Below are 70,185 nucleotides of genomic sequence, written 5' to 3'. Positions count from 1 at the left end.
GAGGTCTCCCAGATCTCACACACAGAGCAAAACACTGTCTCTGGAGCCATTCTCTCTGCGCTACTGTATCCTAACAGACGAGGAATGAACAATGAAGAAGAAAAAGAGAAACTTAACAGTCGCTTACCTCACCCAAGCCAAACCTTGCACAAGCCCAATGAGCCAAAGCCACTCTGAACACTGACCCACTCACAACAATGGCCACTCCGCTTGTGCTTGAATTATTTTCATTCACCCTCTGTTATGAATCCCGCTCAGTGATGAGTTACAGTCCAACTCTGAGACACTGCCATGAAGTTCTGCCTTGTTGATCTTGAGAGAGGACCTGATTGAAAAGGTAGCTCTCTTCTAGTGCTCCCTCTCAGTGCTCTCTTAGAAGTTTGTGAAGTTTCGGCCTGTCATATCAAACTTTGACACACTTCCATTGATTTGTGATGGAGAGTATATTGACTGGTTGAGTTACGGCTTGCTAGGGGAACACCAAAGCCTTTGAATGGTAAGGTCCACAAAAAGCCGTAGACATGGCCAAACCCATTACGGGTACATTGTGTGTGTCCCACACCACGAACATTCAGCTAACAGCAGCATCGAAAGGAAACTGCAGACACTGGAAATCTGAGGTAAAATTGGAGATGGATGGGTGAGGAGTGGGGAGAGGGAGGTGTGTGGGTGGGGAGTGGGGAGAGAGAGGAGAGTGGGTGTGGAGCGGAGAGAGAGGAGAGTGAGTGGGGAGTGGGGAGAGAGAGGAGAGTGGGTGGGGAGTGGAGAGAGAGAGGAGAGTGGGTGGGGAGTGGGGAGAGGGAAGGGAGTGGGTGGGGAGAGAGAGGAGAGTGGGTGGGGAGTGGGGAGAGAGGAGAGTGGGTGGGGAGTGGGCAGAGAGAGGAGAGTGAGTATGGAGTGGGTAGAGAGAGGAGAGGGAGCTGGGAGAGAGAGGCGAGTGAGTGGGGAGAGAGAGGAGAGTGGGTGTTGAGTGGGGAGAGAGAGGTGAGGAGTGAGGAGTGGGGAGAGTGGAGAGCGGGTAGGGAGTGGGGAGAGAGGAGAGTGGGTGTGGAGTACGGAGAGAGAGGAGAGTGGGGAGAGAGAGGAAAGTGGGTGGGGAGAGAGCGGAAAGTGGGTGGGGAGTGCGGAGAGAGAGGAGAGTGGGTGGGGAGTGGGGAGAGAGGAGAGTGAGTGGGGAGAGGGGGAGAGAGAGGAGAGTGGGTGGGGAGAGAGGAGAGTGGGTGGGGAGTGGGGGAGAGAGAGGGGAGTGGGTGGTGAGTGGGGAGAGAGGAGAGTGGGTGTGGAGTGGAGAGAGAGGAGAGTGGGTGGCGAGTGGGGAGAGAGAAGAGTGGGTGTGGAGAGGGGAGAGAGAGGAGAGAGAGTGGGGAGTGGCGAGAGAGGAGAGTGGGTGTGGAGTGGGGAGAGAGAGCAGAGTGGGTGTGGAGTGGGGAGAGAGGAGAGTGGGTGGGGAGTGGGGAGAGAGGAGGAGAGTGGGTGGGGAGTGGGGAGAGAGGAGAGTGGGTGTGGAGTGGGGAGAGAGAGGAGAGTGGGTGGGGAGTGGGGAGAGAGAGGAGAGTGGGTGGGGAGTGGGGAGAGAGGAGAGTGGGTGGGGAGTGGGGAGAGAGAGGAGAGTGGGTGGGGAGTGGTGAGAGAGGAGAGTGGGTGTGGAGTGGGGAGAGAGAGGAGAGTGGGTGGGGAGTGGGGAGAGAGAGGAGAGTGGGTGGGGAGTGGGGAGAGAGAGGAGAGTGGGTGTGGAGTGGGGAGAGAGAGGAAAGTGGATGGGGAGTGTGGAGAGAGAGGAGAGTGGGTGGGGAGTTGGGAAAGGGGAGAGTGAGTGGGGAGTGGGGGAGAGAGGAGAGTGAGTGGGGAGTGGGGAGAGAGAAGGGAGTGGGTGGGGAGAGAGAGGAAAGTGGGTGGGGAGTGGGGAGAGAGGGAGAGTGGGTGGGGAGTGGGCAGAGAGAGGAGAGTGGGTGTGGAGCGGGTAGAGAGAGGAGAGGGAGCTGGGAGAGAGAGGCGAGTGAGTGGGGAGAGAGAGGAGAGTGGGTGTTGAGTGTGGAGAGAGAGGAGAGTGGGTGGGGAGTTGGGAGAGGGGAGAGTGAGTGGGGAGTGGGGGGAGAGAGGAGAGTAGATGGGGAGTGGGGAGAGAGAGGAGAGTTGGTGAGGAGTGAGGAGTGGGGAGAGTAGAGAGTGGGTGGGGAGTGGGGAGAGAGGAGAGTGGGTGTGGAGTGGGGAGAGAGAGGAGAGTGGGCGGGGAGTGGGGAGAGAGAGGAAAGTGGGTGTGGAGTGGGGAGATAGGAGAGTGGGTGTGGAGTGGGGAGAGAGAGGAGAGTGGGTGGGGAGTGGGGAGTGGGGAGAGAGAGGAGAGTGAGTGGGGAGTGGGGGGAGAGAGGAGAGTGAGTGGGGAGAGGGGGAAAGAGAGGAGAGTGGGTGGGGAGAGAGGAGAGTTGGTGAGGAGTGAGGAGAGAGAGGAAAGTGGGTGGGGAGAGAGAGGAAAGTGGGTGGGGAGTGGGGAGAGAGAGGAGAGTGGGTGTGCAGTGAGGAGAGAGAGGTGAGTGGGTGGGGGGTGGGGAGTGGGGAGAGAGAGGAGAGTGAGTGGGGAGAGGGGGAGAGAGAGGAGAGTGGGTGGGGAGTGGGGAGAGGGAAGGGAGTGGGTAGGGAGAGAGAGGAGAGTGGGTGGGGAGTGGGGAGAGAGGAGAGTGGGTGGGGAGTGGGCAGAGAGAGGAGAGTGGGTGTGGAGCGGGTAGAGAGAGGAGAGGGAACTGGGAGAGAGAGGCGAGTGAGTGGGGAGAGAGAGGAGAGTGGGTGTTGAGTGTGGAGAGAGAGGAGAGTGGGTGGGGAGTTGGGAGAGGGGAGAGTGAGTGGGGAGTGGGGGGAGAGAGGAGAGTAGGTGGGGAGTGGGGAGAGAGAGGAGAGTTGGTGAGGAGTGAGAAGTGGGGAGAGTGGAGAGTGGGTGGGGAGTGGGGAGAGAGGAGAGTGGGTGTGGAGTGGGGAGAGAGAGGAGAGTGGGCGGGGAGTGGGGAGAGAGAGGAAAGTGGGTGTGGAGTGGGGAGATAGGAGAGTGGGTGTGGAGTGGGGAGAGAGAGGAGAGTGGGTGGGGAGTGGGGAGTGGGGAGAGAGAGGAGAGTGAGTGGGGAGTGGGGGGAGAGAGGAGAGTGAGTGGGGAGAGGGGGAAAGAGAGGAGAGTGGGTGGGGAGAGAGGAGAGTTAGTGAGGAGTGAGGAGAGAGAGGAAAGTGGGTGGGGAGAGAGAGGAAAGTGGGTGGGCAGAGAGAGGAGAGTGGGTGGGGAGTGGGGAGAGAGGAGAGTGGGTGGGTGGGGAGAGAGAGGTGAGTGGGTGGGGGGTGGGGAGTGGGGAGAGAGAGGAGAGTGAGTGGGGAGAGGGGGAGAGAGAGGAGAGTGGGTGGGGAGTGGTGAGAGGGAAGGGAGTGGGTGGGGAGAGAGAGGAGAGTGGGTGGGGATTGGGGAGAGAGGAGAGTGGGTGGGGAGTGGGCAGAGAGAGGAGAGTGAGTGTGGAGTGGGTAGAGAGAGGAGAGGGAGCTGGGAGAGGCGAGTGAGTGGGGAGAGAGAGGAGAGTGGGTGTTGAGTGGGGAGAGAGAGGTGAGGAGTGAGGAGTGGGGAGAGTGGAGAGCGGGTAGGCGAGTGGGGAGAGAGGAGAGTGGGTGTGGAGTGCGGAGAGAGAGGAGAGTGGGTGGGGAGAGAGAGGAAAGTGGGTGGGGAGTGGGGAGAGAGGAGAGTGGGTGGGGAGTGGGGGGTAGAGAGAGGGGAGTGGGTGGTGAGTGGGGAGAGAGGAGAGTGGGTGGTGAGTGGGGAGAGAGGAGAGTGGGTGGGGAGTGGGGGAGAGAGAGGGGAGTGGGTGGTGAGTGGAGAGAGAGGAGAGGTGGGAGAGGCGAGTGAGTGGGGAGAGAGAGGAGAGTGGGTGTGGAATGGGGAGAGAGGAGAGTGGGTGGGGAGTGGGGAGAGAGGAGGAGAGTGGGTGGGGAGTGGGGAGAGAGGAGAGTGGGTGTGGAGTGGGGAGAGAGTGGAAAGTTGGTGGGGAGTGGGGAGAGAGAGGAGAGTGGGTGTGGAGTGGCGAGAGAGGAGAGTGGGTGTGGAGTGGGGAGAGAGAGGAGAGTGGGTGGGGAGTCGGAAGAGAGAGTAGAGTTGGTGGGAAGTGGGGAGAGAGAGGAGAGTGGGTGGGGAGTGGCGAGAGAGAGGAAAGTGGGTGGGGAGTGATGAGAGAGGAGAGTGGGTGTGGAGTGGGGAGAGAGAGGAGAGTGGGTGGGGAGTGGCGAGAGAGGAGAGTGGGTGTGGAGTGGGCAGAGAGAGGAAAGTGGATGGGGAGTGTGGAGAGAGAGGAGAGTGGGTGGGGAGTTGGGAGAGGGGAGAGTGAGTGGGGAGCGGGGGGAGAGAGGAGAGTGGGTGGGGAGTGGGGAGAGAGAGGGGAATGGGAGGGAGTGGGGAGAGAGGAGAGTGGGTGGGGAGTGGGGAGAGAGAAGGGAGTGGGTGGGGAGAGAGAGGAAAGTGGGTGGGGAGTGGGGAGAGAGGAGAGTGGGTGGGGAGTGGGGAGAGAGAGGAGAGTGGGTGGGGAGTGGGGAGAGAGGAGAGTGGGTGGGGAGTGGGGAGAGAGGAGAGTGGGTGGGGAGTGGGGAGAGAGAGGAGAGTGGCTGGGGAGTGGGGAGAGAGAGGAGAGTGCGTGGGGAGTGGGGAGAGAGAGGAGAGTGGGTGGGGAGTGGGGAGAGAGGAGAGTGGGTGGGGAGTGGGGAGAGAGAGGAGAGTGGGTGGGGAGTGGGGAGAGAGGAGAGTGGGTGGGGAGTGGGCAGAGAGAGGAGAGTGGGTGGGGAGTGGGGAGAGAGAAGAGAGTGGGTGGGGAGTGGGGAGAGAGGAGAGTGGGTGGGGAGTGGGGAGAGAGAGGAGAGTGGCTGGGGAGTGGGGAGAGAGAGGAGAGTGGGTGGGGAGTGGGGAGAGAGGAGAGTGGGTGGGGAGTGGGGAGAGAGAGGAGAGTGGGTGGGGAGTGGGGAGAGAGAGGAGAGTGGGTGGGGAGTGGGGAGAGAGGAAAGTGGGTGGGGAGTGGGGAGAGAGGAGAGTGGGTGGGGAGTGGGCAGAGAGAGGAGAGTGGGTGTGGAGTGGGTAGAGAGAGGAGAGGGAGCTGGGAGAGAGAGGCGAGTGAGTGGGGAGAGAGCGGAAAGTGGGTGTTGAGTGTGAGAGAGAGGAGAGTGGGTGGGGAGTTGGGAGAGGGGAGAGTGAGTGGGGAGTGGGGGGACAGAGGAGAGTGGGTGGGGAGTGGGGAGACAGAGGAGAGTGGGTGGTGAGTGGGGAGAGAGAGGAGAGTGGGTGGGGAGTGGAGGGAGAGAGGAGAGTGGGTGGGGAGTGGGCAGAGAGAGGAGAGTGGGTGTTGAGTGGGGAGAGAGAGGAGAGTTGGTGAGGAGTGAGGAGTGGGGAGAGTGGACAGTGGGTAGGGAGTGGGGAGAGAAGAGAGTGGGTGTGGAGTGGGGAGAGAGGAGAGTGGGCGGGGAGTGGGGAGAGAGAGGAAAGTGGGTGGGGAGAGAGAGGAAAGTGGGTGGGGAGTGGGGAGAGAGAGGAGAGTGGGTGGGGAGTGGGGAGAGAGAGGAGAGTGGGTGGGGAGTGGGGAGAGAGAGGAAAGTGGGTGGGGAGTGGGGAGAGAGGAGAGTGGGTGGGGAGTGGGCAGAGATAGGAGAGTGGGTGGGGAGTGGGGAGAGAGAGGAGAGTGGGTGGGGAGTGGGGAGAGAGGAGAGTGGGTGGGGAGTGGGGAGAGAGAGGAGAGTGGGTGGGGAGTGGGGAGAGAGGAGAGTGGGTGGGGAGTGGGGAGAGAGAGGAGAGTGGCTGGGGAGTGGGGAGAGAGAGGAGAGTGGGTGGGGAGAGAGAGGAAAGTGGGTGGGGAGTGGGGAGAGAGGAGAGTGGGTGGGGAGTGGGGGGTAGAGAGAGGGGAGTGGGTGGGGAGAGAGAGGAAAGTGGGTGGGGAGTGGGGAGAGAGGAGAGTGGGTGGTGAGTGGGGAGAGAGGAGAGTGGGTGGGGAGTGGGGGAGAGAGAGGGGAGTGGGTGGTGAGTGGAGAGAGAGGAGAGTGGGTGTGGAGTGGGGAGAGAGAGGAGAGTGGGTGTGGAATGGGGAGAGAGGAGAGTGGGTGGGGAGTGGGGAGAGAGGAGAGTGGGTGGTGAGTGGGGAGAGAGGAGAGTGGGTGGGGAGTGGGGGAGAGAGAGGGGAGTGGGTGGTGAGTGGAGAGAGAGGAGAGTGGGTGTGGAGTGGGGAGAGAGAGGAGAGTGGGTGTGGAATGGGGAGAGAGGAGAGTGGGTGGGGAGTGGGGAGAGAGGAGGAGAGTGGGTGGGGAGTGGGGAGAGAGGAGAGTGGGTGTGGAGTGGGGAGAGAGTGGAAAGTTGGTGGGGAGTGGGGAGTGAGAGGAGTGTGGGTGTGGAGTGGCGAGAGAGGAGAGTGGGTGTGGAGTGGGGAGAGAGAGGAGAGTGGGTGGGGAGTCGGAAGAGAGAGTAGAGTTGGTGGGAAGTGGGGAGAGAGAGGAGAGTGGGTGGGGAGTGGCGAGAGAGGAGAGTGGGTGGGGAGTGATGAGAGAGGAGAGTGGGTGTGGAGTGGGGAGAGAGAGGAGAGTGGGTGGGGAGTGGCGAGAGAGGAGAGTGGGTGTGGAGTGGGCAGAGAGAGGAAAGTGGATGGGGAGTGTGGAGAGAGAGGAGAGTGGGTGGGGAGTTGGGAGAGGGGAGAGTGAGTGGGGAGCGGGGGGAGAGAGGAGAGTGGGTGGGGAGTGGGGAGAGAGAGGGGAATGGGAGGGAGTGGGGAGAGAGGAGAGTGGGTGGGGAGTGGGGAGAGAGAAGGGAGTGGGTGGGGAGAGAGAGGAAAGTGGGTGGGGAGTGGGGAGAGAGGAGAGTGGGTGGGGAGTGGGCAGAGAGAGGAGAGTGGGTGGGGAGTGGGGAGAGAGAAGAGAGTGGGTGGGGAGTGGGGAGAGAGGAGAGTGGGTGGGGAGTGGGGAGAGAGAGGAGAGTGGCTGGGGAGTGGGGAGAGAGAGGAGAGTGCGTGGGGAGTGGGGAGAGAGAGGAGAGTGGGTGGGGAGTGGGGAGAGAGGAGAGTGGGTGGGGAGTGGGGAGAGAGAGGAGAGTGGGTGGGGAGTGGGGAGAGAGGAGAGTGGGTGGGGAGTGGGCAGAGAGAGGAGAGTGGGTGGGGAGTGGGGAGAGAGAAGAGAGTGGGTGGGGAGTGGGGAGAGAGGAGAGTGGGTGGGGAGTGGGGAGAGAGAGGAGAGTGGCTGGGGAGTGGGGAGAGAGAGGAGAGTGGGTGGGGAGTGGGGAGAGAGAGGAGAGTGGGTGGGGAGTGGGGAGAGAGGAGAGTGGGTGGGGAGTGGGGAGAGAGAGGAGAGTGGGTGGGGAGTGGGGAGAGAGGAAAGTGGGTGGGGAGTGGGGAGAGAGGAGAGTGGGTGGGGAGTGGGCAGAGAGAGGAGAGTGGGTGTGGAGTGGGTAGAGAGAGGAGAGGGAGCTGGGAGAGAGAGGCGAGTGAGTGGGGAGAGAGCGGAAAGTGGGTGTTGAGTGTGAGAGAGAGGAGAGTGGGTGGGGAGTTGGGAGAGGGGAGAGTGAGTGGGGAGTGGGGGGACAGAGGAGAGTGGGTGGGGAGACAGAGGAGAGTGGGTGGTGAGTGGGGAGAGAGAGGAGAGTGGGTGGGGAGTGGGGAGAGAGAGGAGAGTTGGTGAGGAGTGAGGAGTGGGGAGAGTGGAGAGTTGGTAGGGAGTGGGGAGAGAGGAGAGTGGGTGTGGAGTGGGGAGAGAGGAGAGTGTGTGTGGCGTGGGGAGAGAGAGGAGAGTGGCTGGGGAGTGGGGAGAGAGAGGAAAGTGGGTGGGGAGTGGGCAGAGAGAGGAGAGTGGGTGTTGAGTGGGGAGAGAGAGGAGAGTTGGTGAGGAGTGAGGAGTGGGGAGAGTGGACAGTGGGTAGGGAGTGGGGAGAGAAGAGAGTGGGTGTGGAGTGGGGAGAGAGGAGAGTGGGCGGGGAGTGGGGAGAGAGAGGAAAGTGGGTGGGGAGAGAGAGGAAAGTGGGTGGGGAGTGGGGAGAGAGAGGAGAGTGGGTGGGGAATTGGGAGAGGGGAGAGTGAGTGGGTAGTGGAGGGAGAGAGGAGAGTGGGTGGGGAGTGGGCAGAGAGAGGAGAGTGGGTGTTGAGTGGGGAGAGAGAGGAGAGTTGGTGAGGAGTGAGGAGTGGGGAGAGTGGACAGTGGGTAGGGAGTGGGGAGAGAGAGGAGAGTGGGTGTGGAGTGGGGAGAGAGGAGAGTGGGCGGGGAGTGGGGAGAGAGAGGAAAGTGGGTGGGGAGAGAGAGGAAAGTGGGTGGGGAGTGGGGAGAGAGAGGAGAGTGGGTGGGGAGTGGGGAGAGAGAAGGGAGTGGGTGGGGAGAGAGAGGAAAGTGGGTGGGGAGTGGGGAGAGAGGAGAGTGGGTGGGGAGTGGGCAGAGATAGGAGAGTGGGTGGGGAGTGGGGAGAGAGAGGAGAGTGGGTGGGGAGTGGGGAGAGAGGAGAGTGGGTGGGGAGTGGGGAGAGAGAGGAGAGTGGGTGGGGAGTGGGGAGAGAGGAGAGTGGGTGGGGAGTGGGGAGAGAGAGGAGAGTGGCTGGGGAGTGGGGAGAGAGAGGAGAGTGGGTGGGGAGTGGGGAGAGAGAGGAGAGTGGCTGGGGAGTGGGGAGAGAGAGGAGAGTGGGTGGGGAGTGGGGAGAGAGAGGAGAGTGGGTGAGGAGTGAGGAGTGGGGAGAGTGGAGAGTGGGTAGGGAGTGGGGAGAGAGGAGAGTGGGTGGGGAGTGGGGAGAGAGGAGAGTGGGCGGGGAGTGGGGAGAGAGAGGAAAGTGGGTGGGGAGAGAGAGGAAAGTGGGTGGGGAGTGGGGAGAGAGAGGAGAGTGGGTGGGGAGTGGGGAGTGGGGAGAGAGAGGAAAGTGGGTGGGGAGAGAGAGGAAAGTGGGTGGGGAGTGGGGAGAGAGAGGAGAGTGGGTGGGGAGTGGGGAGAGAGGAGAGTGGGTGGGGAGTGGGGAGAGAGAGGAAAGTGGGTGGGGAGAGAGAGGAAAGTGGGTGGGGAGTGGGGAGAGAGAGGAGAGTGGGTGGGGAGTGGGGAGAGAGGAGAGTGTGTGTGCAGTGAGGAGAGAGAGGTGAGTGGGTGGGGGTGGGGAGTGGGGAGAGAGAGGAGAGTGAGTGGGGAGTGGGGAGAGAGAGGAGAGGGGGTGTGGAGTGGAGAGAGAGAGGAGAGTAGGTGGGGAGTGGGGAGCGTGGGTGGGGAGTGGAGAGAGGAGTGTGGGTGGGGAGTGGAGAGAGAGAGGAAAGTGAGTGGAGAGTGGGGAGAGAGGAGAGTGGGTGGGGAGTGGGGAGAGAGGGTGGGGAGTGGGGAGAGAGGAGAGTGGGTGGGGAGTGGGCAGAGAGAGGAGAGTGGGTGGGGAGTGGGGAGAGAGGAGAGTGGGTGTGGAGTGGGGAGAGAGAGGAAAGAAATGGGGAGTGGGGGCAGAGAGGAGAGTGGGTGGGGAGTGGGGAGAGAGAGGAGAATGGGAGGGAGTGGGGAGAGAGGAGAGTGGGTGGGGAGTGGGGAGAGAGAAGGGAGTGGGTGGGGAGAGAGAGGAAAGTGAGTGGGGAGTGGGGAGAGAGGAGAATGGGTGGGGAGTGGGCAGAGAGAGGAGAGTGGGTGGGGAGTGGGGAGAGAGAAGAGAGTGGGTGGGGAGTGGGGAGAGAGGAGAGTGGGTGGGGAGTGGGCAGAGAGAGGAGAGTGGGTGGGGAGTGGGGAGAGAGAAGAGAGTGGGTGGGGAGTGGGGAGAGAGGAGAGTGGGTGGGGAGTGGGGAGAGAGAGGAGAGTGGCTGGGGAGTGGGGAGAGAGAGGAGAGTGGGTGGGGAGTGGGGAGAGAGGAGAGTGGGTGGGGAGTGGGGAGAGAGAGGAGAGTGGGTGGGGAGTGGGGAGAGAGGAAAGTGGGTGGGGAGTGGGCAGAGAGAGGAGAGTGGGTGTGGAGTGGGTAGAGAGAGGAGAGGGAGCTGGGAGAGAGAGGCGAGTGAGTGGGGAGAGAGAGGAGAGTGGGTGTTGAGTGTGGAGAGAGAGGAGAGTGGGTGGGGAGTTGGGACAGGGGAGAGTGAGTGGGGAGTGGGGGGAGAGAGGAGAGTGGGTGTGGAGTGGAGAGAGAGGAGAGTTGGTGAGGAGTGAGGAGTGGGGAGAGTGGAGAGTGGGTAGGGAGTTGGGAGAGAGGAGAGTGGGTGTGGAGTGGGGAGAGAGGAGAGTGGGCGGGGAGTGGGGAGAGAGAGGAAAGTGGGTGGGGAGAGAGAGGAATGTGGGTGGGGAGTGGGGAGAGAGAGGAGAGTGGGTTGGGAGTGGGGAGAGAGGAGAGTGGGTGTGCAGTGAGGAGAGAGAGGTGAGTGGGTGGGGAGTGGGGAGTGGGGAGAGAGGAAAGTGGATGGGGAGAGAGAGGAAAGTGGGTGGGGAGTGGGGAGAGAGGAGAGTGGGTGGGGAGTGGGGAGAGAGAGGAAAGTGGGTGGGGAGAGAGAGGAAAGTGGGTGGGGAGTGGGGAGAGAGAGGAGAGTGGGTGGGGAGTGGGGAGAGAGAGGAAAGTGGGTGGGGAGAGAGAGGAAAGTGGGTGGGGAGTGGGGAGAGAGGAAAGTGGGTGGGGAGTGGGGAGAGAGAGGTGAGTGGGTGGGGGGTGGGGAGTGGGGAGAGAGAGGAGAGTGAGTGGGGAGTGGGGAGAGAGAGGAGAGTGGGTGTGGAGTGGGGAGAGAGAGGAGAGTAGGTGGGGAGTGGGGAGCGTGGGTGGGGAGTGGAGAGAGGAGTGTGGGTGGGGAGTGGGGAGAGAGGAGAGTGGGTGGGGAGTGGGGAGAGGGAGGCGAGTGGGTGTGGAGTGGGGAGAGAGGAGAGGGGTGGGGAGTGGAGAGAGAGGAGAGTGGGTGGGGAGTGGGGAGAGAGAGGAGAGTGGGTGTGGAGAGAGGAGAGTGGGTGTGGAGAGAGGAGAGTAGGTGGGGAGTGGGGAGAGTGGGTGGGGAGTGGAGAGAGAGAGGAGAGTGAGTGAGGAGAGAGAGGAAAGTGGGTGGGGAGAGAGAGGAAAGTGGGTGGGGAGTGGGGAGAGAGGAGAGTGGGTGTGCAGTGAGGAGAGAGAGGTGAGTGGGTGGGGGGTGGGTAGTGGGGAGAGAGAGGAGAGTGGACGGGGAGTGGGGAGAGAGAGGAGAGTGGGTGGGGAGTTGGGAGAGGGAGGAGAGTGGGTGGGGAGTGGGCAGAGAGAGGAGAGGGAGCTGGGAGAGAGAGGCGAGTGAGTGGGGAGAGAGAGGAGAGTGGGTGTGGAGTGGGGAGAGAGAGGAGAGTGGGGGTGGAGTGGGGAGAGAGGAGAGTGGGCGGGGAGTGGGGGGAGAGAGGAAAGTGGGTGGGGAGAGAGAGGAAAGTGGGTGGGAAGTGGGGAGAGAGAGGAGAAGCGGTGGGGAGTGGGGAGAGAGGAGAGTGGGTGTGCAGTGAGGAGAGAGAGGTGAGTGGGTGGGGGGTGGGTAGTGGGGAGAGAGAGGAGAATGAGTGGAGAGTGGGGGGAGAGAGGAGAGTTAGTGGGGAGAGGGGGAGAGAGAGGAGAGTGGGTGGGGAGAGAGGAGAGTGGGTGGTGAGTGGGGAGAGAGGAGAGTGGGCGGGGAGTGGGAAGAGAGAGGAGAGTGGGTGGTGAGTGGGGAGAGAGGAGAGTGAGTGGGGAGTGGGAAGAGAGAGGAAAGTTGGTGGGGAGTGGGGAGAGAGAGGAGAGTGGGTGGGGAGTGGCGAGAGAGGAGAGTGGGTGTGGAGTGGCGAGAGAGGAGAGTGGGTGTGGAGTGGGGAGAGAGAGGAGAGTGGGTGGGGAGTGGGAAGAGAGAGGAAAGTTGGTGGGGAGTGGGGAGAGAGAGGAGAGTGGGTGGGGAGTGGCGAGAGAGGAGAGTGGGTGGGGAGTGATGAGAGAGGACAGTGGGTGTGGAGTGGGGAGAGAGAGGAAAGTGGATGGGGAGTGTGGAGAGAGAGGAGAGTGGGTGGGGAGTGGGGAGAGAGAGGAGAGTGGGTGGTGAGTGGGGAGAGAGAGGAGAGTGGGTGTGGAGTGGGGAGAGAGGAGAGTGGGTGTGGACTGGGGAGAGAGGAGAGTGGGTGTGGAGTGGGGAGAGAGAGGAGAGTGGGTGGGGAGAGAGGAGAGTGGGTGTGGAGTGGGGAGAGAGAGGAGAGTGGGCGGGGAATGGGGAGAGAGAGGAGAGTGGGTGGGGAGTCGGGAGAGAGGAGAGTCGGTGTGGAGTGGGGAGAGAGGAGAGTGGGTGTGGAGTAGGGAGAGAGAGGAGAGTGGGTGGGGAGTGGGGAGTGGGGGGAGAGAGGAGAGTGGGTGGGGGGTGGGGAGTGGGGAGAGAGAGGAGAGTGAGTGGGGAGTGGGGGGAGAGAGAAGAGTGAGTGGGTAGAAGGGGAGAGAGAGGAGAGTGGGTGGGGAGAGAGGAGAGTTGTTGGGGAGTGGGGGAGAGAGAGGGGAGTGGGTGGTGAGTGGGGAAAGAGGAGAGTGGGTGGCGAGTGGAGAGAGAGGAGAGTGGCTGGGGAGTGGGGAGAGAGAGGTGAGTGGGTGGGGAGTGGGGAGAGAGAGGAGAGTGGGTGGGGAGTTGGGAGAGAGGAGAGTGGGTGTTGAGTGGGGAGAGAGAGGTGAGGAGTGAGGAGTGGGGAGAGTGGAGATCGGGTAGGGAGTGGGGAGAGAAGAGAGTGGGTGTGGAGTGGGGAGAGAGGAGAGTGGGTGTGGAGTGGCGAGAGAGAGGAGAGTGGGGGTGGAGTGGGGAGAGAGAGGAGAGTGGGTGGGGAGTGGGAAGAGAGAGGAAAGTTGGTGGGGAGTGGGGAGAGAGAGGAGAGTGGGTGGTGAGTGGCGAGAGAGGAGAGTGGGTGTGGAGTGGCGAGAGAGGAGAGTGGGTGTGGAGTGGGGAGAGAGAGGAAAGTGGATGGGGAGTGTGGAGAGAGAGGAGAGTGGGTGGGGAGTTTGGAGAGGGGAGAGTGAGTGAGGAGTGGGAACAGAGAGTAGAGTGGGTGGGGAGTGGGGAGAGAGAAGAGAGTGGGTGTGGAGTGGGGAGAGAGGAGAGTGGGTGTGGAGTGGGGAGAGAGAGGAGAGTGGGTGTGGAGTGGGGAGAGAGGAGAGTGGGTGTGGAGTGGGGAGAGAGAGGAGAGTGGGTGGGGAGAGAGGAGAGTGGGTGTGGAGTGGGGAGAGAGAGGAGAGTGGGCGGGGAGTGGGGAGAGAGAGGAGAGTCGGTGTGGAGTGGGGAGAGAGGAGAGTGGGTGTGGAGTGGGGAGAGAGAGGAGAGTGGGTGGGGAGCGGGGAGTGGGGAGTGGGGTGAGAGAGGAGAGTGGGTGTGCAGTGAGGAGAGAGAGGAGAGTGGGTGGGGAGTGGGGAGAGAGGGGAGTGGGTGGGGATGGAGAGGAGAGTGGGTGTGGAGCGGAGAGAGAGGAGAGTGGGTGGGGAGTGGGGAGAGAGAGGAGAGTGGGTGGGGAGTGGGGAGAGAGAGGAGAGTGGGTGGGGAGTGGCGAGAGAGGAGAGTGGGTGGTGAGTGGGGAGAGAGAGGAGCGTGGGTGGTGAGTGGGGAGAGAGGAGAGTGGGTGGAGAGTGGGGAGAGTGGAGAGTGGGTGCGGAGTGGGGAGAGAGAGGAAAGTGGGTGGGGAGAGAGAGGGAAGTGGGTGGGGAGTGGGAAGAGAAAGGAAAGTTGGTGGGGAGTGGCGAGAGAGAGGAGAGTGGGTGGGGAGTGGCGTGAGAGGAGAGTGGGTGTGGAGTGGGGAGAGAGAGAAAAGTGGATGGGGAGTGTGGAGAGAGAGGAGAGTGGGTGGGGAATTGGGAGAGGGGAGAGTGAGTGGGTAGTGGAGGGAGAGAGGAGAGTGGGTGGTGAGTGGGGAGAGAGAGAAGAGTTGGTGGGGAGTGGGGAGAGAGAGGAGAGTTGGTGAGGAGTGAGGAGTGGGGAGAGTGGAGAGTGGGTGTGGAGTGGGGAGAGAGGAGAGTGGGTGTGGAGTGGGGAGAGAGGAGAGTGGGTGTGGAGTTGGGAGAGAGAGGAGAGTGGGCGGGGAGTGGGGAGAGAGAGGAGAGTGGGTGTGGAGTGGGGAGAGAGAGGAGAGTGGGTGTGGAGTGGGGAGAGAGAGGAGAGTGGGTGGGGAGTGAAGAGAGAGAGGTGAGTGGGTGGGGGGTGGGGAGTGGGGGAGAGAGGAGAGTGGGTGGGGAGAGGGGGAGAGAGAGGAGAGTGGGTGGGGAGAGAGGAGAGTGGGTGTTGAGTGGGGAGAGAGAGGACAGTTGGTGAGGAGTGAGGAGAGAGAGGAAAGTGGGTGTGGAGAGAGAGGAAAGTGGGTGGGGAGTGAGGAGAGAGAGGAGAGTGGGTGGGGAGTGGAGAGAGAGGAGAGTGGGTGTGCAGTGAGGAGAGAGAGGTGAGTGGGTGGGGGTGGGGAGTTGGGAGAGAGAGGAGAGTGAGTGGGGAGTGGGGGGAGAGAGGAGAGTGAGTGGGGAGAGGGGGAGAGAGAGGAGAGTGGGTGGGGAGAGAGGAGAGTAGGTGGGGAGTGGGGGAGAGAGAGGGGAGTGGGTGGTGAGTGGGGAAAGAGGAGAGTGGGTGGCGAGTGGAGAGAGAGGAGAGTGGCTGGGGAGTGGGGAGAGAGAGGAGAGTGGGTGGGGAGTGGGGAGAGAGAGGAAAGTTGGTGTGGAGTGGGGAGAGAGGAGAGTGGGTGGGGAGTGGGGAGAGAGAGGAGAGTGGGTGTGGAGTGGGGAGAGAGGAGTGTGGGTGTGGAGTGGGTAGAGAGAGGAGAGGGAGCTGGGAGAGAGAGGCGAGTGAGTCGGGAGAGAGAGGAGAGTGGGTGTTGAGTGGGGAGAGAGAGGAGAGTTGGTGAGGAGTGAAGAATGGGGAGAGTGGAGAGTGGGTAGGGAGTGGGGAGAGAGGAGAGTGGGTGTGGAGTGGGGAGTGAGGAGAGTGGGCGGGGAGTGGGGAGAGAGAGGAGAGTGGGTGTGGAGTGGGGAGTGGGGAGATAGAGGAGAGTGAGTGGGGAGTGGGGAGAGAGAGGAGAGTGGGTGTGGAGTGGGGAGAGAGAGGAGAGTAGGTGGGGAGTGGGGAGCGTGGGTGGGGAGTGGAGAGAGGAGTGTGGGTGGGGAGTGGAGAGAGAGAGGAAAGTGAGTGGGGAGTGGGGAGAGAGGAGAGTGGGTGGGGAGTGGGGAGAGAGAGGCGAGTGGGTGTGGAGTGGGGAGAGAGGAGAGTGGGTGTGGAGTGGGGCGAGAAGGAAAGTGGGTGGGGAGTGGGGAGAGAGAGGCGAGTGGGTGTGGAGTGGGGAGAGAGGAGAGTGGCTGGGGAGTGGGGAGAGAGAGGAGAGTGGGTGGGGAGTGGGGAGAGAGAGGAAAGTGGGTGTGGAGTGGGGAGAGAGGAGAGTGGGTGGGGAGTGGGGAGAGAGAGGAGAGTGGGTGTGGAGTGGGGAGAGAGGAGAGTGGGTGTGGAGTGGGTAGAGAGAGGAGAGGGAGCTGGGAGAGAGAGGCGAGTGAGTGGGGAGAGAGAGGAGAGTGGGTGTTGAGTGGGGAGAGAGAGGAGAGTTGGTGAGGAGTGAGGAGTGGGGAGAGTGGAGAGTGGGTAGGGAGTGGGGAGAGAGGAGAGTGGGCGGGGAGTGGGGAGAGAGAGGAGAGTGGGTATTGAGTGGGGAGAGAGAGGAGAGTTGGTGAGGAGTGAGGAGTGGGGAGAGTGGAGAGTGGGTAGGGAGTGGGGAGAGAGGAGAGTGGGCGGGGAGTGGGGAGAGAGAGGAGAGTGGGTGTGGAGTGGGGAGTGGGGAGAGAGAGGAGAGTGAGTGGGGAGTGGGGAGAGAGAGGAGAGTGAGTGGGGAGTGGGGAGAGAGGAGAGTGGGTGGGGAGTGGGGAGAGAGAGGCGAGTGGGTGTGGAGTGGGGAGAGAGGAGAGTGGGTGTGGAGTGGGGAGAGAGAGGAAAGTGGGTGGGGAGTGGGGAGAGAGAGGCGAGTAGGTGTGGAGTGGGGAGAGAGGAGAGGGATGGGGAGTGGAGAGAGAGGAGAGTGGGTGTGGAGTGGGGAGTGGATAGAATGTGGGTGGGGAGTGGGGAGATAGAGGAGAGTGTGTGGAGAGTGGGGGGAGAGAGGATAGTGGGTGGGGAGTGGGGAGAGAGGAGAGTGGGTGTGGAGTGGGGAGAGAGGAGAGTGGGCGGGGAGTGTGGAGAGAGAGGAGAGTGGGTGTGAAGTGGGGAGTGGGGAGAGAGAGGAGAGTGAGTGGGGAGTGGGGAGAGAGGAGAGTGGGTGGGGACTGGGGAGAGAGAGGCGAGTGGGTGTGGAGTGGGGAGAGAGGAGAGTGGGTGTGGAGTGGGGAGAGAGAGGAAAGTGGGTGGGGAGTGGGGAGAGAGAGGCAAGTGGGTGTGTAGTGGGGAGAGAGGAGAGGGTTGGGGAGTGGAGAGAGAGGAGAGTGGGTGTGGAGTGGGGAGAGAATATAATGTGGGTGGGGAGTGGGGAGATAGAGGAGAGTGTGTGGAGAGTGGGGAGAGAGAGGATAGTGGGTGGGGAGTGGGGAGAGAGAGGAGAGTGGGTGCGGATTGGGGAGAGAGAGTAGAGTGAGTGGGGAGTGGGAGAGAGAGGAGAGTGGGTGGGGAGTGGGGAGAGAGAGGAGAGTGGGTGTGGAGTGGGGAGAGAGGAGAGTGGGTGTGGAGTGGGGAGAGAGAGGAGAGTGGGTGGGGAGTGGGAAGAGAGAGGAAAGTTGGTGGGGAGTGGGGAGAGAGAGGAGAGTGGGTGGGGAGTGGCGAGAGAGGAGAGTGGGTGGGGAGTGATGAGAGAGGAGAGTGGGTGTGGAGTGGGGAGAGAGAGGAGAGTGGGTGGGGAGTTCGGAGAGGTGAGAGTGAGTGGGGAGTGGGGGGAGAGAGGAGAGTGGGTGGGGAGTGGGGAGAGAGAGTAGAATGGGAGGGAGTGGGGAGAGAGGAGAGTGGGGGGGAGTGGGGAGTGGGGGAGAGAGGAGAGTGAGTGGGGAGAGAGAAGAGAGCGGGTGAGGAGTGGGGAGAGAAAAGTGGTTGGTGAGTGGGTGGGGAGTGGGGAGAGAATGGAAAGTGGGTGGGGAGTGAGGAGAGAGGAGAGTGGGTGGGGAGTGGGGAGAGAGGATTGTGAGTGTGGAGTGGGTAGAGAGGAGAGTGGGAGTGGAGTGGGGAGAGAGAGGAGAGTGGGTGGGGAGTGGGAAGAGAGAGGAAAGTTGGTGGGGAGTGGGGAGAGAGAGGAGAGTGGGTGGGGTGTGATGCGAGAGGAGAGTGGGTGTGGAGTGGGGAGAGAGAGGAGAGTGGGTGGGGAGTGGGGAGAGAGAGGAGAGTGGGTGGGGAGTGGGGAGAGAGAGGAGATTGGGTGGGGAGTTGGGAGAGGGGAGAGTGAGTGGGGAGTGGGGGGAGAGAGGAGAGTCGGTGGGGAGTGGGGAGAGAGAGGAGAATGGGAGGGAGTGGGGAGAGAGGAGAGTGGGGGGGAGTGGGGAGTGGGGAGAGAGGAGAGTGAGTGGGGAGAGAGAGGAGAGTGGGTGGGGAGTGGGGAGAGAGAGGAGAGTCGGTGGGGAGTGGAGAGAGAGGAGAGTGGGTGGGGAGCAGAGAGAGAGGAGAGTGGGTGGGGATTGGGGAGAGAGAGGAGATTGGGTGGGGAGTGGGGAGAGAGGAGTGTGAGTGTGGAGTGGGGAGAGAGAGGAAAGTGGGTGTGGAGTGGGGAGAGAGAGGAAAGTGGGTGGGGAGTGGGGAGAGAGAGGAGAGTGAGTGGGGAGAGAGAGGAGAGTAGGTGGGGAGTGGGGAGCGTGGGTGGGGAGTGGAGAGAGGAGTGTGGGTGGGGAGTGGAGAGAGAGAGGAAAGTGAGTGGGGAGTGGGGAGAGAGGAGAGTGGGTGTGGAGTGGGGAGAGAGAGGAAAGTGGGTGGGGAGTGGGGAGAGAGAGGCGAGTGGGTGTGGAGTGGGGAGAGAGGAGAGTGGGTGTGGAGTGGGGAGAGAGAGGAAAGTGGGTGGGGAATGGGGAGAGAGAGGAGAGTGGGTGTGGAGTGGGGAGAGAGAGGAAAGTGGGTGGGGAGTGGGGAGAGAGAGGCGAGTGGGTGTGGAGTGGGGAGAGAGGAGAGTGGGTGTGGAGTGGGGAGAGAGAGGAAAGTGGGTGGGGAATGGGGAGAGAGAGGTGAGTGGGTGTGGAGTGGGGAGACAGGAGAGGGGTGGGGAGTGGAGAGAGAGGAGAGTGGGTGTGGAGTGGGGCGAGAATAGAATGTGGGTGGGGAGTGGGGAGATAGAGGAGAGTGTGTGGAGAGTGGGGAGAGAGACGAGATTGGGTGGGGAGTGGGAAGAGAGGAGTGTGAGTGTGGAGTGGGGAGAGAGGAAAGTGGGTGGGGAGAGAGACGAGAGTCGGTGGGGAGAGAGATGAAAGTGGGTGCGGAGTGGAGAGAGAGGAGAGTGGGTGGGGAGAGAGGAGTGTGGGTGGGGAGTGGAGAGAGAGAGGAAAGTGAGTGGGGAGAGAGAGGAAAGTGGGTGGGGAGAGAGATGAAAGTGGGTGCGGAGTGGAGAGAGAGGAGAGTGGGTGGGGAGTGGGGTGAGAGAGGAGAGTGGGTGGCGAGTGGGGAGAGAGAGGGTAGGGAGTGTGGAGAGAGAGGAGAGTGGGTGGGGAGTGGGGAGAGAGGAGAGTGGGTGGGGAGTGGGGAGAGAGAGGAGAGTGGGTGGAGAGTGGGGAAAGAGAGGAGAGTGAGTGGGGAGTGGGGAGAGAGAGGAGAGTGGGTGGGGAGTGGGGAAAGAGGAGAGTGAGTGGGGAGTGGGGGCAGAGAGAGGAGAGTGGGTGGGGAGTGGGGAGACAGAAAAGAGTGGTTGGTGAGTGGGTGGGGAGTGGGGAGAGAGAGGAGAGTGGGTGGGGAGAGAGAAGAGTGGGTGGGGAGTGGGGAGAGAGGAGAGTGGGTGGGGAGTGGGGAGAGAGAGGAGTGTGGGTGGGGAGTGGGGAGAGAGAGGAGAGTGAGTGGGGAGAGCGGAGAAAGAGGAGAGTGGGTGGGGAGTGGGGAGAGTGGGTGGGGATTGGAGAGAGAGGAGTGTGGGTGGGGAGTGGAGAGAGAGAGGAGAGTGGGTGGGGAGTGGGGAGAGAGAGGAGAGTGAGTGGGGAGTGGGGAGAGAGAGGAGAGTGGGTGGGGAGAGAGAGGAGAGTGGGTGGGGAGTGGGGGAGAGAGTGGGGAGTGGGGGAGAGAGTGGGGAGTTGGTGGTGAGTGGGGAGAGAGAGGAGAGTGGGTGCGGAGTGGAGAGAGAGGAGCGTGGGTGGGGAGTGGGGAGAGAGGAGAGTGGGTGGGGTGTGGGGAGAGAGAGGAGAGTGGGTTGGGAGTGGGGAGAGAGGAGAGTGGGTGTGGAGTGGGGGGAGAGAGGAGAGTGAGTGGGGAGATGGGGAGAGAGAGGAGAGTGGGTGGGGAGAGAGAAGAGAGTGGGTGGCGAGTGGGGAGAGAGGAGAGTGGGTGGGGAGTGGGGAGAGAGAGGAGAGTGGGTGGGGAGTGGGGAGAGAGAGGGGAGTAGGTGGGGAGAGAGAGGAAAGTGGGTAGGGAGTGGGGAGAGAGGAGAGTGGCTGGGGAGTGGGGAGAGAGGAGAGAGGGTGGGGAGAGAGGAGAGAGTGGGTGGGGTGTGGGGAGAGAGAGCAGAGTGGGTGGGTAGTAGTGAGAGAGGAGAGAGGGTGGGGAGAGAGAAGAGGGTGGGTGGGGTGTGGGGAAAGAGAGGGGTGTGGGTGTGGAGTGGGGAGGGAGAGGAGAGTGGGTGGGGAGAGAGAGGAGAGTGGGTGGGGAGTGGGGAGAGAGGGGAGAGGGTGGAGAGTGGGGAGAGAGGAGAGAGGGTGGGGAGAGAGAAGAGGGTGGGTGGGGTGTGGGGAAAGAGAGGGGTGTGGGTGTGGAGTGGGGGAGAGAGAGGAGAGTGAGTGGGGAGAGAGAGGAGAGTGGGTGGGGAGAGAGAGGAGAGTGGGTGGGGACTGGGGGAGGGAGAGGAGAGTGGGTGGGGACTGGGGAGAGAGAGGAGAGTGCGTGTGGAGTGGGGAGAGAGAGGAGAGTGGGTGGGGAGAGAGAGGAGAGTGGGTGGGGACTGGGGGAGAGAGAGGAGAGTGGGTGGGGACTGGGGAGAGAGAGGAGAGTGCGTGTGGAGTGGGGAGAGAGAGGAGAGTGGGTGGGCAGTGGGGGGAGTGGGTGGGGAGTGGGGAGAGAGAGGAGAGTGGGTGGAGAGTGGGGAGAGAGGGGAGAGGGTGGAGAGTGGGGAGAGAGGAGAGAGGGTGGGGAGAGAGAAGAGAGTGGGTGGGGTTTGGGGAGAGAGAGGGGTGTGGGTGTGGAGTGGGGGAGAGAGAGGAGAGTGAGTGGGGAGAGAGAGGAGAGTGGGTGGGGAGAGAGGAGTGTGGGTGGGGAGAGAGAGGAGAGTGGGGAGAGAGAGGAGAGTGGGTGGGGAGAGAGGAGTGTGGGTGGGGAGAGAGAGGGGAGTGGGTGGGGAAAGAGAGGAGTAGGTGGGGAGTGGGGTGAGAGGAGAGAGGGTGGGGAGAGAGGGTGGGGAGAGAGAAGAGAGTGGGTGGGGTGTGGGGAGAGAGAGGGGTGTGGGTGTGGAGGGGGGAGAGAGAGGAGAGAGGGTGGGGAGAGAGAAGAGAGTGGGTGGGGTGTGGGGAGAGAGAGGGGTGTGGGTGTGGAGGGGGGAGAGAGAGGAGAGTGGGTGGGGAGAGAGAGGAGAGTGGGTGGGGAGTGGGGAGTGGGGAGAGAGGGGAGTTGGTGGGGAGAGGGCAGAGGGAGGTGGGTGGGTGAGGAGTGAGAAGAGGGAGGGGAGTGGGTGGTGAGTGGGGAGGGAGAGTTGTGTAGGTGGGGAGTGGGGAGAGAGGAGAGTGGGTGGAGGGTGGGGTGTCTCGAGGATTTGTGCTGTTACTTGGGATCAGTACGGACTGGTAGCTACCGGTCAGCACGAAAATATTGGGCTGAAGGTCTGTTTGACTCTGTAGAGACAGTCATGTGATTTCTCTGAAAGTCAGAGGATGTGGGTGGGGTTGAAAGTGAAAGCTCTGAATTTCTCTGTAAACAGGGTACGGTATCAGCGGAGATCACACTGAGAGTCTGAACCAGTCAGTCTCTGGCCGGGTCACTGACAGAAGCAGCTGGTTCATCACTCTCTCTGCCTTTTGCTGTTTTACAGTTTGGTTTAGACTGATTCACTGTTGTCTCTGGAATTCAGTTCACCCTTCTACCAAATATTATTTCTTCAGATTGAAGAAAGCTAACTTCATTTCTCTGGTGGCATCACTTCAACCTGTGTGTCCCACACCACGAACCTTCGGCTAACAGCAGCTCGTCAGGAAACTGCAGACACTGGAAATCTGAGGTAAAATTGGAAACTGCTGCTTAGACTCACCAGGTCGGGCAGCATCTGCAGAGAGAGAAGAACAAAGATTGTGATTCAAGTCAGTGACTCTCAGTCAGTGCTGGAGATGGAGAGGATTGAATCAGGGAACAGACGTGGGGAGACGGGGATAAGGAGTGAGTAAGAAAGAGATGGTGAGAGAGGGCTGGGGTGTGGTGTGTAATGGGAGTGGGGCAGCGGCTGGTCGAGAGGGATGGGTGAGTTGGGGCGGTAGAGAGGGGTGGGGAGAGAAATATCCACCGAGTGGATGGGGGAAGCTGAGTTGGTCCAAGGTGGGGAGAGAGGGGTGGGTGGGGAGTGAGGAGAAAGGGGAGGGTGGGGGTGGGGAGTGGGGAGAGAAAGGTGGGTGGGTGGCAAATGGGGGGAGAGAGAGGTGGGTGGCGGAGAGAGGGGGGAGAGAGAGGTGGGTGGGGAGTGGGGTGAGAGAGGTGAGTGGGTGGAGGGTGGAGCGTCTCGAGGATTTGTGCTGTTAATTGGGATCAGTACAGACAGGTGGTTGCTGGATAGCATGGATATGTTGGGCTGAAGGTCTGTTTGACTCTGCAGTCACGTGATTTGTTTGATGAGCAAATGTTGTTCTGTGGGTGAGATTGAAAGTGAAAGCTCCGAATCTCTCTGTAAAACCAGGATACAGAGAGATAGAGAGAGATAGAGAGATAGAGAGAGAGAGAGATAGAGAGATAGAGAGAGAGAGAGAGAGAGATGGAGGTATACTGTAGAGAGAGAGGGGGGAGAGGGAGGTGGAGGGGGGGATAGGGGAGAGGGAGGGGAGAGAGGGGGAGGGGGAGAGCGGAGAGAGAGAGGGAGGGGGAGGAGAGAGGTGGTTGGCTGGGGAGTGGGAGAGAGAGAGAGGAGGGTTGGTGGGGAGAGAGAGGAGGATGGGGGAGTAGGGAGAAGACAGAAAGGTGGGTGGGAAGTGGGAAGAGAGAGGAGGGTGCTTGAGGAGTGGGGAGAGATAGCTCTGTCAGTGGGAGGGATCTAGGGAGTGAGATGTGGTAGGGGAGTGATGCAAGCGGGGTTTGTGGGTGAGAGAGAGGTGAGAGTGGTGGGTAGGTGGAGAGTGAGGAGAGAGTGGTGGGTGGGTGTAGAGTGGGGAGAGAGAGGTGGGTGGGTGAGGAGTGGGGAGAGAGAGGTAGGTGGGTGAGGGGTGGGGAGAGAGAGGTAGGTGGGTGAGGGGTGGGGAGAGAGGTGGGTGGGGAGTGGGGAGAGAGAGGTGGGTGGGTGGAGAGTGGGGAAAGAGAGGGGCGTGGGTGATGGAGTGGGGAGAGAGAGGGGGGTGGGTGGGGAGTGGGGAGAGAGAGGGGGGTGGATGGAGAGTAGGGAGAGAGAGGAGGATGTATGCGGAGTGGGGAGAGAGGTAGGTGGGTGAGGAGTGGTGAGAGAGGTGGGTGGGTGGGGAGTGCGGAGTGGGAGTTGGGTGGGGAGTGGTGGGAGCAGGGTTTTTGGGTCGGGAGAGGGGTAAGAGTGATGGATAGGTGAGGAGTGGGGAGGTAGAGATGTGTGGGTGCGGAGTGGGGAGAGAGAGGTGGGTGGGTGGGGAGTGGGGAGAGAGAGGCGGGTGGTTAGTGGGGAGAGAGAGGAGGTGGGTGGGGAGTGGGGAGAGAGGGGAGTGGGTAGTGGGGAGAGAGAGGAGGATGTATGCGGATTGGGGAGAGAGGTGGGTGGGTGGAGAGTAGGGAGAGAGAGGTGGGTGGGTGAGGAGTGGGGAGAGAGAGGTAGGTGGGTGAGGGGTGGGGAGAGAGAGGTAGGTGGGTGAGGGGTGGGGAGAGAGAGGTAGGTGGGTGAGGGGTGGGGAGAGAGGTGGGTGGGGAGTGGGGAGAGAGAGGTGGGTGGGTGGAGAGTGGGGAAAGAGAGGGGGGTGGGTGTGGAGTGGGGAGAGAGAGGGGGGTGGGTGGGGAGTGGGGAGAGAGAGGGGGGTGGATGGAGAGTAGGGAGAGAGAGGAGGATGTATGCGGAGTGGGGAGAGAGGTAGGTGGGTGAGGAGTGGTGAGAGAGGTGGGTGGGTGGGGAGTGCGGAGTGGGAGTTGGGTGGGGAGTGGTGGGAGCAGGGTTTTTGGGTCGGGAGAGGGGTAAGAGTGATGGATAGGTGAGGAGTGGGGAGGTAGAGATGTGTGGGTGCGGAGTGGGGAGAGAGAGGTGGGTGGGTGGGGAGTGGGGAGAGAGAGGCGGGTGGTTAGTGGGGAGAGAGAGGAGGTGGGTGGGGAGTGGGGAGAGAGGGGAGTGGGTAGTGGGGAGAGAGAGGAGAATGTATGCGGATTGGGGAGAGAGGTGGGTGGGTGGAGAGTAGGGAGAGAGAGGTAGGTGGGTGAGGAGTGGGGAGAGAGGTGGGTGGGTGAGGAGTGGGGAGAGAGGTGGGTGGGTGGGGAGTGCGGAGTGGGAGTTGGGTGGGGAGTGGTGGGAGCAGGGTTTTTGGGTCGGGAGAGGGGTAAGAGTGATGGATAGGTGAGGAGTGGGGAGGTAGAGATGTGTGGGTGCGGAGTGGGGAGAGAGAGGTGGGTGGGTGGGGAGTGGGGAGAGAGAGGCGGGTGGTTAGTGGGGAGAGAGAGGAGGTGGGTGGGGAGTGGGGAGAGAGGGGAGTGGGTAGTGGGGAGAGAGAGGAGGATGTATGCGGATTGGGGAGAGAGGTGGGTGGGTGGAGAGTAGGGAGAGAGAGGTGGGTGGGTGAGGAGTGGGGAGAGAGAGGTAGGTGGGTGAGGGGTGGGGAGAGAGAGGTAGGTGGGTGAGGGGTGGGGAGAGAGGTGGGTGGGGAGTGGGGAGAGAGAGGTGGGTGGGTGGAGAGTGGGGAAAGAGAGGGGGGTGGGTGTGGAGTGGGGAGAGAGAGGGGGGTGGGTGGGGAGTGGGGAGAGAGAGGGGGGTGGATGGAGAGTAGGGAGAGAGAGGAGGATGTATGCGGAGTGGGGAGAGAGGTAGGTGGGTGAGGAGTGGTGAGAGAGGTGGGTGGGTGGGGAGTGCGGAGTGGGAGTTGGGTGGGGAGTGGTGGGAGCAGGGTTTTTGGGTCGGGAGAGGGGTAAGAGTGATGGATAGGTGAGGAGTGGGGAGGTAGAGATGTGTGGGTGCGGAGTGGGGAGAGAGAGGTGGGTGGGTGGGGAGTGGGGAGAGAGAGGCGGGTGGTTAGTGGGGAGAGAGAGGAGGTGGGTGGGGAGTGGGGAGAGAGGGGAGTGGGTAGTGGGGAGAGAGAGGAGGATGTATGCGGATTGGGGAGAGAGGTGGGTGGGTGGAGAGTAGGGAGAGAGAGGTAGGTGGGTGAGGAGTGGGGAGAGAGGTGGGTGGGTGAGGAGTGGGGAGAGAGGTGGGTGGGTGGGGAGTGCGGAGTGGGAGTTGGGTGGGGAGTGGTGGGAGCAGGGTTTTTGGGTCGGGAGAGGAGTAAGAGTGATGGATAGGTGAGGAGTGGGGAGGTAGAGATGTGTGGGTGGGGAGTAGGGAGAGAGAGGTGGGTTGGAGTGGAGTGGGCTGTTATGTTCTTTATACATACCGTGTGTTATTAATAACAAACCATATTCTGGAAGAATTGAATTTTTATTAGGAACAACCAAAACCACATTTTACACTGCCATGCTTCTAGATCATTCTCTCATTTCTGCGCATGCTCCGAACTCTGTCCAATCACGTTCTGACATGTGATATCACCACATCTTCCTTTCCTTAAAAAGAAAAACAATTAGTAACATTGATTAGAACAAATACATATTTAACACTTCTCTATCAGTCTCTCTGGGGGTTTATGAACACGAGTAGACCTTCTAAGTGGTTCACACAGTTCTTATGTTTTGTTGTTATTTCCTTGTTTTGCCTGGTCTGCATCAGTTACCTGAAACTCTGAAGTTGGCTCTTTCTTGAGGTCTTTGCGATTTCTTCTTAACACCGCTCCTTCTTCTGTTGGGCCATGTACGATCTGGGTTGTACTTCTTCAAGCACTGTAGCTTTCTTAATTCCTTCACTTCCATTTGTAATGAAATACGAATCTTGTTTTCTTCATCTAATTCATAACTGTGTAATCTCTTTTTTATGCTGAGACTTCATCATTTCAATAAAACTTCTCAGTTCCTTCACTTGTGCTTTCACTTCTTCAATTGGATCCTGATTCTTGTCACTCTTTGGCTTCAGATCTTTATTGTACTCTACCGGCAAGTTTGGTTTTGGTGGCAAAGCTTTGTCAGATGCTGATAACAAAGGGATGGGTCTGGGAGCTTGCTTTATGACTTCTTTTACTTTTGCCACATTGGAATTAAATTCTGTTCTCTCTTGCTTTTTTGTCAAGTCACCATATTCTGACTCTGTGTCACTGTCCAGGACTATGAATCTTTTCACCAAATTCAGTCTCTTACAGGCAGATAGATCCAGTATTGACTGTACATTTTTGGTACAACCACAAATGAAAGCGTGTGCACAGTATTTTTGTGTGATACTTTTGCCATAAATGTTCCTTTAACTAGAATGTCTGCACCTGAATACCCAATTGCTTTTATATTTGTCTGATGTAACTTTGGTCTTGGCTTTAATACATTAAACTCCGATTCTGCAAGAACATTTACTTGTGCTCCAGTATGCAGTTTAAACAAATATTGTCTTGGTTCACTTGCAATGGAATAGTCCAGTCATTCTTACTTTGTTTGTTTTCACAAAGCACATCTATATAAACTCCTAACATTTATTTTCAAGCACTGCATTTACTTGTTTTATTTCCTTTCTACTTCTGCAACAGCGTGAAAAAAGATTACTCTTACCACAATCGTTGCACATTTTCCTGTACGCTGGACATTTTTTTGGTCAGTGCTGCTGCCCATAGCGATCACATGATGTCTTGTTCTCTGTCGGTTTCATTGTTGCTCCATTATTTTTTCTGATATGTTTGCGCACAGAGTGTATGTTGCAGTTCTCAATAAAAAACTCTTTAGCCTGCGACATCACGGTTCCGGAAGCTTTGCAGAGCGCCAAAGCTTTTCCCAGATTTAAGTTTTGCTCTTTCTCTCAGAGCATTATCCAGAATGCCACAAACAATTCTGTCTTTAATGAGAGTCTGTCAGTTCTGCAAACTCGCGTGTTTTACTGTGATGCCTCGACTCCGTAACAAATTGATCAATCGTTTGACCAGCTCCCTGCCAACATTTGAAAAGTTTGTGCTGCTCATACGTCACATTACGCTTCAGTATACAAAATACTTCAAATTTATTCATTATCGCTTTTAGATTCAAATTATCTGCATTTTCAAAAGGAAAATGGTTATATACCTCAATTGCGTCGTCACCTGTTACATGGAGTAGAATCGCAGCTTTAGTGTTTCCGGTTTTTTATCCGATCTGATCGCCGATAAGTATATATCAAAATGCTGTTTGAGGGGGAGGGGCAATGCGAAACACCTTTATACAGGACTCTGTGGGAGGAGCCACAGGGGCAGTCAGCAGAGGGGCGTGTCCGGACAGGTAACCGAGTTACAACATGTATATAGTTTACCACATTCACCCCTCCTTTTTTAAAAAAGAGTCCCGCGGGGTGAAGTGACTGACAATATTTAAAACAAGTATATTTACAGGTCAAGTCTATCAGGCGGTCGAGTCCGTCGCTGTGATCTACGTAGCACCAGCGGTGATTGCACCAGCGATGGCGGTTGTGCTGGCTCCGGCCTGACTTGAGGTGTCAGCACGTTAGGCATCGGTAATCCCTCATGCGTGTGCGTCGCGCCTGGTGTGGGACTGTCGTGTGGTGTCTGTGTAGGGTTTGGAGTACGTGGTGTCTCGTGGGTACATACATCGGTGAGTACGGGGTCAACAGTCACCATGGAGTGTTCAGGGTAGGGGCCCGGTGCTCCTGCGGGCACCAGGTCACGGATGGAGACCATGTCCTCCCGCCCATCAGGTAAAACCACATAGGCAGACTGGGGGTTCGCATGAAGTAAGTGAACCCTCTCGACCATCGGGGAGTATTTATTGCTCCTCGCATGTTTCCGGAGCAGTACTGGCCCCAGGGACATCAGCCAAGTTGGTAGGGTGGTTCCAGTGGTCGATTTTCTGGGAAAAGAAAAGAGCCGCTCAGGAGGGGTGGCATTGGTGGCTGTGCATAACAGGGAGCGGATGGAGTGGAGTGCCTCGGGAAGGACCTCCTGCCAGCGGGAGACCGGCAGTTCCTTTGACCTGAGGGGTAAGAGTGTGGCTTTCCACACCGTGCCATTCTCCTTCTCTACCTGTCCATTCCCCCGGGGATTATAGCTCGTGGTCCTACTGGTTGCAATTCCCCTAGCCAGTAGATATTGGCGCAGTTCGTCACTCATAAACGAGGACCCTCTGTCACTGTGGATATAGCATGGGTATCCGAACAGAGTGAAGAGCTTGCACAGGGCTTTTATAACTGACGTGGTAGTGGTGTCCGGGCAGGGGACGGCGAAAGGGAACCGCCAGTACTCGTCGATAACATTAAGAAAGTACACATTGCAGTCAGTGGAGGGAAGGGGGCCCTTAAAGTCAACACTCAGTCGCTCAAAGGGGCGGGTGGCCTTGATGAGTGGTGCCTTTTCGGGTCGGTAGAAGTGCGGTTTGCACTCTGGCAGTCCCTGGTCATCATCCTGATCTCCTCAAGGGAGTAAGGCAGGTTCCAGGCTTTCACGAAGTGGAAAAGCCGGGTGACCCCCGGGTGGCAAAGGTCTACATGTAGAGCGTATAGCCGGTCGATCTGCACGCTGGCGCACGTTCCCCGGGATAGGGCATCGGAGGGCTCGTTGAGCTTCCCTGGCCTGTACATGATGTCATAGTTGTAGGTGGAGAGTTCAATTCTCCACCTCAGAATTTTATCATTTTTGATTTTGCTCCGCTGCTGATTATTAAACATGAATGCGACTGAGCGCTGGTCAGTTAGCAGGGTGAACCTTTTGCCGGCAAGATAGTGCCTCCAGTGCCTTATAGCTTCCACTATGGCCTGGGCCTCTTTCTCCACCGCGGAGTGCCGAATTTCAGGGCCTTGAAGGGTACGGGAGAAGAACGCCACTGGTCTTCCTGCCTGGTTGAGGGTAGCAGCCAGCGCAAAGTCGGAGGCGTCACTCTCTATTTGGAAGGGAATGGCCTCATCCACCGCATGCATTGCTGCTTTGGCAATGTCCCCTTTTATGCGGTTGAAGGCCGCGTGGGCCTCGGCTGAGAGGGGGAATGTGGTGGACTTGACCAGGGGGCGGGCCTTGTCTGCGTAGTTAGAGACCCATTGGGCGTAATATGAAAAGAAGCCCAGGCACCTTTTGAGGGCTCTGAGGGTGTTGGGAAGGAGGAGTTCCAACAGGGGGCACATACGGTTGGGGTCAGGGCCAATGACTCCATTCTCCACGACACACCCAAGGATAGCAAGTCGGGTGGTCCCGAATACACACTTGTCCTTGTTATAGGTGAGATTGAAAGCTTTAGCGGCATGGAGAAATTTTTGGAGGTTGTTGTTGTGATCCTGCTGGTCGTGACCGCAGATGGTGATGTTATCCAGATATGAGAACGTGGCCTTCAGTTGGCACTGGTCCACCATCCGGTCCATTGCCCTCTGGAAGACAGATACACCATTTGTGACACCAAAGGGGACGCGCAGGAATTGTAAAGCCTGCCGTCCGCCTCGAAGGCAGTGTAAGGGCGGTCCTCCCAGCGGATGGGGAGCTGATGATAAACGGATTTTAGGTCTATTGTCGAGTACACCTAGTACTGTACTATCTGATTGACCATATCCGCGATGCGGGGTAGAGGGTACGCGTCGAGCTGCGTGAACCTATTGATGGTCTGGCTATAGTCCACGACCATCCTGTTCTTCTCCCTGCTCCGAACAACCACCACCTGCGCCCTCCAAGGACTTGTGCTTGTCTCAGTGACCCCCTCCCTGAGCAGCCGCTGTACCTCTGACTTAATGAAAGCTCTGCCCCCGCACTGTACCTCCTGCTTTTAGTTGCCACAGGTTTACAGTCGGGGGTCAGGTTGGCGAACAGCGGTGGGGGAGGGATCTTGAGGGTGGAGAGGCCACGAGTGGTGTCGGTAGTGTGGCAGTTGGCATGATGTTGGGTGGGATGCGCGGGTCGGTGTGTGTGTGTGGTCAGTAGCGGGGTACGTGACATATCTCTACAAAACAGGGGATTTATGACAGTAATTGGTGGGAGGGGCCCATCATACTTCATTGGCACGCTTTTCAGGTGGCTCTGGAAGTCCAGCCCCAATAGCACAGGGGCACACAGTTGAGGCAAGACCAGTAACATAAAGTCTCAATATTCTGCACCCTGCACCACTAGTGTCGCTACACAACCCCCCCGGATGTCTGTTGTATGTGACCTGGAGGCCATGGTGACCCTCTGACTGACCGGCCGTATCATGAGTCCACAATGCTGCACCGTGGCCGGGTGGATAAAACTCTCTGTGCTGCCTGTGTCAAACAGGCAGCTTGTCCTGCACCCCTCCACCAGGATGTCCATCATTGACCTTGCGAGCAGGTGGGGAGCGCTTTGGTCGAGGGTCACGGAGGCCAGGGTGGGGTCGCTGTCTTGGTCCGGCGTGGTGGGGTGCCCCGTGAGCACCCGTTGGTCGTAGGTGGTGGGAGGTGGTGCCGACCAAGATGGCCGCCCCCATGTCTCGCACGTGGTGGCGGCGTGCAGGGAACCATGTTTCGCACGTGGCGCTGCTTGATCCCGCTCGCGGTTTGGACTTACAGACCTTCGCGAAGTGGCCCTTCTTTCCGCAGCTGGAGCAGGTAGCTTCTCAGGCCAGGCAGTGTTTCCGGGGGTGCTTCTCGAGTCCGCAGAAGTAGCAGTTCGCGGACTCGCGACTGGCAGCAGCCGAGGTCAATTCGCCAGCGGGTTGCGGGGTCTGCGGTGTCCATGCCATCGGGGGATCGCATGCCTGGAGAGCCTCGGAGTTATGCAGAGCGGCCTCCAGCATGTCGGCCAGTTCGATCGCCAAACTTAAAGTAAGATCGGCTTTTTCCAACAGCTGCTGGCGCACGTACACTGACCTGGTCCCCGTGACGAAGGCGTCTCTCACTAGGAGCTCTGCATGCTGCGCCGCCGTCAGCTCCTGGCAATTGCAGGCCCGCACGGGTGTCCGTAGGGCTCGGATGAACTCCAGCACTTGATTTCCCGGGCCGTTGTTGCCGTGTCGCTAAGCGGTACCGAGCATAGACAGTGTTTACCAGCCGCAGGTATTGTTCTTTGAGTGCGCTCATCGCGCCGTCGTAGCTCAGCTGGTCTCTGATCAGCGAACAGACCCATGGACTGACCCTGGAGAGTAGAACTCTGCACTTTACTACGGGGTCGGTCGCGTTAATCTCCTATAGGTACGCTTCAAAGCGGGCCAGCCAGAGTTCGAAAGCGTTTCCAGCGTCAGGTGTTTGCGGATCGAGGTCTAATTTGTCGGGTCTCAGTGCATGTTCCATGCTTTAAAATAAAATTGAAGCACCTTCAATAACTCCAAAAGACTGAGGTTGGGTAAAATATTGAAAGGCTTTTATTCGCTGTACAATACGACCTCCACAGTGAGTGTCTGCCCCCGGACTGAGGGGGAGGGGCAAGGCAAACCCCTTCATACAGGATTCTGTGGGAGGAGCCACAGGGGCAGTCAGCAGAGGGGTGTGTCCAGACAGGTAACCCAGTTACAACATATATATATGGTTTACCACAGGAGGAGAGAGAGGGAGGAGAGAGAGGGGGAGAGAGAGAAGGGGAGAGAGAGAGGGGGGGAGGGGGGGGAGAGGGGGGGAGAGGTGGGGGAGAGGGGGGAGAGAAAGAGAGGGAGGAGGGGAGGGGGGAGAGGGAGGGGGAGAGGGGAGAGGGGAGAGGGGGTAGAGGGGGAGGGGAGGAGGGGGAGAGGGGGAGGGGAGAGAGAGGGGGAGAGGGGGGAGTAGGGAGAGAGGGGGAGGGAGGGGAGAGAGAGGGGAGAGAGGGGGAAGGGGGGAGGGGGGAGAGGGGAGAGAGGGAAGAGAGGGGAGAGAGGGGAGAGGGGGGAGAGGGGGGAGAGGGGGGAGGGGGGAGAGGGGGGGAGGGGGAGGGGGGAGGGGGAGGGGGAAGGGAGAGAGGAGAGAGGTTGAGAGAGGGGGGAGGGAGAGAGAGGGGAGAGAGAGAAGGTGGAGGAGAGAGGGGTTAGAGAAGGGGAGGGGAGAGAGGGGAAAGTGGAGGCAGTGGGGGAGAGGGGAGGGGGAGAGGGAGGAGAGAGGGTGTGGGAAGAGGTGGGGGAGAGGGAGAGAGAAAGAGAGACCAATCAACGAGGTCCAAGATTGGGAACTCAGCACCGTGAAGAACCGCAGTTAGAGTCAGAGTCATAAAGAAGTACAATACAGAAACAGGCCCTTCGGCCCATCTAGTCCATGCCGAAACTATTTGAACTGCCTACTCCCATCAACCTGCACCAGGACCAGGGCTCTCCATATCCCTACTATCCATTTACCTATTTAAACTTTGCTTAAAAGTTGAAATTGAACTCCCATGTACCACTTGTGTTGGCAGCTCATTCCACACTCTCTGAGTGAAGTTTCCCCTTAAACGTCTCACCTTTCACACTTTAGCCATGACCTCTTGTTGTAGTCCCACCCATCCTCAGTGGAAAAAGCCTACCAGATCAATACCACTCATAATTTTGTATACCTCTATCAAATCTCCTCTCAATCTTCTACTCAATCTTTTCTTATAACTCAGGTCCTCCAGACCCAGCAGCATCCTTGTAAATTTTCTCTGCATTCCTTCAACTTTGTTTACATCTTTCCTGCAGGTCGGTGACCAAATCTGCAGACAACACAGCAAATCAGGCCTCATCGACGTCTTATCCAACTTCAGCATAACGTCCCATCTCCTGTACTCGGTACATTGGTTTATGAAGGCCAATGTGCCAAAATCTTTATTTACGACCCTATCTACCTGTGACTATGGACCTGTGTTCCCAGATCCCTTTGTTCTACCACACTCCTCAGTGCCCCACTGGTCACAGTGTAAGGCCATAAGATCATAAGACATAAGAGCAGAATTAGGCCATTCAGCCCATCCAGTCCACTCCGCTATTTCATCATGGCTGATCCGGATCCCACTCAACCCCATACACCTGCCTCTACCATATCCTTTGATGCCCTGACCGATCAGGGAACTGTCAACTTCTGCTTTAAATATACTCACAGACTTGGCTTCCAGCGCAGTCTGTGGCAGAGAATTCTACAGATTCACCACTCTCTGGCAAAAAAAAATCCTCCTTACCTCTGTTCTGAAAGGCTGCCCCTCAATTGTGAAGCTGTGCCCTCTAGTTCTGGATACCCCAGCAGAGGAAACATCCTCTCCTCATCCATCTTATCTAGTCCTTTCAATATTCAGTAGATTTCAATGAGATCCCCCACATTCTTCTAAATTCCAGTGAGTACAGGCCCAAAGCTATCAGACGATCCTCATATGTTAATCCCTTCATTACCGGAATCATCCTATGAACCTCCTCTGGACTCTCTCCAATGACAACACATCCCTTCTGCAATAAGGAGCCCAAAACTGTCGACAATGCTTTGTGTGGCCTGACTACTGTCTTATAAAGGCTCAGTATTATCTCTTTGATTTTATATTCTATTTCCCTTGAAATAAATGCCAACATTGCATTTGCCTTCTTTACCACAGACTCAACCTGTAAATTAACTTTCTTAGAGACTTGCACGAGGATTCCTAAGTCCCTCTGCATCTCTGATGTGTGAATTTTCTCCCCATTTAGATAATAGTCCGCACTATTGTTCCTTCTACCAAAATGCATTGTCATACATTTCCCAACACTGTATTCCATCTGCCACTTTTTCCCCATTCTTCCAATTTGTCCAAGTCCTGCTGCAATCACATTGCTTCCACGTATTATTTGCAAACTTTGCCACAAGGTAATCAATTCCATTATCTAAATCATTGACAAACAATGTGAAAAGCAGCAGTCCCAATACTGACCCCTGAGGAACACCACTAGTCACCATCAGCTAACCAAAAAAGGCCCCTTTATTCCCACTCACTGCCTCCTGCCTGTCAGCCATTCCGCTATCCATGTCAGTATCTTTACAGTAACATCATAGGATTTCATCTTGTTAACCAGCCTGATGTTTGTCACCTTATCAAATGTCTTCTGAAAATCTAAGTAAATGACATCCACAGCCTCTCCTTTGTCCACCCTGCTGGTTATTTCCTTGAAGAACTCTTAATAGTCCAGCAAAATTTCCCCTTACAGAAACCATGAGTCTACAAGTACCCCAAAACTTCATCCTTAATAATAGACTGCAACACTTTCCCAGCCACTGGGGTTCGCTTAACTGGCCTATAATTTCCTTTCTTTTGCCTTCCTCCCTTCTTAAAGAATGGAGTGACATTTGCACTTTTCCACTCCTCTGGAACCATGCCAGAATCCAGTGATTCTCAAATTATCATGGCCAATGCATCCGTTATCTCTTCAATAACCTCTCTCAGGACTCTGGGATGTAGCGCATCTGGACCAGGTGACTTTTTCCTTTGTAATAGCAATGGCACTCACTCCTGCTCCCTGACAGCCAAGACTGCAAGACCATAAGACATAGGAGCAGTGTTAGGCCATTTGGCCCATCGAGACTGCTTCACCATTCAGTCATGGCTGATCCTTTTCTCCCCAGGACCTATCCTGGTTGGTTACACTCTCAGTTGTTTGCACTAAATTCCATCTGCCATTTTTCCAGCTGATGCAGATCCCTCTGCTAACCATGATAGGCTTTTTGCTGTCCACTACATCCCCAATCGTGGTATCATCTGTAAAGTTGCTGATCCAGCTAACGACATTATCATCCAGCTGATTGATATCGATGACAAACAACAATGGACCCAGCACCGATCCCTGCTGTAAACCACCGGTCACAGGCCTCCAGTCAGAGAGACAACCATCCACTACCACTCTCTGGCTTCTCCCACAAAGCCAATGTCTAATCCAATTTACTACCTCATCCTGAAACCCAAGCAAATGAACATTTTTGGCCAGCCTCCTATGTGGGACCTTGTCAAAGGCCTTAATAAAGTCCATGTAGATAACATCCACTGTCTTATCTTCACTCACTTTCCTGGTTACTTCCTTGAAAAACTCTGTAAGATTGGTTAGACATGACCAACCACGCACAAAGCCATGCTGACTGTCCCTAACCTTTTCATGTGCATCCAAATACTTATATATCCAGTCCCTCAGAATACCTTCCAATAACTTTCCCACAACTGATGTCAAACTCACCAGACATTCGTTTCCTGGAACAGCAGAACCACAATGCCTATCCTCCAGTCCTCTGGTACCTCTCCTGTCGCTAAGGATGATTTAAATATCTCTGCTAGGGCCCCTGCGATGTCTGCACTTGCCTCCCACAGGTTCCAAGGGAACACCTTTTCCTTTTTAAATTTTTTTATTAATTATTATTGAAAATCAACAACAGAGAAAAATACATCAAAATAATCAAGATAACATATCCACATGTAGAATAAGAGTTAAACGATCAACCAGGCTGAACAGTATATCAATAATAACAAAAAAAACAAAATGTTAAAGCTTTTTTAATGGAAAAAAGAAAGAAAGAGAAAAAGAACCCCTACTAACTAAAACAGAAAAAAAACCCTAATAACAAAAAAAGGGGGGAACCCTATTTGGAGCACAAACACGGAGCTATGCGCCATACAAGCTTCCATAGAAAAAAGACCTCAATCCGCCAATCAAATCCATATACTCAAGCATCAGAAAAGGACCATCTTTATTAACTCAAATCAAATGATAATAACAGGCAAAAGAACCTCACCTTTTCTTGAAGTCAAATCTAGGATCAAAAGTTCCACTTCTAATTTTTTCCAAACTAAGACATAACATCACCTGAGAGAACCATTGTATCAAAGTGGGAGCAGAGACATCTTTCCATTTCAATAAAATAGCTCTTCTAGTCAATAATGTGACAAATGCAATTACGTGTTGGTCTGATATAGAAATAACGTGAATATGTTGTGGAATTATATCAAACAAAACTGTCAATTTATTAGGTTGTAAATTGATTTTTAAAGCTTTAGAAATTGTAGAAAAATAGATTTCCAAAACTGTTTCAATACAGAACACAACCAAAACATATGTGTCAATATAGCTATCTCAGTTTTGCATCTATCACACTGACTATTTACATTAGGAAATATTTTAGACAATCTCTCCTTTGTCAAATAATAACGATGTACAATTTTAAATTGAATTAGAGAATGACTGGCACAAATCGAAGAAGTGTTAACCAGCTTCAAAATTCGCAACCAATCCTCTGTTATCAAGGTCATGTTAAGCTCTCTTTCCCAATCTTGCTTAATCTTAAGTAAAGGATAGTTATCCTGTTGTAATAGTAAATTATAAATTTTCCCAATAAAACCTTTCACTAAAGGGTTCATTTTTAAAATAATGTCTAACAGGTCAGAGTCTTGTATATATGGAAAATTACTTAAATATTGTTGTAAGAAATGTCTGACCTGAAGATATTGCAAAAAATGTGAATTTGAGAGAGAGTATTTAGTTACTAGTTTCTCAAAGGACATCAATCGGCCTTCTTGAAACAAGTCCATAAAGGAAAAAATTCCTTTATTCCTCAAAAGAGAAAAGGTACGATCACGAAGTGAAGATTTAATAAATAGTTTCGATAAATTAAACTAAAAAGGTTAAATTTTTTAAGATTAAAAAACTTACGAAACTGGTACCAGATTCATAATGATTGATTAAGCATAGGATTTATATTTAGAATAGAAATTTTGGCTAATTGTACAGGTAAGGGAGCTCCTAATAACGAAGTTAAATGAAAATGTTTCACAATTTTCAATTCCAAATCAACCCAAGATGGTCGATCCTTTTTATCGGTCCAATATAACCAAGAACACGCATAACGTATATTAACCGCCCAATAATACATTCTTAAATTAGGCCAAGTAAGACCTCCATCCTTTTTTAATTTTGTAAATGACATTTTCCAATTCTTGGTCTTTTATTATTCCAAACAAAAGATGAAATAATAGAGTCAACCTGATCAAAAAACTTCATAGTTAGAAAATTAGGAATATTTTGAAATACATATAAAAATTTTGGTAAAATCATCATTTTAACTGCATGAATTCGACCTGCTAACAAAAGTGTAAGTGGATTCCATCTAGAAAAAAATTGCTTCATAAAATCCACTAAGGGAACTAAATTAGCTCTATAAAGGTCTCCATAATTTTTAGTGATGATAATACCTAAATATTTTAAAAAATCCGTAACTTTTAGAGGAATGTCATCATATATAGAAGCAGAGTCATTTAAAGGAAATAATTCACTTTTATGCTGGTTTAATTTATATCCTGAAAACAATCCAAATTCATTTAATAATTTCAATAAGCTGGGAATAGATTCTTCGGGATTCAAAACATAAACCAAAAGATCATCTGCATGCAGGTACAGCAGGCGGTGAAAAAGGCGAACGGTATGCTGGCATTTATAGCGAGAGGATTCGAGTACAGGAGCAGGGAGGTACTACTGCAGTTGTACAAGGCCTTGGTGAGACCACACCTGGAGTATTGTGTGCAGTTTTGGTCCCCTAATCTGAGGAAAGACATCTTTGCCATAGAGGGAGTACAAAGAAGGTTCACCAGATTGATTCCTGGGATGGCAGGTCTTTCATATGAAGAAAGACTGGATGAACTGGGCTTGTACTCGTTGGAATTTAGAAGATTGAGGGGGGATCTGATTGAAACGTATAAGATCCTAAAGGGATTGGACAGGCTAGATGCGGGAAGATTGTTCCCGATGTTGGGGAGGTCTAGAACGAGGGGTCACAGTTTGAGGATAGAGGGGAAGCCTTTTAGGACCGAGGTTAGGAAAAACTTCTTCACACAGAGAGTGGTGAATCTGTGGAATTCTCTGCCACAGCAAACTGTTGAGGCCAGTTCATTAGCTATGTTTAAAAGGAAGTTAGATATGGCCCTTGTGGCTACAGGGGTCAGGGGGTATGGAGGGAAGGCTGGGTTCTGAGTTGGATGATCAGCCATGATCATAATAAATGGCGGTGCAGGCTCGAAGGGCCGAATGGCCTACTCCTGCACCTATTTTCTATGTTTCTATAAAGGGAAATCTTACGAATAGTCCCATTTATAGAAATTCCTTGAATATTTTTAGCTTCACGAAGTGCAATAGCCAAAGGTTCCAACATCAAATTAAATAACAAAGGGCTTAACGGACATCCTTGTCTCGTACCCCGCGAAAATTGGAAAAAGGGGGATCTGCAGTTATTAGTGATAACAGTGGCAATAGGGCTTTTATATATCAATCTAATCCATTTATTAAAATTAGTACCAATGCTAAATTTCTCTAAAACTTTAAATAGGTATTTCCATTCAACTCTATCAAATGCCTTTTCAGCATCTAGAGAAACAACACATTGGGGAGTCTTAGAGAGGGATGAGTATATAATATATAACAATCTCCGAGTGTTAGAAAAAGAATAATGGCCTTTTAGAAAACCTGTTTGATCCTGAGAAATAATTTTAGTTGGTAGATTCTCCATCCGATTAGCCATTATTTTTGAAAGAATTTTGGCATCCACATTTAATAATGAAATAGGTCTATATGAAGCACAATCAGTGGGGTCTTTATCTTTCTTAAGAATTAAAGAAATAGAAGCTTCATAAAATGTGGAAGGTAACTCTTCTAGCAGAAAAGAATCTTTAAGCATTTCCAACATATAAGGAGTAAGCAAATCTTCAAATTTTTTATAAAATCCTACAGAAAAACCATCCAATCCAGGAGCTTCACCAGATTGCATTGAAAGAATAGCTTTCTGAATTTCTCTTTCAGTAAAAGGAGCATCAAGAATTTGCTGATCTTCAACAGATATTCTAGGAAAATCAATCTTTTGTAAAAAGGCATACATATTAGAAGGGTCAGCTGGAAACTGAGATTTATAGAGTTCACCGTAATAGTCTTGAAAAATTTTATTAATATCTTCATAATTACAAGCTACACTACAGTTACGAATTTTTAAAATTTGTCTTTTAGCTCTAACTGCTTCAAGTTGAGATGCTAATAGCTTGTTACTTTTATCTCCAAACATATAAAATTGACTTTTTAATTTAAGCAAATTTCTTTCAATAGGATAAGTTAATAATAAATTATATTGTGATTGAAGTTCAACCCTTTGTTTAAATAAATCAACATTAGGAAAAACTGCATAAGTATTATCCAGATCTTTAATTAGTTTTGAAATTCTATCTAACTCTGTTTTTGTCTGTTTCTTGAGTTTAGCCAAATAAGATATTATCTGACCTCGCAAATATGCTTAAGTGTATCCCAAATAATCAATTTCGAGACATCTCCCGTATTATTAAGAAGAAAGAAATCTTTTATCTGAATCTCTATAAATTTAACAAAGTCCGAACTTTGTAATAAATTTTCTGGAAAACGCCAAGGCGAGTTTACATTACTAACATCATTTAACTCAAAAGTTAAGCTTAAAGGTGCATGATTCGAGACTGCAATAGCATCATATTCACATTTCTGGACTTTGGACAAAAATCGGAAATCAGCTATAAAATAATCAATTCTTGAATATTTATTATGAATATGTGAATAAAAAGAATAATCTCTATCATTAGGATGTAAATTTATCCAGATTTCTATCAAACCATAATCAATTAAAAAGGAATTAATAAGTGTTGCCAAACGACTCAGAAGCTGCTGATTGGTTGAACTCTTGTCAATCAAAGGGTTTAAACAACAGTTGAAGTCACCTCCCATCAGCAGCATATATTCATTTAATCTGGTAATAAACCAAATACATTTTTTTTTAAAAAAAGGATCAGCTACATTAGGTCCGTATAGAATAACCATGACAATTTTTCTATTACAAATTGTTCCTTTAATAATTAAAAATCTACCATTATTATCTGAGACAATGTCTTCTTGAATAAATAAAATATTAGATTTAATGAAAATAGATACTCCCTTTGTTTTATTTTGACAGGTAGCATGGTATTGAAGGCCCTTCCACGTTTTAAAAAATCTATTTTGATTGCCCGTTCTGATATGCATTTCTTGAGCAAAAATTATATCGGGCTGGAATCGATTACGAACTTTAAAAGTCTTCCTTCACTTAATAGGGTGATTCCAGCCACGTACATTCCAACTAATAACGTTTATCTGTTTAAGTACCATTGGATATTATTCTTAAACACGACAATACACGCATCCCATCGTGGGCTAATCAAAGATGGCGGGGATGAACATAACCAAATAGAAAATGCGCATGCTCCGGAACTCCATAATGGGAAAAAATACAGGAAGTGTGTGTGAAAAAAAACCACAATAAACCCCAAAATACAAAAATACCCCCAAACCTCCCACCATCCCCAGAGAAGGAAATCCGGCAAAAGAGAGAAACAGCCGGAACGCATCCCCAAGAAGAAAAGCATAAGAACGGAATTCCGCGTGCCGCTCAATTTAAATAATGATTAAAAGTTTTTTCTCCCAATTCCCCCCTCCCTCAACAAAGAAAATATGTAACCTTAAGATAAGCAAGCACAGCAAAGAAAAAAAATGTTTATACTTAATCATTGAAAATGAGCTGAGGGAATGCGAAAACAGTCTCTAAGGACGCCAAAGCGATACTATTAACCCAGTTTAATCTCCAAAGAGAGAAAAGCAGAGCCATTATTCTTTAACTTACTACCTTATTTAACAAAAGAACTAAAGCTAATTATCTATTACTAAACACTCCATAATATAAGAAAAAAGTCTATATAAACTGTAAGCAAACTATCAGTTAATTAATAAAGAAAAAGAAAAATAGAAACAGATAATCAAACCAGTTAACAATCTATCCGCTGTATTAATTCACTCCGTATACTAAACAGCCTTCAAAAAAAAAGTCATTCTTTAGTCAAACCAAGAAGATCACCTACTCTTTAAGAAATCCATCGATCAAAGGATATCTTCAGCATACAGAAATCTTCAAAGCCTGTTTTCTTTCAGAAAATTATTCAGCAACTCTGATATCCTTCATACATCAGCCGATTCCACAATAGAGTTGACACAGTCCGATGCCGCTTGGGGATCCAAGAAGACACGAGGGGTAAAGTCTTTAGGAAATAACTTTAATCTCGCTGGATATCTCAGGGATAGAAAGAGTCTTTTTTCGTGAGCAATCTTCATGACCGATATGAATTTGATCCGTTGTTTCATAATTTCCCGTGGATAATCCTCATAAAAACGGATCTCAGAACCGTTAAATTTTAAAACTTTCTGTTTTCTTGCACATTTTATGATTCGATCTTTAACCTTAAAGCGAAGAAAGTTGACTAAAATTGGTCGAGCTTTATCTGACGAAGTGAAAATTCTGTGAGCTCTTTCAATATCGGGAGGCTGAGATAGAATATCCGGAAACAGAGTTTGAAAGAAATTGGCAGAATAATCCAACAAATTCCCATTCTCGGAGCCTCCTTGAAGACCCACAGTACGAATGTTATTCCTACGCAATCTTGCGTCTAAATCGACAATTTTGCCTTGAGCCTGTTCCAATCGGGTTGAAATATCCACAATCTGACGTTTCGATTCTTTAAACTCAGTATTCAAGGAAACAATATTTTCCTCAATAGTCTGTAAACTCTGTCGGAACGACTTCAACTCAGAAGTATTATTGTCCATTTTGTTGTCGAGTCCCATCAATGCACGTTCCAAACGCTCAGCCCAGACAGGCATATCTTCTGATTTTTCTTTCTAAGTTTTTCCCTTTCTATTGCTGGATTCAAAAAGCTGTTTTCCACTTCTTAAAAGATACAACATAATGACCACTATTTCCCTCCAAGATCCAGAAAATAAAAGTTAAACAATTCAAAGTTTAGACTGGGGAAAAGGAGGAATTAAAGGCAGTCACAAAATTTATGTATTACTCCACTGAGCTACAGGCGGAAGTCCCCAAGGGAACACCTTGTCAGTCCCTGGGGATTTATCCACCTTAATTTGCCTCAAATTAGCAAACACCTCCTGCTCTGTAATCTGTACAGGGTCCATGAACTCGATGCTGTTTTGTTTCACTTCTATAGACTCTGTCTCCTTCTCCTGAGTAAACGCAAGTACCAAAATTCCATTTTTGTTCTCCCCCATCTCTTTTGGTTCCACGTCTGGATTATCATTCTGATCTTCCAGAAGACCAGTTTTGTCCCTTGCAACCTCACCATCAAACCCGCAGACAAAGGTGATGCCGCAGTAGTCTGGCGGACGGACAGACCTCTACCTCACTGAGGCCAAAAGGCAGCTCTCTGACACCTCTTCTTACTTACCCCTGGATCAGGACCCCACCAAAAAACATCAAACCATTGTCTCCCATCACCGGCCTCATCAACTCCGGAGACCTTCCATCCTCAGCCGCTAAACACATTATTCCCACACCCTGCACTGCTCGGTTTTACCTCCTCCCCAAGATACACAAGCCTGACTGTCCCGGTAGTCCCATAGTTTCTGCCTGCTCCTGTCCCACTGAACTTGTATCTGCCTACCTGGACTCCATTTTGTCACCCATAGTTCAGTCCCTCCCCACCAGCATCCGGGATACATCCCATGCCCTCCACCTCTTCAATAACTTCCAGTTCCCTGGTCCCGACCCCTTCACTTTCACTATGAATGTCCAATCCTTATACACTTCCATTCCCCATCAAGAAGGCCTCAAAGCCCTCCACTACTTTCTGGACAGTAGACCTCACCAGTTCCCCACCACCAGCACCCTCCTCCGGTTGGCGGAACTGCTACTCACACTTAATAGCTTCTCTTTTGGCTCTTCCCACTTTCTTCAGACCAAGGGTGCAGCTATGGGAACTCACATGGGCCCCAGCTATGCCTGCCTCTTCGTTGGTTATGTGGAATAGTCTCTGCTCCAAACCTATACTGGTACTGCTCCCCAACTTTTCCTTCGCTACATTGTTGACTACATTGGTGCTGCTTCCTGCACCCATACTGAGCTCGTCAATTTCATCGACTTTGCTTCTAACTTCCACCCAGCCCTCAAATTCACTTGGTCCATCTTGGACACTTCTCTCCCCTTTCTCGATCTCTTGGTCTCCATCTCTGGAGACAGACTGTCCACTGACATCTTCTATAAGCCCATTGACTCTCATAACTCATCATCATTAACAGGTGCCGTGCCCAGTTTGAGCTTTGACTGCCATGGCCCACACACTCCTGTTTTGGGTCAAGTGGATCAGTTCATTGGGATTCATTCCCAGTTCTCTGGCTGCTGTCTCCATCATCATTTGTCTTTGTCTTCCTCTTGCTTTCTTCCCTTCATCTTTTCCATAATTACCGTGCATTCTAACCCCTCTTTCCTAATCACATTCCCAATGAAGTCACGTTGCCTTTTCATTATCTCATACAATATTTCTCTTTTTGTGTTTGCTCTGTTCATGACATCCTCATTAGATATTCGTTTCATCCATAATATTCTTTGCATCCTCCTCAAAAACCACATCTGTGCTGCTACAATTCGTTTCCTTATGTTACTAGGCATTGTCCAACATTCTGAGGCATATAACATAACTGGATAAACGAAACATTTCAGTACTCTGAGGTCCTCCGTCTCCACCACATCTGCTCCCAGGATGAGGCTTCCCATTCTAGGACATCTCAAATGTCCTCTTTCTTTAAGGATCATGGTTTCCCTTCTGCTGTCATCAATGATGCCCCACCCACATCTCCTCCATTTCCCACACTTCAGCCCTCACCCCATCCTCCCGTCAACACAACAGGGACAGAGTTCCCCTTGTCCTCACCTACCAGCCCAGCACCCTCCGGATCCAGCACATTATCCTCCGCAACTTCCGCCACCTTCAACAGGACCCCACCACTAAGCACATCTTTCCCTCTCCAACCCTCTCCACTTTCTGCAGGGATCGGTCCCTCCCCACGGATCTCCCACCCGGCACTTATCCCTGTAAGCGTAAGTGCTACACCTGTCCCTACACCTCCTCTCTTGGCACCATTCAGGGCCACAAACAGTCCTTCCAGGTGAGGCAACACTTCACTTGTGAGTCTGTTGGGGTCACCTATTGCATTCGGTGCTCCCGGTGTGGCCTCCTCTACATCGGTGAAACCCGACGCAGATTGGGGGACCGCTTCATCGAGCACCTCCACTCCATCCGCCACAACAGACAGGATCTCCCAGTAGCCACCCACTTCAACTCTGCTTCCCATTCCCATTCAGATATGTCCATACATGGCCTCCTCTACTGCCATGATGAGGCTAAACTCAGGTTGGAGGAGCAACACCTCATATACCATCTGGGTAGTCTCCAGCCCCTTGGCATGAACATTGAATTCTCCAACTTCTGGTAATTCCCTCCCCCTCTCTTCCTCTATCTCTAGTTCACTTTGGCCCATCCTCCAACTGCCTATAACCTCCCTCATGGTTCCGCCTCCTTATACTACCCATTGTGCTTTCCCCTATGCCTTCTTCACCTTTCCTGCCTATCCCCTCCCTGCTTCCCCTCCTCCACCCCTTTATCTTTCCCCTTACTGATTTTTCACCTGGAACCTACCAGCCTTCTCCTTCCCACCCTCTCCCGACCTTCTTCATAGGGCCCCTGCCGCCTCCCTCTTCAGTCCTGACGAAGGGCCTCGGCCCGAAACGTTGACTGTTCATTTCCACGGATGCTGCCTGACCTGCTGAACTCCTTCAGCATGTTGTGCGTGTTGCTTTGTCCCTTGCAATCCTTTTGCACTTAACATAGCTGCAGAATTTCCCACAATTCTCCTTCACTTTGTCTGCTAGAGCAACCTCATGCCTTCTTTAGTTTCCTGATTTCTTACTTCAACGTTCTCTCACATTTCTTGTACTCCATAAGCACCTCATTTGTTCCTACCTGCCTACACCTGCTGGGCACCTCCTTTTCTTCTCAACCAGGACCTTAGAATCTCTTGAAAAGTCTTGAAAGTGGCCTCTCACTTTGCAAGTTCACCTTTGCCAGAAAACAGCCTGTCCCAATCCACACTTGCCAGATCCTCTCTGATACCATGAACATTGGCCTTTCTCCAATTTAGAATCTCAACGTACAGACCAGACCTATCTTTGAAACTCATGGCATTGTGGTCACTGATGCAAAGTGTTACCCTACACAGACTTTGTCACCTGTCCTGTCTCATTCCCTCATAACAGATCCAGTATTGCATCATCCCTCATTGGGACTTCTATGAAGTAAACTTTCCTGAACACATTTGACAAACTCTATCCCATCTAGTCCTTTTACAGTATGGGATTCACAAACAATATGTGGAAAGTTAAAATCACCTTCTATAACAACCTTGTGTTTCATGTAACAGCTGTGATCTCTCCACAAATTTGTTCCTCTAAATCTGTAGGGCTATTGGGAGTCTGTAATATAGACTGATTAGTGTGCTCATAGCTTTCTTATTTCTCAGTTCCACCCATAACTTCATACTTCGTTGTCACCAAACAATTGATACTAGAATGTACAATCATCACAGTGATATTTGATTCTGCGTTTCCCGCTCCCTGGAGTACAAATCGATAGTAAGTATTAAAAATTTAAATTATAAATCATAAATAGAAAATAGAAAATGGAAAGTAAGGTAGTTCAAAGTGAGTAACACCTCATTAGACAAGTTCTCCAGTCTGTTCTGATGGAGCACTGCTGTGACCTTTTCCCTGACTACTAACACCACCCTTCCTCCTGTAATCCCTCCAACTTCATCACGTCTAAAACAACGGAACTCCAGAATATTGAGCTGCCAGTCATGTCCCTCTTGCAACCCAGTCTTACTAATGGCGACAAGGTGACGATCCATACCCTTTCCTACGGTACTCTTGCATTGAAATACACACAGCTCAGGACACTAGTCACACCATGCTCAACCTTTTGATTCCTGACTTTGTCTGAAGTCTTAACAACATCTCTCTCCACAACCTCCACTACCTGTTCTGGCATTCTGATTCCCTTCCCCCTGTACCTCTAGTTTAAACCCCACCATGCAGCATTTTCAAACCTTCCCGCTAGGATATTAGTCCCCCTCCAGTTCAGGTGCAAACCATCCCTTCGGTGCAGATCCCACCTTCCTGGGAAGAGACCCCAAATGTCACACTCGACTCTATCAACTCACATTCATCTAGGGGAAACTGCCGTAGGCCCTACCAATTGCTGTACTCACGTTTGCATAGATGCTGTGTAATGCACCCCAGTACAAGCCCACAACGTAAAATATCAGACAAACCTCACCTCCCTCATGGTTCCATCTCCTTCTACTACCCATTGTGTTTTCCCCTATTCCTTCTTCACCTTTCCTGCCTATCCCCTCCCTGCTTCCCCTCCCCCACCCCTTTATCTTTCCCCTTACTGGTTTTTCACCTGGAACCTACCAGCCTTGTCCATCCCACCCTCCCCCCACCTTCTTCATAGGGCCTCTGCCCCCTCCCTCTACAGTCCTGAGGAAGGGTTCCAGCCCGAAACGTCGACCAATCTTTTCCACGGATGCTGCTCGACCTGCTGAGTTCCTCCAGCCGCTCCCGCACTTGTCCTTCCTCTTCACTTGTCTTGCCGAAAAGACTGCAAATTCTCTTGGTTCCCACCATGCAAGATAGCATAACAGGTCATCACTGGTTAGTTCCCTGTTATCTGTAATTATAACCCAATCATCGCAGCTACAGAGAACCATTACCTCATCAGTTAACACTACAGAGAAGCCATTTCATTATAACACTACAGAGAAGCCATTTTGTTAGCCTTAACAGTTAACATTACAGTTAATATTACTGAGAACTCTACACAATGTTCCAAAAAGCTTATGCCATCCATCCTACACTAACTTCTTAGCAACATGTTAAACTGTATAATCTTCCTACTTCTGGCATCACTGTCATGTAGCACAGGTAGCAATCCTGACATCACAACCCTACATGTCCTGCCCTTTAATTTATCACCCAACTCCCTGAAATCCCTATGCAGAACCTCGTCACCTGTCCTGCCCATGTCATTGGTACCTACAAGGATCACGACATCTGGCTGTTCACCCTCCCACTGAAGAATGCTGAAGACCCGATCCCAGATGTCCCAGACTCTGGCACCCAGAGGTAATGTAGCGTCTGGGAATCTCACTCCCACCCACAGAACCTCCTTTCTGTTCCCCTAAATAATGAGTCCCCTATCACCACAGCGTACCTCTTCTCCCCTCTTCCCTTCTGAGTCACAGATGCAGACTCAGTGCCAGAGACACGACCACTCTGACTCTCCTCTGTTAGGTCACTACCCCTTCCCCCCTCCTCCTGACAGTATCCAAAGTGATATACCTGTTCAGCGGGGTGGCCACAGGGGTTACTCTGCACTGTCTCCTTAACCCCCTTTCCCTTCCCGACTGTCACCCAGTTTCCTGTGTCCTGCACCTTGGGTGTAACTACCTCTCTATGTGTCCAATCTATCACCCCCTCAGCATCCTGAATGATCCAGAGTTCATCCAGTTCCAGCTCCAACTCCTCAATGCAGAGTGTTCGAAGCTGCAGCCGGATGCACTTCTCACAGTTGTAGCTGTCAGGGACACTGGAGATCTCCCTGCATTCACACATCCCACAAGAGGAGCATTCAGCTGTCCTGCCAGTTATCTCTGCTGTCCTGGCTGAGCAGATATAATGAAGGAAAGGGTAAAAACAACTTTACCTGCATCTTTCTTTCCTTTGCTTTCTCTGACTGAAGCCTCTCTTCACTGAAGCCTCAGAATCACCACTCTAACTCTGCCCACTCCAATGATGGCCGCTCTGCTTGCCCCTGCCTTCCTTTAATTTACTGTTGCTAATCAATCCCAAACGCCGATTGTTCGCTGGTCAGAGCTCAATTTTGCTGCGGCAATCTGCCACTGCCTGTCTCTACTTGGACAATGGACCTGAGTGAAAACTCCTCTTCGCAAACTTATGATGTTCGGAGTGGTCGCTGGTCAAAGCTCAGTTTGACTGTATCTGTAGATCAGAGACCCCAGGCTCCTTTATAACAGAATGAGGAGGCATGAGAAGGAAGAAGAATTTAAACTGTTATGCCGATGGTCTGGGAGAAGTTGCCCTCTGGCACTGTGTGATGTGAAGACTGGGGGATGGGGGGAGTGGGGACTGGGGGGGTGGGGGGGTGGGGACTGGGGGGTCGGGGGAGTGGGGGCCGGTTCAGCTCACTGTTCCGTGAGGTTTACTCATCTTCACACTGAACTGAGGCTGTAGTTGCAACTAACAGACTTCTGTAGACTCACCTTCAGCAACTTAATTTCTCAATGCTATTGCTTACTTTTATTTGTTTTTTTTTCTGCACATTCAGGTCATTGACAGTTTTCTTTTGTTTTGATGGATTCTTTGTGTTTCTTTTTCTGTGGCTGCCTGTAAGGAGACGAATCTCAAGGTTGTATAAAGTACCACCACCACTCCCTCCCTGTTCAGGATGTCCTGCAGACATCGGAAACATCCCTGCCCCTGGCACCAGGGAGACAACAGCTTTATAGAGACAGAAGAGACAGCAGATACTGGAATCTGGAGTGACAACAAACTGCTGGAGGATCTGAACAAGTCAGGCTGTATCTGTGTTGGGGGGGGGGAGAGGGTGGGGATCAATGTTCGACATTTTGGGTCTTGACACTGACAATTCCTTTCCCTCACAGATGCTGCTTGACCTGCTGAGTTCCTACAGCAGATTGTTTGTTATCCCATTTGAGAGGCTTGTTTACACCCAGTGAAAAGCCTGTCTACACCCGTTACAGCCGAGTCCCCTGTCACAACAGCTGTGCTTGTCTTTTCCCTCTCCGGCTGTGGTCCCACAAACGTTCCTGTTGCTCCTTTCCCCGGTTTCCACCTATTGCAGCAGGAACATTCCACTGGGCTGAGTTCTCCTGCCATGGACACCCTTGCACTGGGCCCTCTCTTCCTCCTGGACAGAGAACATACATCTCACATTCATTGAATGTATTGATTACACCAGCAAGGTTCTTCATCGATAAACACTGCCTGTTACAATGTAACATCCCTGCCTTTATCTTTATTTCAGTGAACAGCCCACCCTTGCTGCTCACCAATCAGCTGTTTCCACTGACACACATCACTTCCTGAATGGTGACATCACCTCCAGCTCTTCCAATGGTCTCGACAAGGTAGGTGGGCTCTAAATATGCAATGGTCTGTCCCACGTCTCTCCCCCAGGTCCTCCTCACTCACCTCTGCTGCCTTCTTAATTCCCCGAATCTGCACAGCATCATTGTTATAGAGCCTCTGGACCAACTTGTCCATTCAGAACAAGATTCCCATCTGAGCCAGTCCGATTTCCCTGCATTTTGCCCAGAGATCCACAGGTTCCTGTTATTTTATTTATTTATTTTGATATTCAGCGAGGAAGACACCCTTCCAGCCCTTCCAGCTGTGTCACCCTAGTAATACCCGAAACCCTTGGATTTATTCCTAACCTAATCACAGGACAATTTACAATGACCAATTAACCTACCCAGTATGGCTTGGGACTGTAGGAGGAAATGGGGGAACCTGGAGAATAACTATATATTCCACAGAAAGGATGTACAGTGAATCCTTACAGAATGTCATCACACTGTCCCCTATATTGGCTTCAATCTGCTCTTATGTCATCTGGTCTTATGGTCAAATTGTTTAGACTAGAAACATAGAAAACCTACAGCACATTACAGGCCCTTCGGCCCACAAAGTTGTGCCGTACATGTCCCTACCTTAGAAATTACTAGGCTTACCCATAACCCTCTATTTTTCGAAGCTCCATGTACCCATCCAAAAGTCTCTTCAAAGACCCTATCATATCCGCCTCCACCACCACTGCCGGCAGCCCATTCCACGCACTCACCACTCTCTGAGTAAAAAACTTACCCCTGACATCTCCATTTGTATAAATAATGAATAAAGCTCCCAGCACCAATCCTTGTGGTACTCCACTCATCACAGGTCTCCAGTCTAAGAAACACCTTCCTCTAGTTCCTTTCCTCACCCTCTGCTTCTTTCCATCAATCCAATTATGAATTGGTTGACTAAATCTTCAGAAAGCAAGATCGTGACGTCGTGTTCATGGACCGATCAGAAATCTGATGTAGAGTGAAAGAAGCTATTCCTGAAACATTGAGTTTTGGTCTTCAGGCTCCTGTACCTCTTCACTGATGGTGGTAAAGAGAAGATGGTAAAGATCTGTAATGATGGACGCTGCCTTCCTGAGGCATCACCTTTTGAAGATGTCCTCGATATTGGGAGGTTAGTGCCCGTGTTGGCACTGGCTGAGTTTACAACTTCCTGCAGTTTATTCCAAACCTGGTCATTGGCCTCTCCATACCAGGTGGTGATGCACCCAGTCAGAATGTTCTCCAGGAAAACTGCAAATGTCACTGCACTCTTTAAGAAGGGAGAGAGGCAAAAGAAAGGAAATTATAAGCCAGTTAGCCTGACTTCAGTGATTGTAAAGATGTTCGAGTTCATTACTAAGGAGGAAGTTTTGTGGGGTATTTGCAAGTACATGATAAAGTATGCCAAAGTCAGCATAGTTTCCTTCAGGAAAAATCTTGCCTGACAAATCTGTTGGAATTCTTTTAGGAAATAACAGGCAGGATAGACAAAGGAGAGTCAATGAATGTTGCTTACTTGGAGTTTCAGAAGGCTTTTCACAAGGTGCTACACATGAGGCTGCTTAATAAGATAAAAGCTTCTGGTGCTACAGGAAATATACAAACATGGAGAGAAGTCTGGCTGTTTGGCAGACTTTGGAAAGTCAAAGTGAGAGCCTTTGGAAACTTACCAAGTCTCTTCAAACTCCGAACGAGGTATCGATGCAAACATGCTTTCTTTGTAATTGCATCAACGTGTTAAGCCAAGTATAAATTCTCTAAAATTTTAACACCCAGAAACTTGAAACTGTTCACCCTTTCCACTGCTGATCCCTCTATCTTAAAACAGATGAACAGAGTTAGGCCATTCAGCCCATCGAGACTGCTCAACCATTCTGTCATGGCTGATTTATTATCCCTGTCAACCCCTTTCTCCTGCCTTCTTCTCATAACCCTTGATGCCCTGACTAATCAACAACATATCAAACTCAGCTTTAAATACACTCAGTGACTTGGTCTCCACAGCTGACTGTGGCAATGAATTCCACAGATTCACCTCTCTCTGGCTGAAGAAATTCCTCCTCATTTTGATTCTAAATAAACAATCCTGTATTTCAGAGTCTGTAGCCTCAAGTCCTACATTTCCCAAAGTAGGAAACATCTTCTCCACATAGGCCTCCATTCAATGAGATCCCCTCTCCACATTCCTCTAAACTCCAGTGAGTACAGGCCAAGAGTTCCTCCTGCATTAACCCTTTCGTTCTTGTCCCTTTGCATACTGTATTTTTAAATTTTCTCCTCATTTAGAACATAGTCACACCTTTATTCCTTCTACCAAAGTGCATGACCATATACTTTCTAACACAGTATTCCATCTCTGAATGCTTTGACCATTTTCTGAATCTATCTGAGTCCTTCTACACCCCCCGCTTCCTCAACACTGCCTGCACCTATCTTCTTATCGTCTGCAAACTTGATCACTTCTGTAAAAAGCAGTGTTCCGAATACCAATTCCTATGAAACACAACTAGTCACTAGCACCTTTATTCCGACGCTTTTCCTCCTGCCAAACAGCCAGACTTCTCTCCATGTTTGTATATTTCCTGTAACACCAGAAGCTTTTATCTTATTAAGCAACCTCATGTGTAGCACCTTGTGAAAAGCCTTCTGAAACTCCAGGTAAACAACATTCATTGACTCTCCTTTGTCTATCCTGCCTGTTATTTCCTAAAAGAATTCCAACAGATTTGTCAGGCAAGATCTTTCCTGAAGGAAACTATGCTGACTTTGGCCTACTTTATCATGTGCTTCCAAATACCCCAAAACCTCATCCTTAATAATGAAATCAAACATCTTTACAATCACTGAAGTCAGGCTAACTGGCTTATAATTTCCTTTCTTTTGCCTCTCTCCCTTCTTAAAGAGTGCAGTGTCATTAGCAATTTTCCAGTCAAAGTTCAAAGTTTTCTTTCTTTCATTATTGACTGACAAATAAGTAGAATCGGCCCATCTGGCCTTTTGAGCCATTCCAGTCAGCAACTGAAAACCTCATCCTTAAAATTTAACCCTAGCCTAATCATAGGGCAATTTACAATGACCAATTAACCCATCAAGAGGTACATCTTTGGAGTTTTGGAGGAAACCCCGAGAAAACCCATATGGTCATGGGGAGAACATGCAAACTCCTTGCAGAAAGCAATGGGAATTGAAGAAATATCATCGAATCAATGAAAGACCCAGCAGGATGGACAAACAACCAATGTGCAAATAACAAAAAAATAACTGTACAGAAACAGAATAAAGAAGAAATGATAATAAAAATAAATAAGCAACAAATATCGGGAAACGAGATGAAGAGTCTTTGCAAGTAGGTTGTGGGAACTGTTCAGTGATGGGGTGAGAGAGGTTGAGGGAAGTTATCCCCACTGAATCAAGAGTCTATTGTGTGGATAGCCAGATGAATTTTCCCAGGGCTGAAATGGCTAACAAAAGGGAGCATAGTTTAGTTTTAAGGTGCTTGGAAATTGGTAACATTTCTTTGTCCCACATGGTCTAAGTTCATCACCCTTGTCCTTGATACTTCTTGCACTAAAATAGACATACTTCAACCCATTTCACTGACTGCAATTTTTTACCAACTGCCCCATCCTCAGTTCCATGACTACAGTTCCGATCCCTCTGCCAAATTAGTTTAAACCCTCCCCATCCGCTCTAGTAACCTGCCCACAGGGATATTTGTCTCCTTCAGGTTCAAGTGTAACCCGTCCTTTTTGTACAGGTCATACCTTCCCCAGAAGCGATCTCAATGATCCAGGAATCTGAACCCTTGCCCCCTGCACCAGTTCCTCAGCCACTCATTCATCAGTACTGACTTCCTATTCCTGCCCTGACTAACATGTGGCACTGGGAGTAATGCAGACATTGCTCCTTGGAGATGCTGCTCTGCAGCTTCTTCCTGAACTCCCTGTACTCACTGCACAGGACCTCCTCCCCCTCTCTACCCACATCATTGATACAGATGTGCACCACCATCTCTGGCTGCTCACCCTCCCTCTTGAGAATATTCTGCAGCCACTCTGAGACCTCCTTGACCCCAGCACCTGGGAGGCAACACCCCATCCTGGCATCTTTTTCTTGGCCACAGAACCCCCTGTCTGTCCCATTAACCATCGAGTTTCCTATCCCTATCGCTCTTCCTGGCTGTACCCTTCCCCGGTGATCTCAGACTCTGCCACAGTGCCACTGGCCTGGCTGCTGCTATGCCCTGATAGGTCATACCCCCACAGCATTATCCAAAGGGTTACACTTGTTGTGAGGGGAAAGGTCACAGGGGAACCCTGCACTGACTGACAGCTCTCTTTACTCCTCCTGGTGGTCACCCATCTCGTATCTGAAGCCTGCACTCTGGGTGTGACCACCTCAATAAAAGTCTCATCCATGAGATTGTCAGCCTCCTCGATTGTCCTGAGTAAATCTAACTCCAGCTCCAGTTCCTTGCCCTGGTCAGTCAGGAGCTGAAGTAGGATGTGCCTCCTGTGGATATAGTCACAGGGAGATTGTTATCTCCGCAATCCAACATCCCACAGGAGGAGCATTCCACTGCCTGAACTACCACCCTGCCTACACTTGTTATACCTTTGGTTCCAGTTTCTTAAGCTTAAGTTCTACAATCTACTAAATAATTCCAAATGACTCAGCACCCCCAGCCACTGCCTCATCTTGCAAAGCCTGTTGAGCCACAGCCTGACCACTCTAACATTGTCCCACACACACAATGGCTGTTCCAATTGCATCTTGCTTCTTTTTATTGGCCCTTGCTGAGTTACTCATAACTCAAGCAATTTCCCACTTCCGACAGTTCTGGTCGCTTTTTAAACCTGGTGTGTAAAGTTCCCAAGGAACTGTCTCCAACTCACTACACAATTGTGCACTCAGCAGACATGTCCCAACAGGTCCCAGTTGTTTTTTACAACTGGTGCATAAAATCCACAATGAGCTGTCTCCAACTCACTCTGTGATCTCCCACCCGGCAAATTCATGAATCATTGGGATATCTTCTGGGGAAGGCATAACCAGAACAAAAGGATGGGTTACACCTGAACTTGAGAGCGACCGATATCCTCGCCAGTTAGTTTGCTGGAGGTTGTTGAGGAGGGTTCAAACTAATTCGTAAGGGTGATGGGAACAACAGTAATAGGTGAGAGGGTGGGACAGTTGGTGTACAGTTAGACGCAACGTGTAGAGAGACTGTGAGGAAAGACACAAAGTTGACAGGGCAAAATTGCAGTCAGTGGATGGGTTGATTTGTGTCCACTTCAATGCAAGATCTAGTTGGAACAAGTGTGATGAACTTGGAGCACAGGTCAGTCGTTGGAACTATGAAATGGTGGCCATTATTGGTACAAATTGGCACCAATGGTATAGGTAGATAATGTGAAGAGGTTCTAAAAAGAGATTTTAGGGAGCTGGGTAATTTGAAAAACAGGTCCTCCACTTTGCTGTAATGTTCTGGTTCTATGTTCTGTTTGTGTGGAGACTTGGACATTTACCTCATCATGGTCATGAACTGCCCACCCCTTACAGTCGGCCTGTACCCTGGTCCTAGACTCATTACCCAGTGGGACATCCTCCCTGTATCCAGCAATGTTAAACTCTGTACTCATTTCAGTGAGATCACATCTCATTCTTCTAACCCCCAGTGAACAGAGGGCTGGTCTACTCAACTTCCCCTGCAATGACAGAGTCACCAACACATGGACCTGAAACACTGACCCTGTTTCTCTCTCCACAGATACTGCCTGACATGCTGACTATTTCAAGGATTCTCTGCTATCAACTCAGGAAAAAATTCTGCAGAATTTTTATTACACTCCCTCGAGAGAAAGTGCATCATTCATTTACTAAGGACAAGTTTGTACCCAGACTTCCTGGTGTGGTGTCATCAAACCAGGTATAATTGTGGTGACTATCTCTAGGTTGCTGTGGTGATCCCCTACTGACTACTCAGTACACACTGTACCAGGACAACGAGTCCTGACAGAGGATCACCAGCCAGAGGTACGGAACCATTCAGCCCTGTGATCCTGGGATAGGAATTGTGTGTTCCAATAGGACATCAGGCACAGCAAATATCCTGGACAGGAATTGAGTCAAAACAATAAATCATTGGAAAGGAGTTTTACCTTCTTGGGAATTTCAGAAATTCACACCTATCTTCAAAGCACACACCCGCCCACCCCCCGCCACCGCTGGGAAAGATAACACAGATTCCAGGAGAACACAGAGCATATTGGAGACGATGACGAGCATTTTACCAGCTGGAAATAATGAGTCTGAAAATCTCAGCCTCCCACAAATTGTAAAGGATTTGGGATTACAGAATCATTATCCTCACAAACTGTCTCTTCAGACTGTGCAGGAGGTGTCCCTGGATATACTGGACGACAGCAAACCAACTCGTGCAGAAGATCTTCCTTGGCGATTTCTCCGAAGGATCCTCTCAGCCAATTCACTGGCGAGGAATCCCGAATGGCCACCTCATCTGTCCTCAGACGGTGAGGATGATGATGATGAAGACTTCAGTGATTTCTTTGAAGTTAGGGGACCAGAGGATGATGGGATGAATCCTCTGGATATCATTGCTGCCATTTTCCTCTGTGCTGACCACTTTCTCCAGCAGGAACTGATGCTGAAGATGTCTCTGTGCCAGTTTGCATTACCCTTTCTGATGCCAGACTCACACAGTCACCCCATGGACAGGGTGAGGGGACACACAGAAGGGTCTGGTGCCACCCTTCTCCTCTGGGCCATGAGGCCCATTGTTAAAACATGGTGCCCACATTCTCCTACAGACAGCAGCCCCATTGTGGAGGTGCCCATCGTGACAGCAGCCATGCCAACGGTGTCCTTCCTCAGACTGGGAAGGTGCACAGTGTCCAAATCCCGAATCCTGAATCTCACCCTGAGTCAGGCACAGCTGCAGCAGAACATCTTCCTGCACTCCGAGATGGAATGTGGGAATGTGCCCCGCAGGATATCCGATGGAATGGCTGAGATCAGCTGGTATCTCCCTTCTGGGAAGAGTAACACGGATATTTTCCCAGAGGCTGCTGCATTCATTAACCTCCGAGGTGATGCTGAAACTTTCCAGGGAAATGCTCGGTTTCTGGCGAAAGTATCTGCTGCTCTTTTTATTTTCATTGACGTTATCGGTGAGAAGGAAAGAGAATTCCTCACCTCTCTCACACAATCACCAGCAAAACTCTTTCTCATAGTCAATCAGCAACACATAACTCGTGAACAGGTAAAGAAACTGTTCAAAGATCTAAAGTTAAAACGTCAACAATGGATTCTTTGGGCAAATGTAAATGAGGCTAAACTTGCAGAGATAGTTTGTTATCAGATCAATCAAGTAATTCTAATGAGGGACAGGGACCAGACCTTGCTGAGCCTGGAGCAAATGGCTGACATTGCGATGGAAAGTGGGATTGAGGTCGATGAACGTCAACCTGAAATACAACGAGCCAAGGAACTGACCAAAATACTGGACAGACTTGATTCGGGAGACATTACTGGGTATAAAAGGAGAGTGTTGCCCTTCCATGGAGAGCCCTGGCAAGGGTTGTCCAAAATTGAAAAAGAGAAATCTCGGATGAAACTCCGTAGGGACAAAACCACAGAAGTGTATAACCAGGAACTGGACCAGGAGATGAACAGAATCCGGGAAGCTCAGCTCAGACAGAGTCTGTCGGAAGAGATGCGGCTGTTCATTGAACACCTCACCCGTCATGGTGGGGCTGACAGAGCCATTTCCCTACAGTGGCTGAAGCTGGAGCTGGACAGTAAATCACGGGAAGTTATGGCAGGATTGTGTAGAATTTATAAAGAACTGTGCAAAGACTCAAAACAGAAGGTGAAGGAACTGAAGGAGTTGGATCAGAAGATGTCTGATAGTTCCCTGGGACTCAAGCATTTCATGAGGGAACTTGGCCAGGTTTATGAACTTTCAGTGACAGGACACAAAGTCACCCGAAGGACACAGATCCACCCAAAGGTGTCGCAGTTCCCAGGTGTTGCTGCTGAACTGTTGCTGGAAGGGTTCCCATTGGAACTCATCGATGGAGATGTTTCCAACGTTCCCATTCCATGGATCAGAGCCGTACTCACAGAAGTTGCTGACAAAGTGGGAAGAGCTTGCCGAGTGTTTGTGCTGACGGTGATTGGAGTTCAGAGCACGGGCAAGTCCACACTCCTCAACACAATGTTCTGTTTGCGGTTTGCTGTGAGCAGCGGCCGATGTACTCGAGGGGCCTACATGCAGTTGATCAAAGTCACAGGGAGCCTGGCCAAGGAGCTGGGCTGTGAGTTCATCCTGGTCATTGACACAGAGGGGCTGAGAGCCCCAGAACTCGCAACACTGACAGACAGCTACGAGCATGACAATGAGCTGGCAACGTTCGTGGTTGGATTAAGCAACCTAACATTGGTAAACATCGCGATGGAAAATCTGTCAGAGATGAAAGATACTTTACAGATTGTTGTTCATTCCTTAATCCGCATGAGGGAGACAGGAAAAGGGCTAAGGTGCATATTTGTGCACCAGAACGTTGGCGATGTGAGTGCTCACAATCAGAATCTGAGAGGCCGTCAGAAACTCCTGGAACAGCTGGATAAGATGACAGCTGCTGCAGCAAAGCTGGAGAAGGTAGACCGAGTAACGTTCCGTGATGTGATGGACTATGATGCTGACAAGGACAACTGGTACATCCCTGGTCTGTGGCATGGTACACCCCCAATGGCTGCAGTCAGCACCGGCTACAGTGAACACGTCTCCCAACTGAAGAAGAACCTAATTCAGTGTCTAATCCAACAGAGAAAATCCCAAGGAGCTTTCACTATCCCGGACTTTATCAAATGGATGGCTGGGCTTTGGGAGCAGGTGAAACATGAAAATTTCATTTTCAACTTCCAGAACAGTCTGTTTGCAGAGGCTTACAACCACCTGTCCGTGAAGTACAAGGACTGGGAGTGGGAACTCCACAAATTCACTCACTCCTGGGGAAATGATGCTGAAAACAGAATCAGCAATGCCAGAGGAGATCTCACTGAACTGCTCCATAATCTGGAGGGGGAGATCAGGACAGAGATGAACAAAAGGGAGAGTGACACTCTGGATAAACTACAAGCTCTGTATGAAAGTGGGGCTGATAACGTGCATCTGATGGAGAAATACAGAGAGGAATTTAAGCTCAGTATCTCCAGTTTATGCAGCCGACTTCAGCACGATTCAATGCAGAGATGTAGAGATGCCGTGAATAGACGGGTGGGACTGCAGGGAGTGGATAATATTTGGAATAACTTTCACAAGGAGATTGGAGAACAGGTCAAGGAGCTTTTACGGAAGTGTAAAGCAGCAAATCGGGTGTTGGATGAACGGGAATTGCAAAATGAATTTGACAGGATGTGGGAAGTTACACTCTCTCAGCTGGAGTATCAGCCCTGTAGAGAAAGAAACATCGAACTAGAGATTGAAAATCTTCTCAGAGAGGAAACAAAAACTCAAGGGAGAGTCATTAATGAAAGACTGAAACATGAAAATCTCTGTAAACTGGGGACCCTGTACCTTCACATTGAAGAGAAACACATCAACGTGTCATGTTGGAGACAGGGGGCGGGTAAACTCATTCCATTCGGATTGAAATCAGATCTCGATGAAGCAGCAATGATTACAAAGCCCATCGAGGATGAATGCATACATTGGATCACTGACATCACAAAAATAGATATGGATTATGACAATAAATATTGCATTGAACTTTTGAAAATGATAGAGGAAAAACTTGACAATATTTCACATCAATACTTTTCAATGTCTGAGGTTTTCAAGGCTGAGTTTAAACTTCACCTGTGTGGTTACGCTGTACCAAGATTCCAGCAGATGCACAGGAGGTTCATCCACAAACACGACCCACGGAGAAGACTGGAAAACATGAAGAGTAAATACTTTGATCTCTTCATGGATATTTACACAGAGCAGGATGAGAACCAGAGACAAGCAGAACGATTTGCACGATATTGTTTCTTGCCAGCTCTCCGAGACGCCACCCTCAAGACTCTCAGCGTGAAAATCATGGATGATATGAGAAAACACGACCCTGAGCGAAATTACAGTCTCCGCAACAACTTCACTGTGGCCCTCCTGGTCCACCTGAAACAAACACAAGAATTTGATAAATATCTCTGGTACATCACTGACTTTGAGAATTTCGCCAAAGACTGGCTCCATCAGCAAGTTATTAAACATTGCAAGACAGAACGCGATGGAGAGAGCACATTTACCCGTCTGGCTAAAGAAATCCTCACTGAGATCACTGGGCAAGCTAAGGACATTGTTCAGGATGCAGTGAAACAGAACTTTGCTGGAAATGCTCAGAGTTTCCTAAACACGTTTGTTGAAAAGTTTAGCACAAGAATCTCGATGCCCAAAGATGAGATGAAACTCGTTCTGTTTCAGAGTGGCAGTGATGGCAAGAAATGTGCAGAAGCCATTCTGCCATGTATTGAAGAGGTGGAGCAGGATCTCCTCAGTGAGGTAAAAGACTGGGATGTCGAAGAAACGATTGAAGAATTATCCATTAAACCCAGGGAGGAGTTGTTCAAAGGGTTATTCAATTGTACAAAGCAATGTCCTTTCTGTGGGGTTTTCTGTGACTCAGAGACCCCGGTACACTCACAACACTCCTGTAAGCAGCACAGACCTGAAGGGCTCAACGGGTATCGATGGGCAGGCAGTGAACGTCTTGCAATGGATATCTGCACAGCTTCAGTCACAAGTGATGCAAAATTCCGAAATAAAGACACAAATGAGAAATTCTATGCCTGCAAGGATTATCGAACAGTCAATGATTACTACAAATCCTGGATTATCCAACAGGAAGTTTCCGCACAGGCAGCGTCCTATTGGAAGAAGGTTTTCTACACTTTCAATAAGCAGTTTGCTGATGTATACAAAGCAAAGCCTGCAAAGATCGATGGAAGCTGGAACATTGACTGGGATGTGGTGAGGGAAGAAATGAACAAGACATATAATACAACCATTCAGTCTCTTTAAATGGCGTTACTCGGTGAGAGACAAAGGGAAACGGTCTTCTTAGGGATTGGACAGAGAAAATCACAGTGTGTTCAAATTCAAATCCAATCTCAAATCATCAAAATAATTAGCAGAGCAGAAGGAATGTTTCATTCCTACGTTCATGGTCCTGCCCTCATGGTCAATAAAGGAGAAAGGCAGTAGTGATAGGGAACTCTTGTCAGGGGGTCAGAGAGGCAATTCTGTGGACGCAGAAAAGAAACCCAGACAGTAGTTTGCCTCCCAGGTGCAATGGTCCGGGATGTTTCAGATCGTGTCCAAGATATCCTGCAGTGGGAGGGAGAACAGCCAGAGGTTGTGGTACATATTGGTACCAATGATATAGGTAGGAAAAGGCAAGAGGTCCTGAAAAGTTCTATTTTAACTTCATTGGTCCACAGAACTTGTTTCCAAATGCATCAGACTTGTTTAGACTTTAATTGATTAAGTTAAAATTGAACTTACTGGCCGCAATGAGCAAAGGTATATTTGGAGGAAAAAAGGTGCATGAAAAGAGTACTTCTCCAACTGTTACGCACTGGGGTGGATCGACCATGCTTTGGGCTTGTGTTGCAGCCAGTGGCATGGGGAACATTTACTGGTAGAGGGAAGAATGAATTCAATTAAATACAGCAAATACTGGAAGCAAACATCACACCTTCTGTAAGAAAGCTGAAGATGAAAAGAGGATGGCTTCTACAACAGGATAATGATCCTAAACACACCTCAAAATCCACAATGGACTACCTCAAGAGGCACAAGCTGAAGGTTTTGCCATGGCCCTCACAGTCCCCTGACCTAAACATCATCGAAAATCTGTGGATAGACCGCAAAAGAGCAGTGCATGCAAGACAGCCCAAGAATCTCACAGAACTAGAGGCCTTTTGCAAGGAAGAATGGGCGAAAATCCCCCAAACAAGAACTGAAAGACTCTTAGCTGGCTACAAAAAGCATTTACAAGCTGTGATACTTGCAAAGGAGGTGTTACTAAGTACTGACCATGCAAGGTGCCCAAACATTTGCATCTGGCCCTTTTCCACTTTTGTTATTTTGAAACTGTAAAAGATGGGAATAAAAAAATAATCTTACTTAAGATATTAAAGAAATGTGTCATCTTTAACTTTATGCCTTTTGGAAATCAGGTCATCTTTTACTTAGCTATTCACAGTAACAGAAATTTTGACCAGGGGAGCCCAAACTTTTGCATTCCACTGTAAGTCAGAGCTGCCATCCCAGGAACCAGTCAGATGAAGCTTTGATGCTCTCACGCTGTGCCAGTTACATCTTTTACAGACAAGGACACTAACCCTTTCCCCAGTACCCTGGGTGCAGTCACACAGAGACTCTCTATAGTCACAGTGAGTCATCATTCCTCAAATCCCCTTGCATTAAAGGCCAACGTTTCCATCTTACCTGCCTGCAGTCTGTGCATGTTGGCTGCCAGTGACCGGTGAACAAGGTCACCCAGGTCCCTGTGAACGTGAACATTCCCCAGTCCCTCACTATTTAAACAATGGTCAGTGTTTCTGTTTCTCTCCCCATTTTCTACACTGGCTCCATCTGTCCTGCTGTTGTCCGCTCAGTGATTGTCTTTATCCCCTTGCAGTCTCTTTGCCCCTCATCTCTACTCACTTTCCCATTTCGGTAAACTTTTGGTCTCCTCAGGCAAGTAACTGACTGTGAATAACTGGGACCCAAGCCCTGAACCCTGTCTGAAACACCCCACGGATTACAGACCAGTCAATAGACAATAGACAATAGGTGCAGGAGTAGGTCATTCAGCCCTTTGAGCCAGCACCACCATTCACTGTGATCATGGCTGATCATCCACAATCAGTATCCAGTTCCTGCCTTATCCCCATAACCTTTGATTCCGCTATCTTTAAGAGCTCTATCCACCTCTTTCTTGAAAGCATCCAGAGACTTGGCCTCTACAGTCTTCTGGGGCAGAGCATTCCGGGAATAAGAGGGTTAACATATGAGGAACATTTGCCCGCTCTTGGGCTGCATTCTTTGGAGTTTAGAAGAATGAGGGGAGACCTCATAGAAACATTTCGAATGTTGAAAGGCATGGACAGAGTGGATGTGGCAAAGTTGTTTCCCATGATGGGGGAGTCTAGTACGAGAGGGCATGACTTAAGGATTGAAGGGCGCCCATTCAGAACAGAAATGCGAAGAAATTTTTTTAGTCAGAGGGTGGTGAATCTATGGAATTTGTTGCCACGGGCAGCAGTGGAGGCCAAGTCATTGGTGTATTTAAGGCAGAGATCGATAGGTATCTGAATAGCCAGGGCATCAAAGGTTATGGTGAGAAGGCGGGGGAGTGGGACTAGATGGGAGAATGGATCAGCTCATGATAAAATGGCAGAGCAGACTCGATGGGCCGAATGGCCAACTTCTGCTCCTTTGTCTTATGGTCTTATTCCACATATCCACCACTCTCGGGGTGAAAAAGTTTTTCCTCAACTCCGTTCTAAATGGCCTACCCCTTATTCTTAAACTGTGGCCTCTGGTTCTGGACTCACCCATAAGCAGGAACATGCTTTCTGCTTCCAGCGTGTCCAATCCCTAAGTAATCTTATATGTTTCAATAAGATCCCTCTCATCCTCCTAAATTCCAGAGTATACAAGCCCAGATGCTCAAATCTATCAACATATGACAGTCCCACCATTCCGGGAATTAACCTTGTGAACCTACACTGCACTCCCTCAATAGCAAGAATGTCCTTCCTCAAATTTGGAGACCAAAACTGCACACAGTACTCCAGGTGTGGTCTCACCAGGACCCTGCACAGCTGCAGAAGGACCTCTTTGCTTTTATACTCCATTCCCCTTGTTATGAAGGCCAGCATGCCATTAGCTTTCTTCACTGCCTGCTGTACTTGCATGCTTGCTTTTAGTCACTGATGTACAAGAACAACTAGATCTTGTTGTGCTTCCCCTTTTCCTAACTTGACTCCATTTAGATAATAATCTACCTTTCTGTTCTTACCACCAAAGTGGATAACCTCACATTTATCCACATTAAACCACATCTGCCATGCATCTGCCCACTCACCCAGCCTGTCCAAGTCACCCTGCATTCTCATAACATCCTCCCCACATTTCACACTGCCACCCAGCTTTGTGTCATCGACAAATTTACTAATGTTACTTTTAATTCCCTCATCTAAATCATTAATGTATATTGTAAACAGCTGCAGTCCCAGCACTGAACCCTGCGGTACCCCACTGGTCACCGCCTGCCATTCCAAAAGGGACCCGTTAATCGCTACTCTTTGTTTTCTGTCAGCCAGCCAATTTTCAATCCATGTCAGTACTCTGCCCCCAATACCATGTGCTCTAATTTTGCCCACTAATCTCCTATGTGGAACTCTATCAAAGGCTTTCTGAAAGTCCAGGTACACTACATCCACTGGCTCTCCCTTGTCCATTTTCGTAGTTACATCCTCAAAAAATTCCAGAAGATTAGTCAAGCATGATTTCCCCTTGGTAAATCCATGCTGACTCGGACCGATCCTGTTACTGCTATCCAGATTTGTCATAATTTCATCTTTTATAATTGACTCCAGCATCTTTCCCACCACCAACGTCAGGCTAACCGGTCTATAATTCCCTGTTTTCTCTCTTCCTCCCTTCTTGAAGAGAGGGACATCAGCCACCCTCCAATCCATAGGAACTGATACTGAATCTATAGAACATTGGAAAAGTATTACCAATGTGTCCATGTGAGAAGGACCCATTCCTTCCTACCATTTCCTTTCTCTACATTAACCAATGTTCAGTCCATGCTGGAAATCTCTCCCAGTTCCAAGTGCTCTTGTCTTCTCTTCCCAACTCCATGTGCTCTAAACTTGTTCTCCAATCTCCAGTGAGAGACCTTCTCAATAACCTCCTGAAAATCCAAATACATCAAATCTACTGGTGCCCCCTGAACGACTTCACTCGATACTCCCCCAAAGACCAGTCAAATGTGACTTCCATTTCATTAATCCATGCTGACTCGACTCACTCCTAATATTTCCCACCGACCTTGAAATCACATCCTTCGTTATAGATTCCACCATTTCTCCGAATGCCAGTGACAGGCTAACAGTTTGGTAGCTCACTGTTTTCTCTCTGCCTCCACTCTGGAGGAGTTCAGAGAGTCTGTGGTCTGGTGACCTGACCCACTGAGTTCCAGCAGCTCATTTTTCATCCCAGATTCCAGTCACTGCAGACCCGTGTGTTCCCAGCAGACATCACTGAGTAGTTTCAGCAGGCAGCTCATTCCCTTCAGCACATTGAATAAAGCACTCTGCTCACACACTGTTTCTCCTCCTTCAGATGCTGCCTGACCTGCTGAGCATTTCCAGATTTCCAGCCTCTGCAGTTCTTTCATTGTCACTGACTCTGTTTGACCGTGTGAGATTTTCTAAATACCTTGTCATCGTTCCTTCAGTGTGTGTTCAGCATTTACCCAGTGACAGACATCAAGACACTGAGTTTCCTGCTTTCTACCTGCGTCCTTTCTGAAATGGGATCCTTACATTTGTAGTTTTCCAATCAGCTGGGTCCATTCCAGAATCTGGGAAATCCTGAAACATCCGAACAAACTGAAACTCCAACATTGGAACATGGAACAGTGTGTCACAGTACAGGCCTTTTCCCCATGAGATTGTGCCAACACTTTAAACAACTCCAAGATCAATCTAACCCCTCCCTCCCACATAGCCCTCCACTGTCCTATCACCCATGTGCCCAAGAGACTATTAAATGCCCCCAATGTATCTGCCTCTACCACCACCCCAGGAGTGTGTTCCACACACCCACTACTCTCTGTGTAAAAATAACTTACATCTGAAATCTCTCCTGTACTTTCCTCCCAACACTTTAAAGTTATGCCCCTCGTATTAGCCACTTCACCCTGAGGAAAAGTCTTTTACAAAGATGCTCAATATAGATCTGATAAATAAATGTGAATGTCTGAGAGCTTTGGGAAGAAATGTATAAAAAGGTGCCGGACAAGATCACCGACAGCACTGACTCCGGAGACAACCAGTGAAGAAGACCCTGAGTCAGGGACTCGGAGAAGAACTCACGGTGAACCCTGGCCAGGCTCATCTGGGGTAGGGAACACCTGAACAGGGGCGCTGGGTTTTGGGAGTTGTGAAAGTAAACTAAAGAGATGTGTAACTAAATAGTTAACATTTGAACTGTGTAATCACTCCTTGAACATATCCTGATCAATAAAGACAACAGTTATTGGGCAGTCATCGTCTGGTATGTTCTATCATGTGTTGTCTTTAACTGGGAATAGGGTTCACCAGTGAAGTTCACTTTGTGATCAGAAAACCGTAGAAATGTCGAGCTAAATGTGAGTCAAAATACAACAGTCCAATCCTAGAGGGGTGAGGGTGGAGTTTAAAGGAGATGAGTCTGAGATTCAGTACGTGGGAGAGGCTGGAAGCAGGGAGTGAACAAGATCCTCGTCACTCGGGACCAGGGGGAGTTCTTACATTCACATTATCTAATGGTTCAAGGCTGGAGATACAACTGGCTGCTGTGACATTGCTGAGTTCAATAAGGTCAATGTTTCAGAACTTGTACCTGTTGAAATACAGACATACTCCAGAGTATCAGAGTACCCTTCCAATAACTTTCCACTGTCTGCACCCTCCCTGATCTATACCGATGAGTAATATTTATTTAAGATCTCTCTCAGACTGCGGTGACCTTGCTGTGTTCACAAAAGGTCAACGTTTCAGAACTTGTACCTGTGGAAATGACTCTTTGTTGTTCTGGGCCCAGATATCACTGTGACTCTGTAACTGTGCTCAAGTCTGGAATGCTGAATGGGTAGACTGGAATTAAATCTGCCTCGTTACGATCTTGCCCTTTATTTATCTACAATGCACTTTCTCTGTAGCTGTTACACTTTATTCTGCATTCAGTGACAAACAAGAGAAAATCTGCAGATGCTGGAAATACAATCAAATGTGTGTTCTGCATTCAGTTATTGTTTTACATTGATCTACCTCAATGCACTGTGAAAAAGTGTTATACAAACTCTAAGGTCTTCGGGTGGATAAGTCACCTGGGCCACATTGTTTGTCAATGATTTAGATAATGGAATTGATGGCTTTGTGGCAAAGTTTGCGGATGATACGAAGATAGGTGGAGGGGTAGGTCGTGCTGAGGAAGCAATGTGATTGCAGCAGGACTTAGACAAATTGGAAGGATGAGCTAAAAATGTGGCAGGTGGAATACAGTGTTAGGAAATGTATGATAATTCCTTTTGGTAAAAAGAACAATAGTGCAGACTATTATCTAAATTGGGAGAAGGTTCAAACATCACGGGTGCAGAGGGACTTGGGAGTCCTCGTGCAAGACTCCCAGAAGGTTAATTTACAGATTGAGTCTGTGGTAAGGAAGGCAAATGCAATGTTGACATTTATTTCAATGGGAATAGAATGTAAAAACAAGGAGATAATGCTGAGCCTTTATAACCATATAACAATTACAGCACGGAAACAGACCATCTCGGCCCTTCTAGTCCGTGCCAAATGCTTACTCTCACCTAGTCCCACCAACCTGCACTCAGCCCATAACCCTTCATTCCTTTCCTGTCCATATAGCTGTCCAATTTTACTTTAAATGACAATATCGACCCTGTCTCTACCACTTCTACTGGAAGCTCGTTCCACACAGCTACCACACTCTGAGTAAAGAAGTGCCCCTCGTGTTACCCCTAAATTTTGCCCCCTCTCAGCTCATGTCCTCTTGTTTGAATCTCCTCAATGGAAAAAGCCTATCCACGTCAAGTCTATCTATTCCCCCTCATAATTTTAAATACCTCTATCAAGTCCCCCCTCAACCTTCTACACTCCAAGGAATAAAGACCCAACTTTTTCAACCTTTCTCTGTAACATAGGTGCTGAAACACAGGTAACATTATCTTCTCTGTACTCTCATTATTTTGTTAACATCTTTCCTATAATTTGGTGACCAGGACTGTACACAATACTCCAAATTTGGCCTCACCAATGCCTTGTACACTTTTAACATTACATTGCAACTCATATACTCAATGCTCTGATTTATAAAGGCCAGCATACCTGTTACGTAAATGGCAACAATGAATATCAATCGAGACAGGTTATATAAAAACAACCAAACATTTATTAAACACGGATAAACGATAAGGTAAAAACAAACGAAAACTTTAACCAGAAGTTAACCACCATGCAGCCGTTCACCAACTCGTCACTCGCCACTGATTCTTAAAGCATTAAATGCAAAAACAGTTGTTAAATCGATAACGTCAGATATAGTATTAAAGCGATGAATTCGAAAGTCCAACAGATTTATATGTTCAATTGGGCAAGACTTCTCTGGAGAAGGATTTCTTCACAGACGAGACTTTCCTGTTAGTTCTGTCCACAGGGTTCATGATGCCGAAAATAAACAGTTTAAAACAACCGACCTTAAGTTCTTTTAGAGAGAGAGCAAAGCTTTGCATGAACTCCTTGCTCTTTTTGGCAAGAGTTATCCTTGATGCAGGTCGCTACTCCACCAGCAAAGACTCAATAAGGTCGATCCTTTATTAAACTGCTGAACGATGCCGACTCCTCTCGATCTTTCGGGTCCTGTGCTTTGATAAATTCTTCACTCTCCCTTCTACTGTTGGAATTGGGTAAATCAACACATCTAGCAAAAATTTCCAGTCCAATAATATGGTATCTTGTAATAGAACGCAATACTCCGTTTTAAAAATGAAACTGCGTCACAAAAACAAACACACAACAGAAACGGAGACACAGCACGTTCTACCTGGAATTCTGCAAACTAAAAACCCCTACTGCGTCACCTGGGTCGACCTTTATATACCCATGTGCTCATGTCATCACGTGACCTCACATCGGCAGGAAAATCACATCAGGTGACCTCCAAAAGACCATTACATCATTCTCACAAAAAAAACAGATCTCCTTGAGCATGTAACACCTCCCTCCAAAAAAAATTGGTCTCTTAAAGAACAAAATTTTAACAATTTATACAAAAAAATTCAAAGGTATAATATTTACAAAATACACAATATATACAATCTTATCTTTCAGCCCTTTACAAACTAATGTACAGTAGGAGTGTTACAAATGTTAAAATATCACTCCAAAAAACACAGCTTTTCATTGTACATTTAACATCCAGACAGACAATCAGCGATCACATTATCCTTACCTTAATATGGGTGATCAAAATATTGTAATCCTGTAACATTAGACTGTATTATTAAACTGGAGTCTAATTTCCTTAATCCTTTTCCTTAACAGTCACAGTGGCATGACCAAATTCACTTTCAGCTAAGTTAATAGTTAAGTTAACTTTTGAAAGTCTCTCAAATAATTTCTCCACCGCCGTAATATGTGGTTTCCATGTATTATTCCCTGTAACTAAATCATCAATATAGACATCTGTATCTTTTAATCCCTGAATCACGCTATTAATCATCCTCTGAAAAGTACCTGGTGCATTCTTCATCCCAAATGGAAGGACATTATATTCATATAACCCAGATGGGGTTACAAATACTGAAATCTCTCTACCTCTATCCGTCAATGGAACACACCAATAACCTTTCAACAAATAATTTTTTTGTAAGGAATTTGGCCTGTCCAACTTTATCCACACAATCTTCTACCCTAGGGATTGGATGTGTATCAGTTTTTGTCACAGCATTCACCTTTCTGTAATCCGTACAAAACCTAATACTATTGTCTGGCTTAGGCACCATAACACACGGTGAACTCCAATTCGAATTAGAATGTCTAATAATATCATTCTCTAGCATATACTTAATTTCTTGTTCAGCAAGTTCACATTTTTCCCTGTTCATTTGATACAGATGTTGTTTTATGGGTTTTGCATCTCCAACATCTACATCATGTGTAGCTACAGTGGTTCTTCTAGGGATGTCTGGAAATAAATCTCTATATTTAAAAATTAACTGTTTCATCTGCTCTCTCTACTCTGGCTGTAAATGAGCTAATTTTCCATCAATATTTTCCAGAATTTTTGAATTTGGTAATCTGGCTGAAATAATGTTGGGTTTAAAATGAGTGTCGGATGAATCTCCTATTAAGTTCACATCAAGATCAGACTCATTATTGATCACAACAGTCATAGTAGCAGCTTCTCTCTCATAATACAGTTTTATCATATTTATATGACACAGCTGTGTTGTCTTTCTCCGATCTGGGGTTTTTACCACATAATCTACATCATTTACCTTACATTTAATCTCATAAGGACCATGGAATTTGACTTGCAATGGGTTCATTTGCACTGGGAAAAGAACCAACACCTTATCTCCAGGCTTAAATGACCTCATCCTAGCTTCCTTATCATACAACGTCTTCACCTTCTCTTGAGTTAACTGTATATTTTCCTTGGCCGAGCTACAAGCTTTATACAATCTTTCCTTAAATTTCAAAACATAATCTAGCAAATTAGTGTGTACTTCTTTATTAATTCACTGTTCCTTCAACAAGGCCAAAGGTCTTCAAACTCTATGCCCAAACACAAGTTCAAAAGGACTAAAACCTAATGATTCCTGTACTGTCTCCCTTACTGCTAAAAGTAGTAAATGTATACCTTCATCCCAGTCCTTTTCATTTTCCACACAATATTACCATATTAAATCTCTCCAAGGCACCTTGTGATTCTGGATGATAGGCTGAGGAAATAATCTGCTTTGCTCCCGGTTTATAAACTATCTGCTGAAACAACCCAGACATAAAATTACTACCTTGATCTGATTGTATTTCCTTAGGCAACCCAAAATAAGTAAAGAATTTTATAAGAGCTTTTGTCACAGTTTTGGCTGTTATATTCCTAAGAGGTACTGCCTCTGGAAACCTACACGCTGTGCACATAATAGTTAATAAATATTGATGTCCAGTTTTAGTTTTTGGCAACGGACCTACGCAGTTTACAATGGTTTTTGAGAATGGCTCACCAAATACTGGAATTGGTTGCAGTGGGGCCACTGGAGTAACTTGATTAGGTTTACCCACAATTTGACACATATGACACATTCTACAAAATGTTGCCACATCTTGTCTTAAACTAGGCCAAAAACAAAGAAACTTTGTTCATAGTTTTCTTTACACCTACATGACCACCCAAAGGAATACTATGAGCCATAATTAAAATCTCATTTCGGTAAATTTTAGGAACTACTACCTGATGATTAACTTCCCATTCATTTCTCATTAATACCCCCTTTTCAAAATAATATCCAATTTCAATTTCACTATCAAGAAGAGCTTGTTCTTTTAATTTAACTATTTCAGGATCTCTACCCTGCTCTGCTATCATCTCCTTCCGAGATAAAGATAAATCTTCCTGATCAGACTTATCATCAAAATCCTGATCAAATAAGGTAGGTAAGAAAGTTTCTGATACATCCTTTAAACTCGATTCATGATTTGAACTGTCATGGGTAACAACCTCATCCTTTACATCAGTATTTTTAGCCATAGCTCTTGTTACTACACATGAAGAGTCTGTGTTAGAATCCCCCCCCCCCCCCGTGGTTCCTCAGAATTTGAATTTATTGTCAAATGCACTTCAGGAAAAACTTGTCCACCTGCTAAATCATTCCCTAACAAAAGAGAAACATCATTCACAGGTAAACTAGATTGTAATCCGACTATAACAACCCCTGTAACTAATCCGGACCTTAAATTTACTTGA

General features: G+C 50.4%; 1 protein-coding gene and 1 long non-coding RNA gene across 2 annotated transcripts; both read left to right on the top strand.

Annotated features, from left to right (window-relative positions):
- Window positions 1–21,301: 21,301 nt before the first annotated feature.
- LOC134345030 (uncharacterized) lies at window positions 21,302–54,459 on the top strand. Its single transcript, XR_010017596.1, has 3 exons — window positions 21,302–21,368; window positions 48,257–48,359; window positions 54,112–54,459. It is a non-coding gene; the product is annotated as an uncharacterized LOC134345030 (long non-coding RNA).
- A 117-nt stretch (window positions 54,460–54,576) lies between these two features.
- On the top strand, window positions 54,577–60,472 carry LOC134345029 (up-regulator of cell proliferation-like). The gene has a single exon (XM_063045163.1). The coding sequence runs from the start codon at window positions 54,619–54,621 to the stop codon at window positions 59,428–59,430; it is 4,812 nt and encodes a 1,603-aa protein (XP_062901233.1). The 5' UTR covers window positions 54,577–54,618; the 3' UTR covers window positions 59,431–60,472.
- Window positions 60,473–70,185: the final 9,713 nt, after the last annotated feature.

Source organism: Mobula hypostoma, chromosome 4, assembly GCF_963921235.1.
Source record: "Mobula hypostoma chromosome 4, sMobHyp1.1, whole genome shotgun sequence".
In the NCBI taxonomy this organism is placed as follows: domain Eukaryota; kingdom Metazoa; phylum Chordata; class Chondrichthyes; order Myliobatiformes; family Myliobatidae; genus Mobula; species Mobula hypostoma.
The sequence above is the reverse complement of the archived record's forward strand: the minus strand, read 5'-3'. Positions and strand labels throughout refer to the sequence as shown.

Excerpts from the sequence above, each read along its gene's own strand:
- LOC134345029 (XM_063045163.1), top strand. The coding sequence starts at position 54,619 with ATGACGAGCATTTTACCAGCTGGAAATAATGAGTCTGAAAATCTCAGC.